General features: G+C 46.0%; 1 pseudogene; it reads right to left on the minus strand.

Annotated features, from left to right (window-relative positions):
* Nucleotides 1-22,054: 22,054 nt before the first annotated feature.
* LOC123142599 (disease resistance protein RGA5-like) lies at nt 22,055-31,076 on the minus strand (annotated as a pseudogene).
* Nucleotides 31,077-72,089: the final 41,013 nt, after the last annotated feature.

The following is a 72,089-nucleotide window of genomic DNA, read 5'->3' on the forward strand; positions in this document are numbered from 1 at the left end:
TCTGAATTTATATACGTTCCATATGCTTATAACATGGGGAGTAATGACTTCACACATAATAAGTATAGGTAGTAAACTTATTGAAAGTTAGCAAACGCACAATTGGTTACTTGAACAATTAATGAAAGAATGTTGAAGGAAGAGAGATTTCACATATAAATATACTATCTTGGACATCTTTTGTAATTGTGAGCACTCATTAAAATATGACATGCTAAAAAGTTGATGTTGGACAAGGAAGACAACTTAATGGGTTAAGTTTTCCTATATCTGAAATGTTATATTGTCTTGGATCATCCAACATGTTGAGCTTGCCTTTCCCTCTCATGCTAGCCAAATTCTTTGCACCAAGTAGAGATACTACTTGTGCTTTCAGACATTCCTTAACCCAGTTTTGCCATGAGAGTCCACCATACCTACCTATGGATTGAGTAAGATCCTTCAAGTAAGTTGTCATCGGTGCATGCAATAAAAAATTGCTCCTTAAATATGTGTGATCTATTAGTGTGAAGAAAATAAGCTTTATACGAACTTGTGATAGGGAAGAAATAAAAGCGACGGACTGCATAATAAAGGTCTTTATCACAAGCGGCAATATAAAGTGATGTTCTTTTGCATTAAGATTTTGTGCATCCAACCATAAAAGCGCATGATAACCTCTGCTTCCCTCTGCGAAGGGCCTATCTCTAACTTTTATCTTCTACCCTTATACAGGAGTCATGGTGATCATCACCTTTCCTTTTTACACTTTTTCCTTTGGCAAGCACTTTGTGTTGGAGCGATCCGGATATATATATCCACTTGGATGTAGGCTTTCATAAATTATTATTGTTGACATTACCCTTGAGGTAAAAGGTTGGGAGGCGAAACTATAAGTCCCTATCTTTCTCTGTGTCCGATTAAAACTTTGAACCCATAAATATCACATGAGTGTTAGCAATTGTGAAAGATTAAATGATAGTTGAGTATGTAGAGTTTTCTTAATCAAAGCTCTTACATAGACCCTTCCCAAAAATAAGATGAATTGCAATTGTTTGATGACTAAGAGCACGGTTTGTTAGTTTTCAAGAAAGTTTATGATCTATACTTTAACATGTGAATAGCTTGTTACTTGATCATGAGAAGTTTCATGAGTTGAGCTACTATTATGATATATAATGATGCTAGAAAAAGTGATTGGAACTATCATTGATCAAACTTATGCACTTGCTAGCATTCACACTTCATAAATTGTTTCTTTTATCATTTACCTACTCGAGGACGAGCAGGAATTAAGCTTGGGGATGCTGATACGTCTCCAACGTATCTATAATTTATGAAGTATTCATGCCATGTTTACAATAGTTTTATATGATTTTGGTATGATTTGATTAGAACTAACCCGGACTGACGCTGTTTTCAGCAGAACTACCATGGTGTTTGTTTTGTGCAGAAATAAAAGTTCTCGGAATGCGATGAAAATCAACGGAGAATTTTTCTGGAAAATATTAAAAATACTAGAATGAAGAGTTACTGGATGGGGAGGCCCGTGGGCCCCATGAGGGTGGAGGGCGCGCCCACCCCACTAGGGCGCGCCCCTGTGCCTCGTGGACTTCCCGTGGGGCCCCCTGACTTGTTCTCGACGGCAACCCCTCCTACAAATACCCAAACCTCCAGAAAATAACCTAGATCGGAAGTTCCGCCGCCACAAGCCTCTATAGCCACGAGAAATCAATCTAGGCCCTCTCTGGCACCCTGCCGGAGGGGGCCATCATCACCGGAGGCCATGGAGGAGGATCCCGGAGGGGCCATCATCGCCATGAAGGCCAAGATCCAGAGGGAGAACCTCCCCCGATCCAGGGGGCATGGAGGAGGAATCACAAGGGGGAGAACCTCTCCTCCTCTCTCTCTCTCTCTCGGTGGCACCGGAGTGCCATCGGGAGGGGAACCATCGCCGCGCTGATCGTCTTCATCAACATCACCATCCTCATCTCTTTTACGCGGTCCACTCTCCCGCACCCCACTGTAATCCCTACTTGAACATGGTGCTTTATGCCACATATTATGATCCAATGATGTGTTGCCATCCTATGATGTTTTGAGTAGATATCCTTTGTCTTTGGGTTGATTGATGATCTAGATTGGTATGAGTTGTATGTTTTATTTTGGTGTTGTCCTATTGTGCCCTCCGTGTCGTGCAAGTAGGAGGGATTCCCGCTGTAGGGTGTTGCAATACGTTCATGATTTGCTTATAGTGGGTTGCTTGAGTGATAGAAGCATAAAACCGAGTAAGGGGGTTGTTGCATATGGGATAAAGGGGACTTGATATGTTAATGCTATGGTTGGGTTTTACCTTAATGATCTTTATTAGTTGCGGATGCTTGCTAGATTTCCAATCATAAGTGCACATGATCCAAGAAGAGAAAGTATGTTAGCTTATGCCTCTCCCTCATATGAAATTGCAATGACGACTACCGGTCTTGTTAACGATTGCCTAGGATAATTCCTCACACCGACCCATCATTATTCCACACTCGCTATTTGTAATATTTAGTAATATATTCTAACTTTATGATAACATCACCTACTTTTATATTTTAGCCCTCCAATGCCATGCAAAGTTATCCTCTTCATACCCACAACGTAGTTTTATTTCTCGTTTCTAGTTGGAAGCAAACGTTCGGTGTACGTAGAGTCGTATCAGTGGCAGATAGGACTTGAGAGAATATTGATCTTACCTTTAGCTCCTTTTGGGTTCGACACTCCATACTTATCACTTCCACCTTTGGGAATTGCTATGATGATTCCCTGCACTTGGGGATTATCACTCGTGTACATGGAGAGGCAGCGGAGAGCACCGACGGCGTCCTGTTCATCGGTAGCCAACCCTGCTGGGTCAGAACATAGAAACTGTGTCGTGTTCATCGGGAGGCAACGGAATGCGTCATGTTCATCGGGAGCCAACCGGCTTGGATAGAACAGCCGAAACGAGGCCTGGCGTACCGCAGAATGGAGGAAACGGCCTTGTGTTCGACCGCCTACGGTCGAAACGGGATCCTGTTCACCGGGAGGGGTCTGGCGTATCGCAAAACAGAGGAAACGGACTTCTCCTTGACCTCCTACGGTCGAAACGGGGTCCTGTTGATCGGGAGGGGTGTGGCATACCGCAAAACAGAGAAAATGGACTTGTGTTGGAGCGCGTACGGTCGAAACAAGGGTCCTGTTCATCGGGAGGGGTGTGGCGTACCTCAAAACGGGACTCCACGAGCTACTGTTCATCCACCGTCTACTGCCTCGCTCCAGCCTCCACGGGCTACTTTTCATCCACCGTCGACCTCCTCCAGCCTCCACCTCCGACTGTTCATCCATGGCGTCTCCCCTGCCTCCAGCAACTACTGTTCATCCAGCCGCCATCGGCTACTGTTCAACCAACCCTCTCAATGGGGTCCTGTTCAACCAGCCCTCCACGGGCCACTGTTCATCCAGCCCTCCACTGGCTACTGTTCAACCAGCCCTCCACCGGCTGCTGTTCATCCAGCCCTCCACGGGGTCCTGTTCATCCACCCCAACCGGCTCGATCGGGGTCTTGTTCATCCAGCGGCAACGGCCTCTACTACCACGGGGTCCTGTTCATCCAACCCCCACCGGGAACTGTTCATCCAACCCCCAACAACGCTCACTATTCATCAAGAGGCAGCAGGTTCGATCGGTTTCAGTTAGCAGCAGTAGCGGAGGAATCGCTCGATCGGGTTTAGTTAACAGCCAGATCGATCGATCGCTCAGGTTCAGTAACGCGTAGCCTACAGTGCAATCGCTCGGGTTCAGTAGGCGAACGCCTCGCTCGAGTTCAGTTGGAGCCCAATGCCTCTCACTCACCCGCGTATGTGTATGAGAGAAACGTGCAATCCCTCTGTGCATCGCTCGGCCCCGACCACCCACTGTAACCGGGAACTCCCCGATATTTTCCTCGCCCTCTCTTCTACCACGTTTTTTCCGTCATGGACGGCCCAATGAATGTCATGCAGCTGCGTCTCCGGCCCGCACAGGACGAAAAGCCCATTTTCTATCATGATTTTTTTTCATAGAAGTACATCTATGATGATACCGGGTTTTGTCACATTTATCATCATAGAAGTGTCATAAGCATGATAGAATTTTTTTCATTTGGCCCAATATGTCACGGATGTGTCTTTTTTCTGTAGTAATTTTTGGCGTGGTTCCGATAGGTGGTGCTATCATACATCCACGTTGATGGAGACTTCAACCCACGAAGGGTAACGGTTGCACGAGTCTGCGAACGGCTCCACCCATGAAGGGTCCACGAAGAAGCAACCCTGTCTATCCCACCATGGCCATCTCCCACAAAGGACTTGCCTCACTCGAGTAGATCTTCATGAAGTAGGCGATCTCCTTGCCCTTACAAACTCCTTGGTTCAACTCCACAATCTTGTCGGAGGCTCCCAAGTGACACCTAACCAATCTAGGAGACACCACTCTCCAAAAGGTAATAGATGGTGTGTTGATGATGAACTCCTTGCTCTTGTGATTCAAATGATAGTCTCCCCAACACTCAACTCTCTCTCACAGATTTGGCTATGGTGGAAAGATGATTTGAGTGGAAAGCAACTTGGGGAAGGCTAGAGATCAAGATTCTTGTGGTTGGATTGGAATGTCTTGGTCTCAACATATGAGTAGGTGCTTTCTCTCAGAAAATGAGTAGTGGAAGTGTAGGCACGTTCTGATGGCTCTCTCTCAAATGGAGATGGGGGTGGAGGGGTATATATAGCATCCACACAAAATCCAACTGTTACACACATTTGACCCAACTCGGTCAGACCAAATCGAAGAACTCGGTGAGACCGATTCAGTTCAAAATGTGAACGTTAGGAATCTCGGTGGGACCGACATGATCAACTCAGTGAGACCGATGTTCTAGGGCTAGGGAAAAACCTCATATCGGGGAGACCGATTGCATTAACTCGGTGAGACCGATTTCAGCAAAGATCAAACAGAGAGTTGGTCAAGAAAACTCGGTTAGTCCGATTGAAAATTTCGGTGAGACCGAAATAATTACAACAGGCAACAGAGAGTTTGCAAGGCCATCTCAATGATACCGAGATCCGTATCGGTGAGACCGAATTGTCTAGGGTTTCTGGCATTGGCTATGTCAACTGAACTCGGTGGCGCCGGATAGATCAAATCGGTGGGGCCGAGTTCGACTTTGAGTTTTGGACATATGTGGAAATGAGAAAGTGGTTGAGGGTTTTGGAGCAATATCACTAAGCACTTTGAGCAAGTAGACCATTAAGTAACACCTCATCCCCTTTTAATAGTATTGGCTTTCCTATGGACTCAATGTGATCTTGGATCACTAAAATGAAAATGAAGAGTCTTGAGCTTTTGTCAATCTTTGTCCTTAGCATTTTGAAGGGGTTCCACATCCTCTTGTCCTTTCCATGCCATTGTTGAACTGATCTGAAATACACTCGGTAAGGGTATTAGTCCAACAAGAGATATGTTGACATTAATTACCAAAATCACCCAGGGAGCACTTGTGCTTTCACTTTTCCAGCACTAATAATAATGATTCTATTAGTACTCCGATTGCTCCCGGCACTAGTGCGGAATCTTATGAAATTAATGCCGCCTTGTTGAATCTTGTTATGAATGAAAAAAAAATGGTAGTCCTAATGAAGATGTTGCATCCCATCTAAATACTTTCGTTGAGTTGTGTGATATGCAAAAGAAAAAACATGTGGATAATGATATTGTTAAATTGACGCTATTTCCGTTCTCGCTACGAGATTGTAATAAAACTTGGTTTTCATCTTTGCCTAAAAATATTATTGATTCATGGAATAAGTGTAAAGATGCTTTTATTTCCAAGTATTTTCCTCCTGCTAAGATCATCTCCCTTAGGAACGATATAATGAATTTTAAGAAACTTGATCATGAACATGTTGCACAATCTTGGGAGAGGATGAAATTGATGATAAGAAATTACCCTACTCATGGTTTAAGTTGATGGATGATCATACAAAATTTTATGTCGGGTTGAATTTTGCATCTAGAAATCTTTTAGATTCCGCCGCGGGAGGTACTTTTATGGAAATCACATTAGGATAAGCTACTAAACTCCTAGATAATATTATCGCAAATTACTCTCAATGGCATACTGAAAGATCTTCTACTAGTAAAAAAGTGCATGCGATTGAAGAAATTAATACTTTGAGTGGAAAGATGGATGAACTTATGAAATTGATTGCTAGTAAGAGTGCTCCTATTGATCCTAATGATATGCCTTTGTCCACTTTGATTGAGAATAACAATGAATCTATGGATGTAAATTTTGGTGGTAGGAACAATTTTGGTAATAGCGCATATAGAGGTAATTTCAACCCAAGGTCGTTTCCTAGTAATTCCTCTAATAATTATGGTAATTCCTACAACAATTCTTATGGAAATTATAATAAAATACCCTCGGATCTTGAGAACAATATGAAAGATTTCATTAATTTTGAAAAGATTTTTAATGCTATGGTTGAAGAAAAATTGCTTAAGATTGATGATTTTGCTAGGAACACTGATAGAATTTCTCTTGAGATTGATTCTTTGAAGATGAGATGTATGCCACCCAATCTTGATATTAATGAATCTCTAAAAGCTATTCAAGTTTCTATTAATGAAAGTAGAGAAAGAACCGCTAGGATGCAAGCGAAGAGAGATTGGTTTGTAAAAGCATGTTCTTCTAGTTTTTGTGATAATAATGATGAAGATCTTAAAGTGATTGGTGTGATTCGTATTGAATCTTTGTTTGCAAATATAAAAATTGGTAAAGATGGGACTGGAGATGATTCAACTTTAGCTAGAAGGCGTCCGAACAATTTGGAGCGTGAAGACCTTAATGAAAAATTTGATAAATGTGGGATTGGCGAGGTCAAAACTTTAAGTAGTGATGAACTCACTATTTTGGATTTCAATGACTTTAATTATGATAATTGTTCTTTGATTGATTGTATTTCCTTGTTGCAATCCATGCTAAATCCACCTCATGCTTATAAAAACATATTGTTGATGCTATAATGAAATCGTTTGAAGAAAAACTTGAATTGGAAGTTTCAATCCCTAGAAAGCTTTATGATGAATGAGAACCTACTATTAAGATTAAAATTAAAGATTATGAGTGTAATTCTTTGTGTGATTTGGGTGCTAGCGTTTCCATGATTCCAAAAACTTTATGTGATGTGCTAGGTTTTCATAAATTTGATGATTGTTCTTTGAATTTGCATCTAGCGGATTCCACTATTAAGAAACATATGGGAAGGATTAATGATGTTCTTATTGTTGCAAATAGGAATTATGTGCCCGTAGATTTTATTGTGCTTGATATAGATTGCAATCCTTCATGCCCTATTATACTTGGTAGACCTTTCCTTAGAACGATTGGTGCAATTATTGATATGAAAGAAGGAAACATTAGATTTCAATTTTCGTTAAGGAAGGGCATGGAACACTTCCCAAGAAAGAAAATTAAGTTACCATACGAATCTCTTATGAGGGCTATTTATGGATTGCATACCAAAGATGACAATACCTAGATCTATGCAATATGCCTAGCTAGGGGTGTTAAACAATAGCACTTGTTGGGAGGCAACCCAATTCTATTTTGTGTTTTTTGTTTTTGATACTGTTCTTGAATAAATATATATTATTACTTCTGTAGTAATTGTGTTTTAGTGTTTTAATTAGTGTTTGAGCCAAGTAAGCACATGGAGCAATTAGATTAAATCATAGCATAAATTTGGCTTTCTCAAATAGGTGTGTCCAGCAAGAATACTTGTGAAAAAAATAAAAAAGCAAAACAAGCAAAGACTTATATAATACAAGACGCTCCAAGCAAAACTCATGATATGTGACGAATAAAAATATAGCTCCAAGTAAAATACCGATGGTCGTTAGAAGAAAGAGGGGATGCCTCTCTTGAATAATAACTTAGGGTGCCATGGGGCATCCCCAAGCTTAGGCTCTTTTCACTCCTTATTCCTTCATCCATCGTGATCTCGCCCAAAACTTGAAAATTTCAAACACACAAAACTCAACAAAACCTTCGTGAGATCCGTTAGTATAACAAAGCAAATCACCACTCTAAGTACTATTGCAAACCCATTCATATTTTATTTCTGCATTATACTTACTGTATTCCAACTTTACCATGGCTTATATGCTCCAATACAATTCATCAAAATAAGCACACAACGCAAAGTAAACAGAATCTATCAAAAACAGAACAGTTTGTAGTAATATGGAAACTTCGTATACTTCTGTAACTCAAAATATTCTGAAAAAATAGGACAACGTAGGCAATTTGTATATCAATCTTGTGTAAAAAAATCAGAATTTTATCACGCTTCTGTTCTCACACAAACACGTAACTGTGTACCCTCGACGTCAGGGGTGATGCACCGCAGCTCATGTCGAAGGAGACCCGGCCGGAAGCGCGGTACGCAAGCAATCCGGCGAGTGCTTTGGTAGACCCAAAACCCCACACGCCTGGGTGGGACCCCGTCAGGGCGTGTGGCAGCTATGGGTTGCCCTAGGTCAACCTGATCACCCCTAGGGTCTCGAAGTTCGCCGCCATGCAACAAGAAAAACGAATGAAGAGCGAGGAAGAAGAAGAACAAGGGAGAGGATAAAAGTAAAGGTAAAAAGTGGTAGATTATTTGTTTGATTGTGTGTTGTTCAATCGGCCGTCACCCCTTAGGTATATAAGAGGCGGTTGGACTTCTCGTGCAAGAAAAATGCTTGGGTTCACGTCCAAAACCCTAGTCAAATTCGGATGGTTTTGTCCGAACTTTCCAAAACTGGTCGGTTTAAAACTGGCTGCACCTTGCGGGTCTTTTTTGAGGTGGTAAACAACCTCGGATGGAAATGAGCCCAAAAACAATTTTGACTGTTTCGACGAGGCGAACAACTTTCATGTTGAACGTTTATTTATCGGAGGCCATCTTGAGGGGCTAATTGCTCACGCATTGTATCAGACATCCATCAACATGTGTCTGATGTCTAGCGTAATATTTTGATCTCTAGCCGGTCCGCACCATGTTGACTGTAACTTTCGCATACGACCTCAGTTTGGAACGATTTTTATATCAAAATTGATCATTTTGATGAGATGAAAACAATTCGTGCAGAAGATTTTCTCATATGAGGTCATCTTGGCGGCTTAATCGGCCAAATAGTACTCTGAATATAAGATCTTAGTACTTTGAGCATAGTTTCAGCCTTTGAAATGTGATTGGATGGTGATGGCCCAAACTTGAAAGATGTTCATGTAGACAATACAAAACTTTTTCATGTAGACCACTTCTTCATTTGAAGCCATCTTAATTAAGTTGTTGGCCTTACCAAAATCTGGTGTCAACACATGTCCCCTGTTTTTGGGCAAAGCTTGCATGCCGAAAAATAATTTGCACGGAGCTTGTTCTAAGGACGATGTCAACACTCCATCGGCCATTTTCATGTTCTTAGGGCGATAAGTATATATCGGCCATTGCTTGTTTGAACCTCTTGGTGCAAACTTGGGTGAAAACTTCTCAACTTCTATAGCAATCCGGTCATAAAGTTCCATAAATATGTATCTCAAAGCCATCCTCCGAACCATATTGTTCACCCTTTTGCTAGGATTCTGCAGATGATCAAGAATGAACTTTCTCCAATCCTTGCTTCGCCTGCATAAAAGTTTCATTAGTGGCCGAAGCGGTGGGCTTCAGTTCAGCCTTACCTATTTCGATGAGACTAAGCATTAGCTATTGCTAGATATGTAATACACCATGATCAACATGGTAGCCAAATGCTTGTGCCAATTATTTCCAATTGCCATGTCTAGATATATGCACAATTTGAAATCCACCCAAGGAGAATATTACATCTAAACATGCCTCAAGATAAACTATAAGCGATTTGTTGAGACATTGATAACTTTTGATATTTGTTGCACTATTCATAACGAATCACCGAAAGCCTCAATATGTGTAGCACCTATGACAACCAAAAGCTCTGAACCGAATAACATTGCATATTCGCTTTGATTATTGTGAAATAAATGTTTTAAGAGGCATACGAGGCTTCACAGAACGGCACTATATGGAGATATATAAATAACACCAACACCGTGGCCATTGTTATGAATTCAACCATCAAAACATAATCTCTATAGTACTTGTCTCGTTCTCCAATTGAACTAAGGATGTTGTTAGAATTCCACACCAACCATGATTAGATAGTTTCTTAGGGCGATAGTTAAGTATCGGCCATTAACATAAGGTCCATGTAAACCTCATCCACCAAAGCACGTATAGCCGAAAATAAACAAATGAAATAACAAATCAAGTATTTCGGCCCTCTGGATTAGCAACAAACTTGTAGCTGATCAAATGTATAGTGATTTGGTAACAGCCTTTCATGACATAAAAAATTATATTGCATCCATGGATCAAAATAAGCCCGTGGAGGGTAACCAATCATACCTGGGGATGAATTCCATGGCAAAGACATCAATGGCATGTTTGACGAATATGGATGATGTGCTAGCCGAAGATTTTCATGGGATGATGCACACCTTCGGCTGAATTGTTTTCCGCTTCCATCCTTCCCTTTCTTCACTTTTGTAACAGTTTGTGCAATAGAAGGAAAAACATCATTTTTATTTTGACTGTTCCTCGTGGGAACCCATGCCATGTTCTTGTTTCTCAGCTCTTGTGCACTAAGCTTTTGTAACTCCTTCTTTCGCCAATATGATAAGCCGAGTGAGCACCTCGATTGTGATTTTGTTTCAACCAATGGCAACTCTTTTGGGGCCTTGTGCACCCTCAACTTCTTTTCTTCGGATTTGCCACTCTGATTTTTATCAATTGATTGGTTCACTTCTTTGCCTTTTGTAGCCAATGTCAACACTTTAATTGGATCTTTGTTATTTGAGATCAAATCTGAAGTAGCACACTTACGACCATCTTTCTTGACCCGGCATACTTGCTAGACCACCTCTTTCTTCGTCCATGGGGTCCGGACCGATTCCTTTTTGTTGAAATGGTCTTTAACATATGATTGTTCATCAAACTCTGACCTTCTTGGAGCTACACAATGTTGGTCATATGGTGTAAAATAAGATGGAGAATGCGTGCTTGTATCATACATGTCCCATAAAGGATGTAGATTTACATGAGCATGGGGAGGCATCCACAGCATTGGCATTGGCGGACCAAAATAAGGATACGAATATGTTGCATTGAAATTCTCACTTTGACAATACTGATCCTCATATTTGCGCCGGGGGTTATCTTGATGCTTTTGCATTACTTGTCCAACAAGCACTTTTTTCTTCACTTGCTTTTTGATATTTAGCTAGTAACTCTACGAAAGTGATTTTCGATCTCTTACCCTTGTACTTATGTCAGCCTTTGTTTTGTTTGGTTGTGCTTGCATCAATCTCTGAATTTCTTGTTGCCCCCTAGTACTTTGTGTACTTGGCGTCTTCTGTTCAACCTTGATGGAATTCCTGCCTTCAAGAATATCTTCATTGTGCTCTTGAACAACATTTTTACTTGAAAACTTGATCCCATCATCCATTGTTTTTACCTTCTCATCATTTAATGAATCAACTTGAAGAAGCCGATGCAAAAAAAATTGCCATCAGGACCAATCGGAATAGACTGGTCATCCTTTGGTGCTTCAACAAATCTCAATCGTCCTTTATCAATGGCCGATTTGACTATTTGACAAAACATATTGCAATCCTCAAAATTATGTTTGAATGAATGATGCAACCTACAATACATTTGTATTTGGATAGATGGATCGACATGGTGATCAAGAATTCTTATGTAATTATTTTTCAGCAATAAATCAAATATTTGATCACACATGGTTGAATTGAAGGCAAAAAAAATTATTTTCTAGCCGATCTTGCTGTGAGAACGGCTTTGGAGTTAAGAAAACGAATGGTTCAGATTTTGTATTACCCCATTCGGCTATGAATTTTATTTTGCATTCTTTTACTGATGTCATTGGATAAGATATTATACTAGCATCGGTTTTCTGAAAAGAATCTAACCTTGGCTTTAAGTGTCTGAAACAAAAATAGTTAGAACATGCATGCCTCAATTGAGACCAAGAGTAAGCCAAGTATGAAATAAGCAAAGCTACCCAATTAGATATGAACTTTAGATAAAGCAATGAGGAAAGCCTTGGTTGCAACAATAAGTCAGTATCGGTCTTTACAAATGGCGCAATGGGTTGATCGATATGTTCTATAACAATTTTATTGCTAACAAGTAAATTACCCTTCTTCATTGGTCTTTCAAAATTACTTATGAGAGTTTTTCTAATAGATGCATCAACAATAAAGTTGTGACCAAATCTGAAAACAGGTACACTACTTGCAAGCCATACCTCTTCAAATATGTTGGGAGAGCATGATGGTGGTGCGACTTGAAGAACATCTTGCTCCGTCTTTGGATGGCTCCCCAATGCGTTATCATCATCTTTTTCTTGATTCCGTGCATCGTTGCTTTGACGATCCATGTCAGTCAAACTTTGTTCGGCTACTTGTTCTAGTCCTTGAGGCTTGTCAATTTATGTGGCAAGGAACTCATAGGGGCAGTAAGTAGGTTCCATTGACTTCAGAAAAATCAAGCATGGTTGTTTTTCTATGCTTGCCATGTCCTTTCTCAATAATGCTTGCCTCTTTGGATTTGATGGACCCGGAATATATATATTACTTGATTCGGCTTTTTCAATCGAAGCACTTTCATGTTCCGAATCATCCTTCTTTTCATTGATTCTATCAACTGCCAATGCTTCTTTTATTTGAACCAATTCTTTTTCTGTTTGTTTTTGGCGGCGGGTAGCAAAATTTGCTTTAAGTTTTTTCTCAATTTCAGCCCACTCAGGATATGATTGCCCCCCAATGCTTTTAGATTCTTTCGTCAATGACACATGGGTGTTGCCGAAAATCTGCAGTTGTGTAGGGAGTGTATAATATGATGTTGTACTAGGTGAAGGCATATGTATTGTTGTAGAACCATAATTTTTCTCGCCAATTCTATCAATTGGCAAAGATTCATCTTCTTGCAAAACTCTAGCTCTTATTGCATTATAATCAGGAACTAGCCCCTTATCATGTTCTTCAAGGCAAAGAGCACTGATCTTGTTATTTCGGGATATATCCCTTTTTAACGTAGCCGCTTCCCATTCTGTAAGGGATTGCTCCGCAATTTTTTTTAGATTTTATCGGCAATGAGGTGTTGTCGAAATTATGCAATTGCGTATAGGATGCATTATATGGTACAATATTAGATGATGGCATGTGCACTCCTGGAAATTTTCACTTATTTGGCTATGACCATGAAGGTGCGAAGCCGACTTATGAGCATCTACAGTTTGTATACGGTGCCGAAAAATTACTAACATGAGGTGTAGAATATGACGGTTGAGAGTAATTGGCCGAATAGCCAGTAGTAGCATGGCCAATACTCTCATTCATCGGCATGGTTGGATTAGCATATTGCACATTAGTTGCCGATGAATAAAAGGGTGAGACACTTTCTTGCATGGCATTGGAAATTCTAACATGAGGTGTTTCAAATTTATTAATTGAACTCACCATGTTGTTCATCGGCATAACGATTTGTGGGGCTGCCGATGCATGAGAGTTGGGATACATATGGTGCATGTTACTAGTATCATAAGAAGTTGAAGCATGTAAATTACTTTGAATCGGCCCTTGCACGTAGTTAGATGCCTGATTGAAAAAACTAGGGTTGTCCGATAGAGTATACTCATTGAACGATCTAGTAACACCATATGAAGTATTTGCATCTACACAAGGGGGGTTGGGTATTCATATTACCTTTGTAGACTGCAAACCCTAGATGACGATCTCTTCGTAGCAAGAACGGGCTGGAGACCATTCGAAGCTTTGTCCCCAGCTGAGTCGCCAAAAAGTGTGTTCGTACACGAACACGTCACCGTGTACCTCGACGTCGGGGGTGATGCACCGCAGCTCACGTCGAAGGAGACCCGACCGGAAGCGCGGTACGCAAGCAATCCGGCGGGTGCTTTTGTAGACCCGAAACCCCACACGCCTAGGAGGGACCCCGTCAGGGAGCGCAGCGGCTATGGGCTGCCCTAGGTCGACATGATCGCCCCTAGGGCCTCGAGGTTCGCCGCCCTGCAACAAGAAAAACGAACAAAGAACGAGGAAGAAGAAGAACAAGGGAGAGGATAAAAGTAAAGGTAAAAAGTGGTAGATGATTTGTTCGATTATGTTTTGTTCAATTGGCCGTCACCCCTTAGGTATATAAGAGGCGGTTGGACTTCCCCTGCAATGAAAAGGTTTGGATTCACGTCCAAAACCCTAGTCAAATTCGGAGGTTTTGTGTGAACTTTCTAAAACTGACCTTGCTGGTCTTTTTTGAGGTGGTAAACAACCTCGGATGGAAATGAGCCAAAAAGAAGTTTTGACTATTTCGACGAGACAAACAACTTTCATGTTGAACGTTTTTTATCAGAGGCAATGTTGAGGGTCTAATTGCTCACGCATTGTATCAGGCATCCATTAACATGTGTCTGATGTCCAGCGTAATATTTTGATCTCTACCCGGTCCGCACCATGTTGACTGTAACTTTTGCATACAACCTTGGCTTGGAACGATTTTTATATCAAAATCGATCATTTTGACGAGACAAAGACAATTCGTGCAGAACATGTTCTCATATCAGGTCGTCTTGGAGGCTTAATCTGCCAAACAGTACTCTGAATATAAGATCTTAGTACTTTGAGCATAGTTTTGGCCTTTGAAATGTGATCGGATGGCAATGGCCCAAACTTCAAAGATGTTCACGTAGACAATACATGACTTTTTCATGTAGACCACTTCTTCATTTGAAGCCATCTTAATTAAGTTGTTGACCTTACCAAAATCTAGTGTCAACAGCTTATGTGATTTTAAACAATTCTGCTACTGGCGCACAAAGTTTCTGTTTTTTAGCAAGATCAAATCAACTATCACCCAACATGAACCTAAAGGCTTTACTTGGCACAAACACTAACTAAAACAAAACAAAAAACACAATCATAACAGTAGCATAATTGTGTAAAATCTGAAAAACAGAAAGAAAGAAAAACAAAAACTATTATTCATTGGGTTGCCTCCCAGTAAGCACTATAATTTTTATGCCCCTAGCTAGGCATAATGCAAAGATTCAAGTATTGTCGTTTTTAGTTTTTGATCCATAGGATGCCCTCATGATTGATTCATATGGTGGCTTAATTCTTGTTCTAGGGAAGTGTTCCATACCCTTTCTTAGTGGAAATTGAAATTTAATATTGCCTTTTTTCATATCAATCACGGCACCAATAGTACATAAAAATGGTCTACCAAGTATAATTGGACAAGACGGATTGCAATCAATATCAAGAACAATAAAATCCATTGCTCATAATTCCTATTTGCAAGAATAAGAACATCATTAATTCTTCTCAAAGGCTTTTTAATAGTAGAATCCGCCAAGTGAAAATTAAGAGAACATTCTTCAATATCGGTAAGACGAAGCACATCACATAGAGATTTCAGAATTGTGAAAACACTAGCACCCAAATCACATAAAGAAAAACACTCATAATTTTAAATCTTGACTTTGATAGTAGATTCCCATTCATCATGCAATTTTCTAGGAATTGAAATCTCTAATTCCAATTTTCCTTCTAGAGCTTTCATCATGGCATCTACGATATGTTTAGTAAAAGATTTATTTTGTTCATACGCATGGGGTGAATTTGTCATGTATTGCAACAAATAAATACATTCAAGCAAAGAGCAATTATCATAATTAAAGTCTTTGTAATCCAAAAGAGTGGGCACATCACTAGTTAAAGTTTTGACCTCTCCAAACCCACTTTTATCAATTTTTTCATCAAGATTTTCACCCTCCGAACTATCGGGACGCCTTCTAACTACAACTCTTCTTTAGTCCCTTTATCATCAATTTTAATTTTACTAAACAAGGAATCAATAGAAGAAACACCAATCACTTTAAGATCTTCATCATTTTTATGAAAGCAATCACTAGAGAACGCTCTTTCTAAAAATTCTCTTTTAGCTCTAAGCATAGCGGTTCTTTTCTTACTTTAATACATAGAAACATATAAAGCTTTAATTGATTCATCAACCTTGGGTACAAAAAATTTCAACTTGAGATTTTCTACATCCTGAGAAATTCTATCAATGCTTCTAGACATATCATCAATCTTATTCAACTTTTCTTCTATCGTAGTATTGAAAACTTTTTGAGCATTAATAATTTTTTTAATATCATTCTCAAGATCAGAGGTGTTCCTATTATTAATATAAGAAGAATTACCATATGAATTACCATAATTATTAGAGGAATTTCTAGGGAAAGGCCTAGGATTAAAATTACCTCTATAAGCATTGTTATTAAAATTGTTTTGCGATACAAAATTCATATCTACAGGATCACTATTTTGCTCAATCAAAGTAGACAAGGGCACATCATTAAGATCAATAGGAGCACTTTTATTAGCAACCAATTTCATAAGAGCATCAACTTTTTCACTCAACGTACTAATTTCTTCAACTGAATTAACTTTTTTACTAGTAGGTGCTCTTTCAGTATGCCATTGTGAATAATTTTCCATAATACTATCAAGCAATTTAGTAGCTTCACCCAAAGTAATTTCCATAAAAGTACCACCCGTGGCGGAATTTATTCTAGAAACAAAGTTCAATCCCGCATAAAAATTTTGTATGATCATCCAAAGATTTAAACCATGAGTAGGACAATTTCTTAGCATCAACTTCATTCTTTCCCAAGACTGTGCAACATGTTCATGCTCAGGTTGCTTAAAATTCATGATTTGAGTTCTAAGGGAAATAATTTTCGTGGGTGGAAAATACTTAGTAATAAAAGCATCTTTGCACTTATCCCAAGAATCGGTACTATTGCGAGGCAAAGAAGAAAACCAAAATTTTGCACGATCCCTCAAAGAGAAAGGAAATAATTTCAACTTCACAATATCATTGTCCATATCTTTTTTCTTTTTCATATCGCATAATTCTACGAATGTGTTTAGATGGGACGTGACATCCTCATTAGGAGTACCAGAAAACTGATCTTTCATAACAAGATTAAACAAAGCGGCATTAATATCACAAGATTCTGCACTAGTGACGGAGGAGCAATCGGGGTGCTAATAAATTCATTGTTATTGGTATTGGAAAATTCACACAACTTGGTGTTTTCTTGAGTCATCGTGACTACACAAACAAGATTGCAAACAAAAACAGATCTGACGAGAAAATGAGAGGAAAATGGCAAATAATATAAATTGTAAGGAGATGAGATTTGTGATTAGGAACCTGATAGATGTTGATGATGTCTCCCCGGCAACGGCGCCACAAATTCCTTTTGATGTCGCTTGAATTACGTCGGTATTTCCCCAAAGAGGAAGGGATGATGCAGTACAGCCACGGTAGGTATTTTCCTCAGTTATGAAACCAAGGTATCAATCCAGTAGGAGAACCAAGCAACACTATATAAACGGTACCTACACACAAAGAACAAATACTTGCAACCCGACGCTTATGAGGGGTTGTCAATCCCTCTTTGGGTAACGGCGCCAGAATTGTCAAGTTGACGGGATAAATTTTGTGTAGATTGGATAAATAGATCTCGATAAAACACAAAATAAAATAAGTAACAAAAAAGTGCAGCAAGGTATTTTTGCGTTTTTCGTATAATAGATCTGAAAACAAAAGCGGATAAAAATAGATCTGAAAGCAAATATGATAAAGAATAGACCCGGGGGCCGTAGATTTCACTAGTGGCTTCTCTCAAGAAAATAGCACACGGTGGGTAAACAAATTACTGTTGGGCAATTGATAGAAAATCGAATAGTTATGACGATATCCAAGGCAGTGATCAATATATAGGCATCACGTCCAAGATTAGTAGATCGACTCCTGCCTGCATTTACTACTATTACTCCACACATCGACGGCTATCCAGCATGCATCTAGTATATTAAGTTCATGGAGAAACGAAGTAATGCAATAAGAATGATGAGATGATGTAGAAGAGATCGATTCATGTAGGAATAGACCCCATCTTGTTATCATTAATAGCAACGATACATGCGTGTCTTGCAGCCCCTTCTGTCACTGGGAAAGAACACCGCACGATCGAACCCATCACAAAGCACCTCTTCCCATGGCAAGAAAAATCGATCTAGTTGGCCTAACTAAATCAAAGATTCGAAGAAGAAATACGAGGCTATAAATAATCATGAATATAAGAGATCAAAAGAAGACTCAAATAATATTCATGGATATAGATCTAATCATAAACTCAAAGTTCATCGGATCCCAACAAACACACCGCAAAAAAGAGTTACAAATAGATCTCCAAGAGACCATTGTATTAAGAATCAAAACAGAGAGAGGAAGCCATCTAGCTACTGCTTACGGACCCGTAGGTCTATGATGAACTACTCACGCATCATCGGAGAGGCACCAATGAGGATGATGAACCCCTTCATGATGGTGTCTAGATTGGATCTCGTGGTTCTGGAACTTGCGGTGTCTGGAATTGTTTTTCGTCGACTCCCCTAGGGTTTCTGGAATATTTGGGTATTTATAGAGCGAAGAGGCGGTGCGGGAGGTCACCGAGGGGGGCACAACCCCCCTGGGCGCACCCTGGTGGGTTGTGCCCACCTCGGACCTCCCCTCTGGTACTTCTTTGGCCCATCTTGTGTCTTCTGGTCCAAAAAAATTCTCCAAAAAGTTTCACTGCATTTGGACTCCGTTTGGTACTCATATTCTACAAAGTAAAAAAAAGCAAAAAACAGCAACTGGCACTGGGCACTATGTCAATAGGTTATTCCCAAAAAATGATATAAATTTGCTATAAAATGATTGTAAAACATCCAAGAATGATAATATAACAGCATGGAACAAGTAAAAATTATAGATACGTTGGAGACGTATCAGCATCCCCAAGCTTAGTTCCTACTCGTCCTCGAGTAGGTAAATGGTAAAAACAGAATTTTTGATGTGGAGACGTATCAGACGCGTTCGCAACACGCAATAGTGCTTAGGACGATTGGCCCATGACCCCTTCGCACTTAAGATTTAGACCAGTGTGCTGGTCTCTCTGTTGAGCCTAGGTTGGACTAGGGTGTGTCGATCAGCCGAGACTGGACATGACCCGAAAAGTGTGTCCAATCGGAGTTAATCGAGCGTGTGGGTAAGTTGGTGCACCCCTGCAGGGAAGTAATCTATTCGAATAGTCGTGTCCACGGTAAGGGACGCTCGGAGACTATCCCAATCTACTACAACTTGAATTGGATACTCATGACACTAAACTGATATGATGGCACCGGGATCGCTTCCTCGCGAGGTAGACGAGGAAGGATCTCTGGGCGTTGCTATTATATGCTTGTTACTATATGTTAGGTTAATCTACTCTCTTCTGTTGCTGCAAGAGGCTAGTCTTCGTTAGACTAGGTATTCCCTTCTATTCTGGCAATTCTGCAGCATAGTCCACATATACAACCCCTTCCCTTTGATACTGATGCATACTTAGCATAGATCTGATGTAAGTCTTGTGAGTACTTTCGATGAGTACTCATGGTTGCTTTGCTACCTTTTTCCCCCTACCCGGTTGCTGTGATCAGATGACAGAGTTCCGGAGCCAGTTGATCCCGTCGACGACTACTACTAGACCGACAGAGCCTACTACTACGTGGAGACCAACGACCAGAAGTAGTTAGGAGGCTCCTAGGCAGGAGGTCTGCGCCTTTTCGATCTGGTTGACGTTGTTTTGCTCAGCCTTCTTAAGGCAAACTTGTTTAATTATGTCTGTACGCAGATGTTGTTGCTTTCGCTAACTTTTGCATTCAAGCCTTCGTGGCCCTGCCTTGTAATATAAAGCTTTATGTTTGAATTTGTGTCTTAGAGTTGTGTTGTGATCTTCCCGTGGGTCTCTGGTCTTGATTCTACGCATTTGCGTGTATGATTAGTGCATGATCGAGTCGGGGCGTCACATCGGCGTCGGGCCAGCCCAGGGGAACGCCGTCTCCCAGGTTGTGGCGACGTCCTATGGTGCCGGTGTGGCCGCCGCCAGCTGGGCAGCACGGGCATGGCGCTCCTCCTCCGCCTCGCGCTCCTCCTCCTTCGTGTCGCGCTCTCACTGCTCCATGCGCTCGCCCTTGCGATGCTCCTCCGCCAGCCAGCGCGCCCGCCACTGCTCGAGGTAGAGCTTCTCCTGCGCTGGCGTCGCCCCAAGCCAGAAGGGTGGCGCGCTGACCCACTCGCACACCACTCCGTCCCAGGTGTACCGCTCAGGCTTGACGGGGGAGGCGTCGGCTCGGGCTTGATGGGGGACGGTGGCATCAGCGGCGACACGACGCAGTCGCTGGAAGCGGAGAGTGCAATGGCCTTCGACAGGCACGCCTGGTACGCCGCCTCCTCCTCCGCCTTGCGCCGCTCTTCCTCTTTGCTTTCCTGCAAGACAGCTGCCTAGTAGGCGGCCTCCTCCTCCAGGTCCTCATCACGCACGGCGGGGGGCGACGGGGTGCCAACTCGCACGTGCTAGACGCTGCGCCGCCGCTGCTCCTCGTGCTCGAGGGCGAACCAAACTCCCAATCGGGAGAGTCTGTTGCGTAGACAGCAAATCCCGTCGGCGCCGCACCTCCTCCGCGTGCGCCCGCGCCGACCATGGCACCGCTAGCACTGGGATCCTATCTGGATTCAAATGTCAGTCATGTGGCAGGGTCACGTCGGGTACGGGAGGGGAATGCGGTTCTCCCAGTGCCACCTCGCGCCTGCTGCACTGGGACGTTTATCCGCTGCCTCGTCGGGCGGGCAGCCGCCGGCGGAGGCGGGGGGAGCGTGAGCGCGCGCAGAGCCAGTGGGGGCCTCCCTTGTTCGCGCGCTAGGCTAGGGTTGTCGTCGGCGAGGGAGCAACAGGGTAGCTAGATGGGGACGGAAGGCTGGAAGAGGATGAGCCCCCCCCCCCCCCCCCCCCCCCCCCGCGCGCTGCGCATGCTCGGAATAAAAAGGACGCACGTCGTCGCTGATGCGTGGGCCCGCGGTCTGTGGTCGTCATTAATAAAGACGTGGGAGGTAGTTGACCGGTCGCCATACGGGGACGCGACAAACACTGAGCGGACGCGCGGCATGTCCACGCCGACGCATTTCAGGCCCAAACTTAGAACGGAAATGGATCCATGCGGACGCGTTTTGAGAATGGGTCGGCGCGTTGGGCTAGCAGTTTTGTCCGCAGTGACTCAAACAGACGTGGGTGGACAAAATGAATCACCCTGTTGAAGTTGCTCTAAATACATAACATCACGACAATAGACAGAGAAATTAAACAGCCGAGTACATATATGTTCAGTTCAGAAATAAGATTGCATGTACATACCACTACACTTGCAGGTTACAACACGTAAAAGATTTTACTTAGTACTATTCTACTAGAGAAGAAGACGAAGTCGTACATGGTCGTTACTCACGCATACGGACTCCAAAGAGTTTTTGAATATTGAGTGCAACCGATGAAAGACGGTAACACGAGTTATCTACAACCGATTTGGATGGCAATTAAATAATAGGATAGGTATTTAGTCATCTTGGCCTATTTTTCACTGGTTGTGGCAGTTCTCTTTTTACTGATTTGTTTCATGCTCCTTTTGTGAGCGTTCTGAAACTTGAGACTTTGTTTTGGAACTTCAGATCAATAAAATGGCTTCATGTATCATTTTGATGCAGAGGCCGGGGCAAATCCTCCTTTCCAAAAAAAGAGGTACATACCACTACATTTCCAGGTTACAACACGTAAAAGATTTTACTTAGTACTACTAGAGAAGAAGACGAAGTCGCGTGTCCTGTTCTGCATGAGTGCTTCAGCCACATGTGATTAAAATTGACTCCATCCTGACCTCTTACAATGCTAGGCAGTTTGTCTGAAGTTGATACACCCGTTTAACCAAATTTTAGGGGAAATTGCTGCTGTCTTTGCTTTGTGATCAGGAATTATCATGTGTTCATTTATTGTGGCGAATTCGATTGTGGGTTTGCTAGACAAGTTACCTGCTTGTTCTCGTATCGCATCCTTCACAGTATTTACCTCCGAAGCTACAACAGATTTGCAGCTGATCATGGCATGGACTCGTGTGAGGGAAGATAGATGCTCGATGCCAAAACTCAAATTTCCATAGATACACAGTGATTCCCGTGCGCTGAAGTCGAGCGTCAGCCTCTGTAGCTCCTTCATGGCTCCTGGTGTGAACTCCAGCTCCGTCCCACCAGATCGGCATATGAGCGATAATACTTTCACACACTTAAAGCCATGGTCCATGCCGACTTTGCACCTGCCTTCTGGGTTCCATTTGAGTTGTGAGCTGAATCTTATGCCACCTGAAGAAACTAACTTGTGAAGGACTAGATGAGGCAAACCTCCCAGGGCACGGACAGCTTCATCTTCTAATCCAACAATTTTAATATCCAAGTGGGTAACGCTGACAAGAGAGGCCATCCTGTGTGCAGTCCGTCCGAGGACTGGAACCGAGATTTTCAGCTCAAATCTTCTGAGCTGATCAGATGGAGGGAACTCCAGCGGTATGTCAAGCAAACCAAAATCGAGGCAATCAAGTGATAGGCAAGTAAGCTTATTAGACCTTGTAACCTCCATGAGGAGAGTCCTGACACTCTCGTTATCATTAGATAAGTGTGACCCATCCAATCTTATGCCAAGGACCCTCAGCCGCTCCGACTTCCTCAAGAGCTCTGCCACTGAATCAATTGACCTGCTACTATAGACACCAACAGTTGATACTTCTTCTAATCCTTGCATTTTCAGGATTTCGCTAGGCAGTTTGACGGTGCCGTCAATTAGCAGATGTGCCAACATTTTCTGTTTAGCTATAGAAGTAGGCAAAGTGCTCAGCATTTTTGTCTTCCTCAAATTCAGGGTCTCCAGTTGCCCTAGTTCTCCGATTTCCTCTGGTAAAGAATCGATTGCAGTCTCTGCAGCCCCCAGGTATCTCAGCAGAACCAATCCCCCGATGCCTTGAAGATGGCGGCTTCTCAAATGATAAGTACCTTCCAGATCAAGTATACTCTTAAAAGTTTGAAGGATGGAAGAACAGGAGTCCCATCGATTTTTCCAGATAATGTGAGGCCCGAACGACCAGCCATCCCTTCAATATCACCCAACACGATCATAGATCGCACTCTAGATAAGTGCATAGCAAATGACGCCAAGGTGGCATCTCTGTCTTCGTCATTGTTGTTAAAGCAGTCCAGCGAGAATCGCCGAACCGTGTCTGTGCTCAAATGAGCACCACCAACTGTAACAAAGTTACCTTTGCTCGACAAAGAATTGATGAAATCAAGAATCACACCGCGAACGGTGCAACCCACAGGCTGGTCATCATTGCAGTTGAACACAGGCTGAATCAGTCTCCTGATGATGAGCTCTTTGAAGTAGAGCTGCCCTGTCTCCCACAAGCTTTTTTCGGCTCCTGTTTCTTTACCTCCATTTTCTTCATATCCTATGATTTCACCTCCTTCAACTCTCGTTTCTTCTCCTCCATCACCTCTTATTTCTTGAGCTCTTCTTTCATCATCTTTTCAAGGGATAAGTCTTTCAGCAATCCATAATCGTATCAGACGACCCTTCTTGATGGTGCAACCTCCTCGAAAGACACTCAGGTACAGCAAGCAAGACCTCAAAGGCAAAGACAAAGCATCATAACTCATCTGCAGTGTCTTCATAATCCCATCTGATTTGGAATATTGCTCCACTGATGAGACAACAGATATCTCGGGCTCTGGTAGTTCTTTGCATTTTGCTGCTAATAAGCCAGCTGCAAGAACTAGGGCTAATGGCATGCCACCACACATTTTAAACATGTTTTTGGTTACTTCAGCATGATCAGCCGGCCATTCTTTTTGCCGAATTAATTTTAGGTATAATCTTGCAGACATCTCCTCGTTAAGTGGCTCAATCCGATAGATATCCATGGGATGTACAGAACAACGTTGAGCAACAGCACTGATGCATGTTGTTGTCAATACCCTGCTTCCATTATTCTCGTTGGGCAAAGAATTGATAATTTTCCAAGCCTGTGTGCTCCATAAGCTATCAACTAAGATGAAATACCTGACATATTAAATGACAAATCAGTATAAGCTACTATGACAATTCAAAAAGTAAGATATGAGGGACGTTGCGAAAAATTCAAATATAAATATCCAACTTCACATACATAGAAATTCGCAAAGTTACAAATATCGGACGATTCACTGTTTAATGGCTACTCAACACCGACCGAGCAGCTACCCGTTACCGTTTTGGTTTTCAAATTGATTTATGTAACTTTTTTTACATGAAATTGATTTATGTAAGCATGTATCAATTTCTATTGCAGATTCCCTTAGAAACTTCCACGATAACCATGAAACAGAAAACATGCACCATCAATTGGCTGATGTCGAGAAATTTCTATCCCAAAACAATTTTCCTACTACGAAGAAAATGAGAGGGTTGTCGAATATTGGATTAAGGGTATATTTGGTTTGTACCAAAGTGTACCCTGTCAATTTTTCGGCTTTCGACCATGATCAAAACATTGATCTTTTTTTAGATATGGTCATACTAGAGCCAGGGACATTAGGGTGTGCCACCTAAAAAAAATCAGCATCAGACATGTGCTGTTGATTTGACCAAAAAAGCAGTATAGATACATTAATAAAAAAAACTAAATCTTCGGGTGGACCGAGGGCCAAATTTTTGGCATGGCAATGCTCTTTTGCCAACTCTAGTTCATTCTTTTAGCCAATGTTGGCCAATCCATAGGCAAGAAAAGCCTTTACCAAAGTTTGGATAATCAATCTTTTGGTATGGCAGCCTTGGACAAAAACCAAGCACAACCTAAGATGAGAAGATCTAAGTGAATTTGACTACTTTGTAACAAAAGAACACCCAAGTATTGCCACCTGGATTTCGATCCTTGGTAGGCTGGGTGTACAACCACCCCTCTAACTAGTTGATTCTCTTCCCAAATGAAGTTTAATATATAAAAGTTCAGATGCCTAAGAAGTACATAGTACGTTGAACAAAACATATCTACCATTACGAGTGCTTTCCTCAAGACGTATTCTGGGCTGGGTACATGGTTTATTTCCCGAAATTTCAATTTCCTACTAAATAAAACACGTCAAGTCAAGAAACCTAGATAAGGAAGAGGTAATTAAACTGCAAGGCAGTACCTCTTTGTGGCGAGGTACTTCCAAAGCTCAGTGAGGAGTTTTTTCAGATCCGGGGCTGCGCCCCTTCCACGCCTAGGATCAATCTTCAGGTTCATTTTCTTTTCTGCAGAGGGGTTTACTTGACAAAGTATTTCCTGCACAGTCTCCCTAATGGATGGTCTCCGGCCAAGAGTAACAAAAGCTCGGCACTCAAAGTTCCCTTGAATCTTTGAATAAACCTCCTTGGCAAGAGTAGTCTTACCAAGGCCTTCCACCCCGAGGATGGAAACCACCTTCCGCCTCTTCTCATGCTCACCAGTGAGATGCTTGACAAGCTCATCCATAGGAACTTCCATCCTGACAAGGGCAGTTCTCTCCTCGAAAAGTATATGTGAAGCAACTGTAACTTGGGCGTGGCCGGGTAAAGAAGCAGGATCACGAAGTTCAGACGGCACTTCAATAACAAGACCGTATCTTTCACAGAGCTCACACGCGTGCTCGATCTGGGTGTTAGAGTAGTCATTATGGTATACGACTTCTAGTTTAAGTCAGTTTTGTACCCCTATCCCAAATCGGTTTGTACCCTCTTATATACTCTTGTATGCCGCACCAAATCATCAATAAGCAACAGTTTTATTCAGCTTTCATGGTATCAGATACCGGTCCCAGGGTTTAGGGTATGGCTCCGCCAACGCCACCGCCGCCGCCGCCGCCCGGCTACTTCGAGCGCCGGGCCGTACTCATCGCCAAGGCTGCCAACGCCGCGGCCGCTTCTCTCTCGGCCCTCACCATAGCTCCACAAAACTACCCTGCACCCATCCTCGCCGCACCAATATCTCTTGCTGACACAATCTCCGACGTCAGCCCCTACATCCCCATAGTTCTTGATCTCGCCGCCCACAACTACTACCATTGGAGACATCTCTTCGATCTCCACCTCGGCCGCTGCAACCTGCGCTCGCATGTCGCCGCCAACTGTCTTCCCCGCCCCGACGATCCGCAATGGTTGAAAGACGATCTCGCGATCGTCCAGTGGTTCTACACCCGCATCACCACCGAGATCTTCAACATGCTCGATCACGACGGCGCCACCGCTGCCAACATCTGGCACTCCCTCCGTCAGCTCTTCCAAAGCAACACCGACGCTCGGAAAAACGCTCTCCACACCGAGCTTCGCAATATGGTGCAAGGAGACGCCCCGGTGAACCTGTTCTGCCAGCGCGTTAAGACCATTGGTGATGAGCTCCGCGAACTCGGCGATACAGTTAGCGACTCACAGCTAATCAATATCGTCGTCGTCGGCCTCAGCGAAGACTTTGACAAGCAAGCCTCGTTCATACCGATGATACGGCCCCCTCCTACCTTCGCTGAAGTTCGTTCCTTGCTACAACTCGCGGCGGAAACACAAGCTCGCAAGGACTCTCGCCCCAAGGTCTTTCATGCTGCGGCTCGTCCTCCTCTGTCGTCTACACCAGCGCCGCCTTCCAGGCCGGCTCCTGCCGCCGGGCCGTCCGCATCGTCATCTGTTCAACCGCCCCCAGGCTGGCGTCCTAGTCCGAACTACCGCGGCAAAAACCCTATCTACAGGCCGCCGTCGACTCGTTCGGTTCCGCCTACGACATCACCAGCACCGAGTCCTGCACCACCCACCAGTGCTCCATCTGCGGTTGCATGGCGGCCTCCTCATGATCCTTGGACGGGGCTTGTTCAAGCATGGCCCATGCCCTGGTCCGCTCCGTCCACCCTCGGTGCTCCGCCGGCATACTCAGGTGCCTGGCAACCCGGCCTTCGGCCGCCTACTGGTGCTCCCGGGGTTCTCAACCCCCGACAGCCGGCCAATGCCTATCACGCCGCCCCGACGTATGCTCCTTATGGTCATTACACCACCGACGGCGGCGCCTACTACACACCTCAGCCGGCCCTGCTCCCGACGCCACCCCCACCACAGCCGGCCAATGCCTACTACACTCCCCAGCCGGCCCTACTGCCTTCACCATCGTATCCGCCGGCACTGCTTCCGACGCCACCCTCACCTGCGACGCCGAGCTGGGATCAAGCTGCCTTTCTCCAGGCCATGAATAACTTTGCTGCACAAGGAAACTCAGGTACGGATTGGATCTTTGATTCAGGGGCCTCTAGTCATATGTCTGCATCTAGTAATTGGTTATCTTCTTGCACTAAATCTCCTTTCCCTTCCATTATCCTTGGAGATGGATCATCTATTCCTATATATTGTGTTGGTCAGGCTCAACTTCCCTCTTCCACCAAACCTCTTTTACTTCGCGATGTTCTAGTTGCACCCGCCCTCATTAAAAATCTTATCTCTGTTCGCCAATTTACTTGCGACAATCTAGTTTCGGCTGAATTTGACCCTTTTGGTTTATCTGTGAAGGATTACCTGACCAAGGCCGAGATCGCTCGCTTCAATAGCTCCGGTGATCTTTATTCTCTTAATGGAGTTCCTGCCGCCACCCCTCCAACATCCATGCTGGCCTCCGTCGATCTCTGGCATCGTCGCTTGGGCCATCCCAACCCCGCCGTCTTAGCTTCTATGCTTAGTGAATTTACCATACCATGTAATAGGGACTCTCATAATTCTGTGTTTTGCGAGTCTTGTCAATTAGGCAAACATGTGCGTCTTCCCTTTAGTTCCTCTAGTTCTTGTAGCACTTATCCCTTTGAATTAATACATTGTGATTTATGGACCTCTCCCATTGCAAGTGTTTCGGGTTTTAAATACTACCTTGTTATCCTAGATGATTTCACCCACTTTGTCTGGACTTTTCCTCTACGCAACAAATCCGAGGTCCATTCTCTTTTCCTTAATTTTCAACGCTATGTGTCTGTTCACTTCTTCCTCCCAATTCGCTTTATCCAATGTGACAATGGTCGCGAGTTTGATAACATTAAAAATCGTACTTTCTTCTTACAACATGGCATCCTGCTTAGGTTCTCATGTCCCTACACCTCCCCTCAAAATGGTAAAGCAGAACGCTCTCTTCGCACCCTCAATGATATAGTTCGCACTCTCCTCATTCAATCATCTATGCCTCCCAAGTTTTGGGCTGAAGCCCTACACATGGCCACCTTCCTTCTAAATATTCGACCTTCTAAAACTAAACCCAACACTACTCCCTATTATTCCCTCTTTCTTTCCCACCCCGACTACTCCGCGGTTCGTGTTTTCGGCTGTCTCTGTTTTCCCAATGCCTACGCCACTTCTGCAAATAAATTGTCACCACGCTCTATCCCATGTGCTTTTCTCGGCTTCTCTGACGAGCACAAAGGCTATCGCTGTCTCGACCTTCACACCGGACACGTTCATGTCTCTCGTCATGTCACGTTTGCTGAGCACATTTTTCCTTTCTCACAACGCACTACTACACCATCCAACACCCCTAGCTCCGCAAACACCCCCTCTCCCCGTCCTTTCCAACTATATACTCCCCTACCTGCCGAACACAACTTATCACCACCACCATTAACACCCACCATAGCCAATCCCAACCATACACTCACCCCACCCGAGACGTCCCCAACACCCCTGACCCCTGCTCCCTCCCCAACACCCCAGCCCTGCTCCCACTCCACCACCCAGCCCTACTCCTTCGTCCGACTCTTCCGCTGCGCCGGACTCACCAGTACCCACCTTACCCCCTCGTGCTATTCCTACAGCAGCCCCGATTAATGATCATCGCATGCGTACTAGGGCCAAATCAGGATTTCATCAACCCCAAGACCGCCTAAACCTTCATACCTCCGTATCTCTCACTTCTCTTCCAAAGAATTACAAAACTGCTCTACTTGATCCCAATTGGGCCGCTGCCATGCAAGAAGAATATAATGCTTTACTTCAAAACAACACCTGGCAACTTGTTCCTCGTCCTCCCAATACAAATATTGTTTCTGGCAAATGGATTTTTCGCCAAAAGTTCCACTCCGATGGGAGCCTCTCACGATATAAAGCCAGGTGGGTTTGTCGTGGCTTTTCTCAGCAACAAGGAATTGATTACGAAGAAACCTTCTCTCCTGTTGTTAAACCTAGCACCATTCGCACCGTTCTTAGTGTTGTTGTCTCCTCTTCATGGCCCATTCACCAACTTGATGTTAAAAATGCTTTCCTCCATGGTTCCCTTCAAGAAACTGTCTACTGCCAGCAACCTCTGGGTTTTGAAAATCCATCCTTTCCAACTCATGTATGTCTTCTTCAGAAATCTCTCTACGGTCTTAAACAGGCCCCACGAGCTTGGTTTCAACGCTTCTCCTCCTTCATTCAAACAATAGGCTTCACTCCATCTCTCTCCGACACCTCTCTTTTTGTGTATCATCAAACTTCTGACACTGCCTATTTACTTCTCTATGTAGATGATATCATTCTTACCGCCTCCTCTCAAAAGTTCTTAGATCATATTGTCTCTCTTCTTAGATCTGAATTTTCTATGACTGACCTAGGACTCCTTCATCATTTCTTAGGCATTGCTGTTGTTCGAGATTCCTCCAGCCTTTTTCTTTCCCAACGCCAGTATATTCTTGATCTTCTTAATCGTGCTGGTATGCTTGACTGTCAATCATCTCGCACTCCTGTCGATACTAGTTTTAAACTTTCGGCTACCGGTGAACCCTTTTCCGATCCTACTCTCTATCGTAGCCTAACAGGTGCTCTCCAATATCTCACCATTACTCGTCCTGAAATCTCTTTTGCTGTTCAACAAGCATGTCTCTATATGCATGATCCCCGGGTTCCTCACTATAATCATGTTAAACGCATTCTTCGGTATTTAAAAGGAACTCTCAATCATGGTCTCCACCTCAATAATTCTTCTCCAAACTCGCTTACCGCATACTCTGATGCAGACTGGGCTGGTTGTCCTGACACTCGAAGGTCCACTTCCGGTTTTTGTGTTTTTCTTGGTAACAATTTGATTTCTTGGTCTTCGAAAAGACAGGTTACAGTCTCACGTTCGTCGGCCGAGGCTGAGTATCGCGCTGTGGCACATGCCGTTGCAGATACAATCTGGATTCGGCAGTTACTCTCCGAGCTACACAGGCCTATTGAGCAGGCCACTATTGTCTACTGTGACAACATATCAGCAGTCTACATGACCAGCAATCCAGTTCAACACCGACGCACAAAGCATATTGAGATTGATATTCATTTTGTTCGTGAAAAGGTTGCTCTTGGTCAGGTTCGGGTGCTTCATGTTCCCTCTACGGCTCAGTTTGCTGACATTTTCACCAAGGCACTGCCTACTAAGCCGTTTCAAGATATATGTTTCAGTCTCAACGTCGTCGAGCCTGCCGTTGATACTGCGGGGGGATGTTAGAGTAGTCATTATGGTATACGACTTCTAGTCCAAGTCAGTTTTGTACCCCTACCCCAAGTCGGTTTGTACCCTCTTATATACTCTTGTATGCCGCACCAAATCATCAATAAGCAACAGTTTTATTCAGCTTTCACTGGGCCTTCAATCTTTTCACTTCATCTTCTAAATCCAGTAGTTGGCCCCCTGTGTTTGGCATCGCCAGCATCTGATCGATCCAGTCCTCGATGTCGAAGACCAACTCCCTCACAATTTTCATCCACACTTGGACTTGCCAATTCAACACAACCACTTGGCTGAAACTCTCCAAAAGAATCATAAGATCCTTTTGTAACCCTTCAATTACAAGGGAGCAATCCTTTAGCTTGGTGAGCATGTAGACAACAGAGTTCACTGATCCTGCCGAATAGCTCACCATGGGCTGGCCCTCCATGATCTGCATACGTGGCTGAGCGTCAGCAAAACACATGAGCTAGCCAACTCTCAAAATAGACAATTTAAAAAAGAGCTGCCTAGTCTGTTGAACAAGGAATTCATAAATGCGTCAAGACTTGTAAGGATTAATTGATGAAGTCGACGTCTAAATTACCTGATATCTCAATTCTCAGCCAAAAAAAAACAAGGGCGTAACTGAGAATTGCGAAGGGGACATACCTAACCCAAGGCGTACGGCGCGGGCCGCGGGCGCGCGGCGTGTAGGCGTCGGCGGCGAGTTCGCGCGGCTCCAACCGACGAGGAGACGAGAGGAAGGGGGCTGAGAAGGAGGTTAGGAGAACCGTCCGCGGTCGATCGAGGAGAGAAGAAAGACCTAGGTCGTCATGGAGACTGGAGCAGGCATGGAGGCGGACGGATCAAACTGGATTCTATCAGTGCATACTGATTTTGGTGAATTTTAAATTCTACACATAAATCATTTGGTTGGTACTTTTCTAAAAAAATGACTTGTTATGCTATATGGCATTGATGTCAACATATAGAAGCAGCTCCTTTCTCCTTTTCTTGACCGAAAAAAGCAGACACTCCTCTCCTCACTCACGCACCGCATGCCCCTCCGCATGCCCCTCCTATTCTCTCCACACAGCCAATCAGCCACCGGGTGTCGCCGCATCTCATCACCCCGCCACAGCGTCGCCGCCTCCATCTCTCCTAGGCACCTCCCCTCCATGCCATGGCGAAGCGCGCCCGCTCCTCTCCCTGCCACGATGTGGCCCGCCTCCTTCTCCCTTTGACAACCTCTCGCGCCGCCGCCTCAGCACCGAGCCAGCCCACCGGTCTAGCATCCTGGGTAGCTGAATCCGTCCAGGAGGTGCAAAAGGGACCGCAACCCTCGATTAGTGCCAGCCACGTAGCTGACCCGTTCGTATGTGGGTTGGACAACCTCGGGCACAGTGGTGTGGTGCTGCGATTGAAGGAAATATGCCCTAGAGGCAATAATAAAGTTGTTATTTATATTTCCTTATATCATGATAAATGTTTATTATTCATGCTAGAATTGTATTAACCGGAAACTTAGTACATGTGTGAATACATACACAAAACAGAGTGTCCCTAGTATTCCTCTACTAGACTAGCTCGTTAATCAAAGATGGTTAAGTTTCCTGACCATAGACATGTGTTGTCATTTGATGAACGAGATCACATCATTAGAGAATGATGTGATGGACAAGACCCATCCGCTAGCTTAGCACTATGATCGTTTAGTTTATTGCTATTGCTTTCTTCATGACTTATACATGTTAGTATGACTATGAGATTATGCAACTCCCGAATACCGGAGGAACACTTAGTGTGCTATCAAACGTCACAACGTAACTGGATGATTATAAAGATGCTCTACAGGTGTCTCCGATGGTGTTTGTTGAGTTGGCATAGATCGAGATTAGGATTTGTCACTCCGTGTATCAGAGAGGTATCTCTGGGCCCTCTCGGCAATGCTCATCACATAAGCCTTGCAAGCAATGTGACTAATGAGTTAGTTACGGGATGATGCATTACAGAACGAGTAAAGAGACTTGCCGGTAACGAGATTGAACTAGGTATGATGATACCGACGATCGAATCCCGGGCAAGTAACATACCGATGACAAAGGAAACAACGTATGTTGTTATGCGGTTTGACCGATAAAGATCTTCGTAGAATATGTAGGAGCCAATATGAGCATGCAGGTTCCGCTATTGGTTATTGACCGGAGATGTGCCTCGGTCATGTCTACATAGTTCTCGAACCCGTAGGGTCCGCACGCTTAACGTTCGATGACGATTTGTATTATGAGTTTATGTGATTTGATGATCGAAGGTTGTTCGGAGTCCTGGATGAGATCACGGACGTAACGAGGAGTCTCGAAATGGTCGAGCCATAAAGATTCATATATTGGAAGGCTACATTCGGACACCAGAATGGTTCGGATCGTTTCGGATAAGTTTCAGAGTACCAGGGGTTACCGGACCCCCCCCCCCCCCGGAAGTTATTGGGCCTTATGGGCCTAGTGGTGGAAGAGAGGAGGCGGGCCAAGGAGTGGCACGTGCCCCCCTAGCCCAAACCGAATTGGACTAGGGTTGGGGGCGCCCCCCCCCCCCCTTTCCTTCTCTCCTCCTCCTCCTCCCCCCTTCTCCTTGTGGGAATAGGAAAGGGGGCGAATCCTACTTGGAGTAGGACTCCTCCCCTTGGGCGCACCACCCTTGGCTGGCCTCCTCCTCCCTCCCTCCTTTATATACATGGGGAGGGGGCACCTTAGAACACACAAGTTGATCTTTTAGCCGTGTGCGGTGCCCCCCTCCAGAGTTACACACCTCGGTCATATCGTCGTAGTGCTTAGGCGAAGCTCTGCGCCGGTAACTTCATCATCACCGTCGCCACGCCGTCGTGCTGATGAAACTCTCCCTCGGCCTCAACTGGATCAAGAGTACAAGGGACATCATAGAGCTGAACATGTGCTGAACACGGAGGTACCATACGTTCGGTGCTAGGATCGGTCGGATCGTGAAGACGTATGACTACATCAACCGCGTTGATAAAACGCTTCCGCTTTTGGTCTACGAGGGTATGTGGACACACTCTCCGCTCGTTGCTATGCTTCTCCTAGATAGATCTTGCGTGATTGTAGGAAAATTTTGAAATACTACGTTCCCCAACAGTGGCATCCGAGCCTGGTCTATGCGTAGATGTTATATGCACGAGTAGAACACAAAGAGTTGTGGGCGATAATTGTCATACTGCTTACCATCATGTCATACTTTGATTCGGCGGTATTGTTGGATGAAGCGGCCCAGACCGACATTACATGACCGCGTTCATGAGACTGGTTCTACCGCCGTGCTTCGCACACAGGTGGCTAGTGGGTGTCTGTTTCTCCAACTTTAGTTGAATCAAGTGTGACTACGCCCGGTCCTTGTTAAAGTTTAAAACAGCACACTTGACAAAAAAATCGTTGTGGTTTTGATGCGTAGGTAAGAACGGTTCTTGCTAAGCCCATAGCAGTCACGTAAAACTTGCAACAACAAAGTAGAGGACGTCTAACTTGTTTTTGCAGGGCTTGCTGTGATGTGATATATGGTCAAGACGTGATGATATATAAATTGTTGTATGAGATGATCATGTTTTGTAAAAGTTATTGGCAACTGGCAGGAGCCTTATGGTTGTCGCTTTATTGTATGAAATGCAATCGCCATGTAATTGCTTTACTTTATCACTAAGCGGTAGCGATAGTCGTAGAAGCAATAGTTGGCGAGACGACAACGATGCTTAGATGGAGATCAAGGTGTCAAGCCGGTGACGATGGTGATCATGACGGTGCTTTGGAGATGGAGATCAAAGGCACAAGATGATGATGGCCATATCATATCACTTATACTGATTGCATGTGATGTTTATCCTTTATGCATCTTATTTTGCTTAGTTCGGCGGTAGCATTATAATATGATCTCTCACTAAATTTCAAGGTACAAGTGTTCTCCCTGAGTATGCACCGTTGCTACAGTTCGTCGTGCCGAGACACCACGTGATGATCGGGTGTGATAAGCTCTACGTTCACATACAACGGGTGCAAGCCAGTTTTGCACACCCAGAATACTCGGGTTAAACTTGACGAGCCTAGCATATGCAGATATGGCCTCAAAACACTGAGACCGAAAGGTCGAGCGTGAATCATATAGTAGATATGATCAACATAGTGATGTTCACCATTGAAAACTACTCCATCTCACGTGATGATCGGACATGGTTTAGTTGATATGGATCACGTGATCACTTAGATCATTAGAGGGATGTCTATCTAGGTGGGAGTTCTTAAGTAATATGATTAATTAAACTTTAATTTATCATGAACTTAGTACCTGATGGTATTTTGCATGTCTATGTTGTTGTAGATCAATGGCCCGTGCTACTGTTCCTTTGAATTTTAATGTGTTCCTAGAGAAAGCTAAGTTGAAAGATGATGGTAGAAACTACACAGACTGGGTCCGTAACTTGAAGATTATCCTCATTGCTTTACAGAAGAATTACATCTTGGAAGCACCGCTAGGTGGAAGACCCGCTACAGGAGCAACACCGAATGTTATGAACGCCTAGCAGAGCAAAGCTGATGACTACTCGATAGTTCAGTGTCCCATGCTTTACGGCTTAGAACCGGGACTTCAACGACATTTTGAACGTCATGGAGCATATGAGATGTTCCAGGAGTTGAAGTTAATATTTGCAAATGCCCGGATTGAGAGATATGAAGTCTCCAATACGTTCTACAGCTGCAAAATGGAGGAGAATAGTTCTGTCAGTGAACATATACTCAAAATGTCTAGGTACCACAATCACTTGACTCAACTGGGAGTTAATCTTTCGGTTGATAGTGTCATTGACAGAGTTCTTCAATCACTACCACCAAGCTACAAAAGCTTCGTGATGAACTATAATATGCAAGGGATGGATAAGACAATTCCCGAGCTCTTCGCTATGCTAAAGGCTGCGGAGGTAGAAATCAAGAAGAAGCATCAAGTGTTGATGGTTAACAAGACCACTAGTTTCAAGAAAAAGGGCAAAGGAAAGAAGGGGAACTTCAAGAAGAACAGCAAGCAAGTTGCTACTCAAGTGAAGAAGCCCAAGTCTGGACCTAAGCCTGAGACTGAGTGCTTCTACTGCAAAGGGACTGGTCACTGGAAGCGGAACTGCCCCAAGTATTTGGAGGATAAGAAGGATGGCAAAGTGAAAGGTATATTTGATATACATGTTATTGATGTGTACCTTACTAATGCTCGTAGTAGCGCCTGAGTATTTGATACTGGTTCTATTGCTCATATTTGCAACTCGAAACAGGGCTACGGATTAAGTGAAGATTGGCTAAGGACGAGGTGATGATGCGTGTGGGAAATGGTTCCAAAGTCGATGTGATCGCCGTCGGCACGCTACCTCTACATCTACCTTCGGGATTAGTTTTAGACCTGAATAATTGTTATTTGGTGCTAGCGTTAAGCATGAACATTATATCTGGATCTTGTTTAATGTGAGACGGTTATTCATTTAAATCGGAGAATAATGGTTGTTCTATTTATATGAGTAATATCTTTTATGGTCGTGCACCCTTGATGAGTGGTCTATTTTTGTTGAATCACGATAGTAGTGACACACATATTCATAGTATTGAAGCCAAAAGATATAAGTTTAATAATGATAGTGCAACTTATTTGTGGCACCGTCTGGGTCATATTGGTTTAAAGCGCATGAAGAAACTCCATGCTGATGGGCTTTTGGAATCACTTGATTATGAATCACTTGATGCTTGCGAACCATGCCTTATGGGCAAGATGACTAAAACTCAGTTCTCCGGAACAATGGAGCGAGCAACAGACTTGTTGGAAATAAAACATAGTGAAGTATGCGGTCCGATGAGTGTTGAGGCTCGCGGAGGGTATTGTTATTTTCTGACCTTCATAGATGGTTTGAGCAGATATGGGTATATCTACTTGATGAAATATAAGTCTAAAACATTTGAAAAGTTCAAAGAATTTCAGAGTGAAGTGGAAAATCATCGTAACAAGAAAACAAAGTTTCTACGATCTGATCATGGAGGTGAATATTTGAGTTACGAGTTTGGTCTTCATTTGAAACAATGTGGAATAGTTTCGCAATTCACGCCACCTGGAACACCACAGCGTAATGGTGTGTCCGAACGTCGTAACCGCACTTTATTAGATATGGTGCGATCTATGATGTCTCTTACTGATTTACCGCTATCGTTGATTTAGAGACGGCTGCATTCACGTTAAATAGGGCACCATCTAAATCCGTTGAGACGACACCATATGAACTGTGGTTTGGCAAGAAACCCAAGTTGTCGTTTCTTAAAGTTTGGGTTGCGATGCTTATGTGAAAAAGCTTCAACCTGATAAGCTCGAACCCAAATCGGAGAAATGTGTCTTCATAGGATACCCAAAGGAGACTGTTGGGTACACCTTCTATCATAGATCCGAAGGCAAGATATTCGTTGCTAAGAATGGATCCTTTCTAGAGAAGGAGTTTCTCTCGAAAGAAGTGAGTGGGAGGAAAGTAGAACTTGATGAGGTAATTGTACCTGCTCCCTTATTGGAAAGTAGTTCATCACATAAATCAGTTCTAGTGATTCCTACACCAATTAGTGAGGAAGCTAATGATGAGGATCATGAAACTTCTGATCAAGTTATTACCGAACCTCGTAGGTCAACCAGAGTAAGATCCGCACCAGAGTGGTACGTAATCCTGTTCTGGAGGTCATGTTACTTGACCATGATAACCTACGAACTATGAGGAAGCGATGATGAGCCCAGATTCCGCGAAATGGCTTGAGGCCATGAAATCTGAGATGGGAACCATGTATGAGAACAAAGTATGGACTTTGGTTGACTTGCCCGATGATCGGCAAGCCATAGAGAATAAATGGATCTTCAAGAAGAAGACTGACACTGACGGTAATGTTACTGTCTACAAAGCTCGACTTGTTGCGAAAGGTTTTCGACAAGTTCAAGGAGTTGACTACGATGAGACTTTCTCACCCGTAGCGATACTTAAGTCTGTCCGAATCATGTTAGCAATTGCCGCATTTTATGATTATGAAATTTGGCAAATGGATGTCAAAACTGCATTCCTGAATGGATTTCTGGAAGAAGAGTTGTATATGATGCAACCAGAAGGTTTTATCGATCCAAAGGATGCTAACAAAGTGTGCAAGCTCCAGCGATCCATTTATGGACTGGTGCAAGCCTCTCGGAATTGGAATAAACGTTTTGATAGTGTGATCAAAGCATATGGTTTTATACAGACTTTTGGAGAAGCCTGTATTTACAAGAAAGTGAGCGGGAGCTCTATAGCATTTCTAATATTATATGTGGATGACATATTGTTGATTGGAAATAATATAGAATTTCTGGATAGCATAAAGGGATACTTGAATAAAAGTTTTTCTATGAAAGACCTCGGTGAAGCTGCTTACATATTGGGCATCAAGATCTATAGAGATAGATCAAGACGCTTAATTGGACTTTCACAAAGCACATACCTTGATAAAGTTTTGGATCAAGCAAAGAAAGGGTCCTTGCCTGTGTTACAAGGTGTGAAGTTAAGTCAGACTCGATGCTCGACCACTTCAGAAGATAGAGAGAAAATGAAAGTCATTCCCTATGCTTCAGCCATAGGTTCTATCATGTATGCAATGTTGTGTACCTGTGACGCCCCCGATTCAATCCTACACTAATCATACACCCAACGTGTACGATCAAGATCAGGGACTCACGGGAAGATATCACAACACAACTCTAAAAATAAAATAAGTCATACAAGCATCATAATACAAGCCAGGGGCCTCGAGGGCTCGAATACAAGTGCTCGATCATAGACGAGTCAGCGGAAGCAACAATATCTGAGTACAGACATAAGTTAAACAAGTTGCCATAAGATGGCTAGCACAAACTGGGATACAGATTGAAAGAGGCGCAAGCCTCCTGCCTGGGATCCTCCTAACTACTCCTGGTCGTCGTCAGCGGCCTACACGTAGTAGTAGGCACCTCCGATGTAGTAGGAGTCGTCGTCGACGGTGGCGTCTGGCTCCTGGGCTCCAGCATCTGGTTGCGACAACCAGGAAGAAAGGAAAGGGGGAAAAGAGGGAGAAAAGCAACCGTGAGTACTCATCCAAAGTACTCGCAAGCAAGGAGCTACACTACATATGCATGGGTATATGTGTAAAAGGGCCATATCGGTGGACTGAACTGCAGAATGCCAGAATAAGAGGGGGATAGCTAATCCTGTCGAAGACTACGCTTCAGGCCACCTCCATCTTGCAGCATGTAGAAGAGAGTAGATGGTAAGTTCACCAAGTAGCATCGCATAGCATAAATCCTACCCGGCGATCCCCTCCTCGTTGCCCTGTTAGAGAGCGACCACCGGGTTGTATCTGGCACTTGGAAGGGTGTGTTTTATTAAGTATCCGGTTCTAGTTGTCATAAGGTCAAGGTACAACTCCGGGTCGTCCTTTTACCGAGGGACACGGCTATTCGAATAGATAAACTTCCCTGCAGGGGTGCACCACATAACCCAACACGCTTGATCCCATTTGGCCAGACACACTTTCCTGGGTCATGCCCGGCCTCGGAAGATCAACATGTCGCAGCCCTACCTAGGCACAACAGAGAGGTCAGCACGCCGGTCTAATCCTAAGCGCGCAGGGGTCTGGGCCCATCGCCCATTGCACACCTGCACGTTGCGTGGGCGGCCGGAAGCAGACCTAGCAACCTCCATTACAAAGGAAGTCACGTTACGCGGTCCAATCTGGCGCGCGCCGCTCAGTCGCTGATGTCACGAAGGCTTCGGCTGATACCACGACGTCGAGTGCCCATATCTTTCCCACGTAGTTGGTTAGTGCGTATAGACCAAATGGCCAGACTCAGATCAAATACCAAGAACTCGTTAAGCGTGTTATTTTGAAGTAACCGCGGACGCCGACCAGGGCCAGGCCCACCTCTCACCTAGGTAGTCTCAACCTGCCATGTCGCTCCGCCACAAAGTAACAGTCGGGGGCCGTCGGGAACCCAGGCCCACCTCTACCGGGATGGAGCCACCTGCCCCTTCAGCCCCCATCTCCGAACAGTATCATAAGTAATGTAACAGTATAGAGTATATAACATATGCCCGTGATCACCTCCCGAAGTGATCACGGCCCAGTAGTATAGCATGGCAGACGGACAAGAGTGTAGGGCCACTGATGGAACACTAGCATCCTATACTAAGCAGTAGGATAGCAGGTAAGGGTAACAACTGTAGCAACAATGACAGGCTATGCATCAGAATTGGATTAACCGAAAGCAGTAACATGCTACACTACTCTAATGCAAGCAGTAGAACGGAATAGGCGATATCTGGTGATCAGGGGGGCTTGCCTGATTGCTCTGGCAAGAAGGAGGGGTCGTCAACAGCGTAGTCGGTCGGGGCACCAGCAGCGGCGTCGGTCTCGTAGTCTACCGGAGAGAAGAGGGGGAAGAAACAATGAATACAATGCAAACAGATGCATAACGATGTATGACATGACAAAGCGTGAGGCTAGGTGTGCCCAAACGCGGTACTAGGTGATACCGGCGAAGGGGGGAAACATCTCGGAAAGTATTCCCGGTGTTTCGTGTTTTCGGACAGATGAACCGGAGGGGGAAAGTTGCGAGTTCGATATGTTAGGGATGTGTAGCGGACGAACGGGCTGCGTATCCGGATTCGTCTCGTCGTTCTGAGCAACTTTCATGTAGAAAGTATTTTCATCCGAGTTACGGATTATTTTATATGATTTTCTAAAGATTTAATCATTTTCTGATTTTAATTATTTATTTAAATCCAACATTATCCAGAACAGTGAATGATGACGCAGGCATGACATCAGAGTGATGTCAGTAGGTCAACTGGTCGGTTGACCAGTCAAACCAGACAGGTGGGTCCATTGGGACCCACATGTCATTGTTAGGGGCACTAACAGGAGGGTTTAGACTAACTAAATGGGTTAATTAGCGGGTGGGGCCCAGTAGTCAGTGAGAGATTAAGATTTTAATTAACTAATTTAATTAATTAACAATTTATCTATTCAATTTTATTCGTTTATGGCGTGGGCCCCGCATGTCAGTGCCACTGGGCTGCCCAGCCAGCACGTTGACTGGGTCAACCCAGTCAACGGGGCCCCCATGGCCCACTGGAAGTGACCCAGGGGTGGGGCCGCCTAGCCACATCGGCGGACGGCGCCGGAACGACGCCGGCGAGGTGAAACGCGGTGGCGCGGCTCAGGAGGTGGCCGGAAAACACCTACAGGGCACCGTTCATGGAGTTTTTGGGCGCGTTCGAAAGCTACGGCTGCGCCGCGTCCAACGGTGGTGGTTGTGGCGGCAGGGGTGACCGGAATCGAGCGCGGCGAGCTCATCGGCGGACGACTGGAGTCGGACGCGAGAGGGAACGGCAACGCAACACGCTAGCGAGCGAACTGAGAGGCCAGGCAAGAGATGCGTCAGGTGGCGAATGCAACGGGCGCTGGCCCGTGACCATTTGGTCACCGGAGGCACGCCGGCGACGAGCGCAGGCGGCAGCGCGTTCGGGCGCTCAATGAGCTAGGGCATAGGGGCCATATGGAAGCGCGTGTGCGGGTGCATTCGGTCCCTGGACGCGCCAGGAACACGATGCCGTGCTCAGGCGAGCACGACGGAGAGCATGGCCACGGCGGCGAGGCGATCCACGGCGAAGGGCTCTCGGCAACGGCGACGAGGTAGCTACGGTGCGCGAGGGGCTTAACGAGGAGGAGCAGGAGACGGAGGAGCTCACCGCGCGGCACGCAAGATCGCCCGTGGTGGTTTAGTAGCAGCAGGGGGCATCGCCAGAGTTGGTGAAGAACGGCGGCGACCGAAGATGTGGAAGAAGGGGGCGTTGCAGCAACGCCTCCGAGCTCCAGTTGCGGCCACCGGTCGACGAGGAGGACGACGGCGGCGACGACAGACACGCAGGCGCGGCAAGGTGATGGCTGTGGCCGCGTGATTCACGGCGGCAGGTCCATGGCGGCGTTCGGACGTGGTGGGGAACGAGGGGGAGAGCGAGGTGGATCTGAGGGGGAAGGCGCAGGGACCGAGGGAGAGAGCGGGGGCGAGTGGGAGAAGGGATCGAGGAGACGAGGGCATGGCGGCCTTATCCTCTCCTCGACACCGGCAAGGGGGCCGGCGGGGACGCGCCCCTGTTCCGACCCTGGTCGGGGGAACAGGGAAGGGAGACAAGGCAGGGGGGCCGGGCCGGCTATTGGGAAGCTGGGCCAGGTGGGCCGGTCTGGCCTGTGAGCTGGGCCGCCTGGTCTAGTGGAGGGCCCTTTTCTCTTTTTTTATTTGTCTTCTGCTTTTGTATTTTGTTTTCTTTTATTTCTTTTCCTTTTCTGTTTTATTTAATTTAGGGCATTTAAGTATTTTTTAAAATTGGGTCTTCTATACCATAATTACCTATGCCATATTTGGCACTGTCCAAACATTTTTGTTTTAACTTTTGAAAACTTTCGTTGTTTGACATATTTTGAATTTGACTTTTGAAAGGGTTTTGAACTAACGAGAGATTAGCAACAGTAATCAGAGATGACATGGCATCATTAGGAGAGTTTTACTGTAGCCTAATTATCCGGGCGTTACAAATCTCCTCCACTACAAGAAATCTCGTCCCGAGATTTAAGAGGGGTAGAGGGAAAGTTCTGGTTACGAAATTCGAACGATTCTTCCCGGTCTTGGTTGCTCTTCCCAAAGTAGTTGATCCCTTTTGGTGATGTCTTCATTTCTCTGCTCCAGGTCATCATGATGAAGTGTCCATCCTTCCTTCGGCGTCTTCATCATACTAACGAAAGAATAAGGGGTATACCGGAAGAATGGCCCTTTGCAGGGTAGACTATCTGGTAGACAACACCGAGGAAGGTGGCAGAAAGTAACTCTCGAATTGAAATTTAAGACAATATCGAGATCAAAGTAAGAAGGTGCAAAATAGAAGTTTCAAGCGCATAGGCAATCGTTCGTTGCCTGAAACGAAGTGTGAAAGGGGTTCAGAGCAATGGGAATAAGTATTGCGTCTGATACCAGATTTGATGATCTCATCGGAAGGTGGCTCGTGAATTACACACGAGGCCATGCGTGAGGAGTAACTTTGGGAACGGGGGTGTACAGGAGAGTCAGGTTTCGATCATGTGGAACTGTGGGTTATGGGCCCACCATGTGGGTTAAAGTAGGAAGAGCATTGGCATTTTGCACGGTCATGATAGCAAGGCATGTCAGCGACTAACCTGTCGGTTATGTCGGTAACAACGTCGGTACCAAGGGCGAGGGACGAAGAGGACCATTTTCCTGCTCGTTGAAACGAGGCGGGCCAGTAGGCAAAGTTCTCGTCCATCGGCGGTTACCGGAATGTCATCAACAAAAGTAACAGGGTCTTACTGACAGAATTGTACACCGAGGTGTTTACATCAGCAGGGAATATTAATGCTTAGATCATATAGATCACAAGAAAGGTTAAACCAAACAATGGAAAGGAAAATATGATTATCAGAGTAAACAGAACAATGGAAAGGAAAATGTGTTTAAGCACATATTTCAGGGATATATCCTTCCCAAGGACAAGCGGGGCATGATATCCGTGACAGGATATAATGTAGAAAACCCTCTAGGTAGGGGGAGAGAAATTTTCATGACATTACCCATACAGCGATGTTTGGATAATTGAGCAAGAAACAATTAGCATTGGGATAAGTGTTCTTGTTGAAAATCGGAGTAACACAGACATGCTTCAAGATAGCATTGACATGGTCTTCAAGCAAAGGTCGGACTTGGATACAAAAAGGATTCCTCAGGAACAACATATAGAATAAGTCTTTCAATTTCCTCATGGAAGAATGGTTAACCTTGCTAAAAAGGAAATTATAACAAAAGGTCCTCGGGCTAGGGGTGCTAAGCAAAGACACCACCTTACCGGGTTATGTAGAGACCAATGTTATAACTCTTGGAAATATGTCCCAACCATCATATCTGACCGAGATTCAGATCTGATTGGTGTCAGGATACCTCAGACTCAGTATGCCTAAGAAGAAAAGGTGTGATACAGATTGACGAGATGACATTGTAAGATTCTCGGGAATTGAACTATGGAAGCAAGTTCTGAAACAAGAGTTCATCATCAAATCAAGGAGAGGTGAGGAGGTGACTGATTGACTCGGCGACAATCCATTAACATTTCCAAAAAGGATGGATTTCCACAACTATGTGAACAAGGAGGTAACAATTGTCGGAACAAATGATATAATGATGTATGCTCGAGGAAAACAAACACAATTAAACATTGGTTGGAAGGTGCACCCGGAATATGGGATGGTTAGCATGATCAATGTTTAGAATGGTGATTCATTAACCAATACACAAAGAATGAAACTATCATTCATTAACTTACAAGTAATAGGGTTGCTAGAAGTTTGGAATTTTACACCTCACAGTCCATTTGTCGATATTCCGGTTAGAAACAACACGGAGACCATGAAATGAATGGAGATGGCGATAAGTATTACTGTACCAAGAATTCTTAAGAGGTGGAGCAATCCTCACAACATCCTTGATATTAAAGGATGGTAATACTCCAAGGTTAAGAAGAACAAATGCTGGATAGCAAGGATCTCAAGGTATAACACAAAACACAACAAATTTGTGTTGAACGGAAGGCAATAATGTGGTCGATGATAATAAAATTCATCGAGGGCAAGGATGGTATTTCTCATCATGAATTCAATTGATATCCAGGAAGGAGTCAAGATGTTGATGATGATCACGACAAATTTTGTCGAGAGGCTCCACGAAGATGTAGTAGATCGGCGATGACATCAAGTCAAAGGAATGATGAAGCGAAAGGTTAATGGAACCAAGGGTACGACACAAACTCCAAAGCAAGCTTGATGTCCAAAGCGAAATGATATGATGAGGAAAGATCGACGTAAGCTTAGCTCATCGTCAAAAAAATTGTGCTCTGGGAAGAAGGACCAGGTAGCACAGTTAAAATCAGCACGACAAGGATATAGCCAAACAGGCTAGGAATGACGTGATTGAGTTCAAACTCATAAGTAATGAAGGTTACCAAGAGTTGCTTAATCACGATGCGCACTCGAGTCAGTTATCGGTGTCTTTGAGTGTTTAATAACTCAAAGCCCGTGAAAAATTGGAATCAATGAGAATGTAGTACTTGATGAAGAACTCATAGGAAGTTATGCAATTCCAAGATAACCTCGAGATACCAGGGGGGTAATACTCGAAGGTAGAACAAAATAAAGGTTGGGCAGGCGTACTGATCTGCAGAAGGCAAGTACTTTAACTTGTCCGAGAAATAGAATCAAAGGAGAACAATCATGGTCGGAACCACGATTGCAAAGGATCAATTCACAGATACCAGATGATATTTATCAAGGAAATATTTATTATTACAAGAAGCTTCCATGATAGGATCTACATCGTGTCCATGGGCATGAACACAAAGTTCAAGGTCGACTCCCACTTCTCTAATGCGTAACCTTTCATTCACTTCTCGCCTTCGACGAAGTTGTAGTGTTGAAATTTTATCTGACATAACAACAGTAGAGTATGACCCGTAGTAGTTTCCGGTTTCACACAGATTAGAAAAGGCGTAGGTTCAATCCATCAGGGCCTCTTAGAACATATACCACAAACTTCAGGGGTAAACAACACAAGCTCGATGGCAGAGCATGTTCGACAAGGCAGAAGATACAATTTACCGAAGGCATTATGTATCAGGGAAAGAACTCACAAGAATTTTGGATGTGAAGGACACTGTCGGATAATAATTCAACAAAGGACTTGATGGTTCATAACGGAGCTAATGTGAGCATCGGCACACTACCAGTTGAAGAAAGAATGCAAGGGCATCAGATCATAGAACATCTGAATGATTCAATGCTTAGGTATCAAAGGAATTATGATTTCCAAATCGAAGGTTCAGAAGCAAACGCTCTGATCAAGGCTGGATAAGTTCAATAGACTTAGGGGTACAATCGACGGTAATTTGATTGGTCAAGAACCAGCTCCTGTTCAAAATGACATCTGGGCCAGAAGGATGAATTTTAGGGTCCGATTGAGGGTTGTGAGCATTCGCAACATATTGAATCAAGAGACTCAAAATGATAATGACAAAGGATACTAAATGAATATTGCTCGTCTTCGGAACACAACCAAAATGCAAGCACACAACTGCAGAGCAATAGCGGACAGAGGATTATCGGAAGATGAGATAACATCTTAATGTATCTTGTGCATCATAAGAACAACAGGGGAAGAACGGATACTCGCAGGTGCGAGGAATTATCCGTAGGGGGTTCATGAGGCAAGAACTGCAGGGCAGTAAGCTCAAAATATTCTCGGAACAATAGAGAGGATTTCAAGTGATCTTGTAATAACAAGATCAACTGGGAGTAAAAGTAAGGACGACAGGTGTAAGTATTTATCCATAGGGATATTTCGGTGGTAGGGAAGTGCAAAAGCAATAGGCACAAGGTCTGGAGAGAATATCGGAGATTATCTTTGAAATCTTCTGGTGCAGCCGGCAATCATTTGTAATAAGGGGCTCTCCAGGAGGAAGTAGTTACGAGAACCTAGAGTCAGATTTAGTAAAATTATTTAACCCGAATAGAAGAGAGATCAGAGTCCCAGAGTATAGACGAGGAATAAAAGATCCTAATACCACCCAAAGGCGACGTGGGCCCGTAAGACACACAGCCATGTTTGTAAAAGTTTTGCAATGTCTAGACTCGACTTCGGCCAAGGAGTGTGGAAGGGGGGTTCCTACAGGCAGTCAGCTCTGATACCAACTTGTGACGCCCCCGATTCAATCGTACACTAATCATACACGCAACATGTACGATCAAGATCAGGGACTCATGGGTAGATATCACAACACAATCTAAAAATAAAATAAGTCATACAAGCATCATAATACAAGCCAGGGGCCTCGAGGGCTCGAATACAAGTGCTCGATCATAGACGAGTCAGCGGAAGCAACAATATCTGAGTACAGACATAAGTTAAACAAGTTGCCATAAGATGGCTAGCACAAACTGGGATACATATCGAAAGAGGCGCAAGCCTCCTGCCTGGGATCCTCCTAACTACTCCTGGTCGTCGTCAGCGGCCTACACGTAGTAGTAGGCACCTCCGATGTAGTAGGAGTCGTCGTCGACGGTGGCGTCTGGCTCCTGGGCTCCAGCATCTGGTTGCGACAACCAGGTAGAAAGGAAAGGGGGAAAAGAGGGAGAAAAGCAACCGTGAGTACTCATCCAAAGTACTCGCAAGCAAGGAGCTACACTACATATGCATGGGTATATGTGTAAAGGGCCATATCGGTGGACTGAACTGCAGAATGCCAGAATAAGAGGGGGATAGCTAATCCTGTCGAAGACTACGCTTCTGGCCACCTCCATCTTGCAGCATGTAGAAGAGAGTAGATGGTAAGTTCACCAAGTAGCATCGCATAGCATAATCCTACCCGGCGATCCCCTCCTCGTCGCCCTGTTAGAGAGCGATCACCGGGTTGTATCTGGCACTTGGAAGGGTGTGTTTTATTAAGTATCCGGTTCTAGTTGTCATAAGGTCAAGGTACAACTCCAGGTCGTCCTTTTACCGAAGGACACGGCTATTCGAATAGATAAACTTCCCTGCAGGGGTGCACCACATAACCCAACACGCTTGATCCCATTTGGCCGGACACACTTTCCTGGGTCATGCCCGGCCTCGGAAGATCAACACGTCGCAGCCCTACCTAGGCACAACAGAGAGGTCAGCACGCCGGTCTAATCCTAAGCGCGCAGGGGTCTGGGCCCATCGCCCATTGCACACCTGCACGTTGCGTGGGTGGCCGGAAGCAGACCTAGCAACCTCCATTACAAAGGAAGTCACGTTACGCGGTCCAATCTGGCGCGCGCCGCTCAGTCGCTGATGTCACGAAGGCTTCGGCTGATACCACGACGTCGAGTGCCCATATCTTTCCCACGTAGTTGGTTAGTGCGTATAGACCAAATGGCCAGACTCAGATCAAATACCAAGAACTCGTTAAGCGTGTTATTTTGAAGTAACCGCGGACGCCGACCAGGGCCAGGCCCACCTCTCACCTAGGTAGTCTCAACCTGCCCTGTCGCTCCGCCACAAAGTAACAGTCGGGGGCCGTCGGGAACCCAGGCCCACCTCTACCGGGATGGAGCCACCTGCCCCTTCAGCCCCCATCTCCGAACAGTATCATAAGTAATGTAACAGTATAGAGTATATAACATATGCCCGTGATCACCTCCCAAAGTGATCACGGCCTAGTAGTATAGCATGGCAGACGGACAAGAGTGTAGGGCCACTGATGGAACACTAGCATCCTATACTAAGTAGTAGGATAGCAGGTAAGGGTAACAACTGTAGCAACAATGACAGGCTATGCATCAGAATAGGATTAACCGAAAGCAGTAACATGCTACACTACTCTAATGCAAGCAGTAGAACGGAATAGGCGATATCTGGTGATCAAGGGGGGCTTGCCTGATTGCTCTGGCAAGAAGGAGGGGTCGTCAACAGCGTAGTCGGTGGGGCACCAGCAGCGGCGTCGGTCTCGTAGTCTACCAGAGAGAAGAGGGGGAAGAAACAATGAATACAATGCAAACAGATGCATAACGATGTATGACATGACAAAGCGTGAGGCTAGGTGTGCCCAAACGCGGTACTAGGTGATACCGACGTAAGGGGGAAACATCCGGGAAAGTATTCCCGATGTTTCGCGTTTTCGGACAGATGAACCGGAGGGGGAAAGTTGTGAGTTCGATATGTTAGGGATGTGTGGCGGACGAACGGGCTGCGTATCCGGATTCGTCTTGTCGTTCTGAGCAACTTTCATGTAGAAAGTATTTTCATCCGAGTTACGGATTATTTGATATGATTTTCTAAAGATTTAATCATTTTCTGATTTTAATTATTTATTTAAATCCAACATTATCCAGAACAGTGAATGATGACGCGGGCATGACATCAGAGTGATGTCAGCAGGTCAACTGGTCGGTTGACCAGTCAAACCAGACAGGTGGGTCCATTGGGACCCACATGTCATTGTCAGGGGCACTAACAGGAGGGTTTAGACTAACTAAATGGGTTAATTAGCGGGTGGGGCCCAGTAGTCAGTGAGAGATTAAGATTTTAATTAACTAATTTAATTAATTAACAATTTATCTATTCAATTTTATTCGTTTATGGTGTGGGCCCCGCATGTCAGTGCCACTGGGCTACCCAGTCAGCACGTTGACTGGGTCAACCCAGTCAACAGGGCCCCCATGGCCCACTGGCAATGACCTAGGGGTGGGGCCCGCCTAGCCACGTCGGCGGACGGCGCCGGAACGACGCCGGCGAGGCAAAACGCGGCGGCGCGGCTCGGGAGGTGGCCGGAAAACACCTGCGAGGCACCGTTCGTGAAGTTTTTGGGCGCGTTCGAAAGCCACGGCTGCGCCGCGTCCAACGGTGGTGGTTGTGGCAGCAGGGGTGACTGGAATCGAGCGCGGAGAGCTCATTGGCGGACGACCGGAGTCGGATGCGAGAGGGAACGGCGACGCAGCACGCTAGCGAGCGAACTGAGAGGCCAGGCGAGACATGCGTCAGGTGGCGAATGCAACGGGCGCTGGCCCATGACCATTTGGTCACCGGAGGCACGCCGGCGACGAGCGCAGGCGGCAGCGCGTTCGGGCGGTCAACGATCTAGGGCATAGGTGCCATATGGAAGCGCGTGCGCGGGTGCGTTCGGTCCCTGGACGCGCCAGGAACACGATGCCGTGCTCAGGCGAGCACGACGGAGAGCATGGCCACGGCGGCGAGGCGATTCACGGCGAAGGGCTCTCGGCAACGGCGACGAGGTAGCTATGGTGCGCGAGGGGCTTAACAAGGAGGAACAGGAGATGGGGGAGCTCACCGTGCGGCACGCAAGATGGCCCGTGGTGGTTTAGTAGCAGCAGGGGGCGTGGCCGGAGTTGGTGAAGAACGGCGGCGACCAGAGATGTGGAAGAAGGGGGGCGTTGCAGCAGCGCCTCCGAGCTCCAGCTGCGGCCACCGGTCGACGAGGAGGACGGCGGCGACGACGACGGACACGCAGGCGCGGCGAGGCGATAGCTGTGGCCGCACGATTCACAGCGGCGGGTCCATGGCGGCGTTCGGACGTGGTGGGGAACGAGGGGGAGAGCGAGGTGGATCTGAGGGGGAAGGCGCAGGGACCGAGGGAGAGAGCGGGGGCGAGTGGGAGAAGGGATCGAGGAGACGAGGGCGTGGCGGCCTTATCCTCTCCTCGACGCCGGCGAGGGGGTCCGGCGGGGACGCGCCCCTGTTCCGACCCGGGTCGGGGGAACAGGGAAGGGTGACAAGGCAGGAGGGTCGGGCCGACTGTTGGCAAGCTGGGCCGGGTGGGCCGGTCTGGCCTGTTAGCTGGGTCGCCTGGTCCAGTGGGGGGCCCTTTTCTCTTCTTTTTTTATTTGTCTTCTGCTTTTGTATTTTCTTTTCTTTTATTTCTTTTCCTTTTCTGTTTTATTTAATTTAGGGCATTTAAGTATTTTATAAAATTGGGTCTTCTATACCATAATTACCTATGCCATATTTGGCACTGTCCGAACATTTTTGTTTTAAGTTTTGAAAACTTTCGTTGTTTGACATATTTTGAATTTGACTTTTGAAAGGGTTTTGAACTAACGAGAGATTAGCAACAGTAATCAGAGATGACATGGCATTATTAGGAGAGTTTTACTGTAGCCTAATTATCCGGGTGTTACAGTAGCAGACCTGATGTGTGCCTTGCTATTAGTTTAGCAGGGAGGTACCAAAGTAATCTAGGAGTGGATCACTGGACAGCGGTCAAGAACATCCTGAAATACCTGAAAAGGACTAAGGATATGTTTCTCGTTTATGGAGGTGACATAGAGCTCATCGTAAATGGTTACGTTGATGCAAGCTTTGACACTGATCCGGATGACTCTAAGTCACAAACCGGATATGTATTTATATTGAACGGTGGAGCTGTCAGTTGGTGCATTTCTAAGCAAAGCGTCGTGGCGGGATCTACGTGTGAAGCGGAGTATATAGCTGCTTCGGAAGCAGCAAATGAAGGAGTTTGGATGAAGGAGTTCATATCCGATCTAGGCGTCATTGTTGGTGTCAAAACCGGCGGATCTCGGGTAGGGGGTCCCGAACTGTGCGTCTAGGATCGATGGTAACAGGAGACGGGGGACACGATGTTTACCCAGGTTCGGTCCCTCTCTATGGAGGTAATACCCTACTTCCTGCTTGATTGATCTTGATGAATATGAGTGTTACAAGAGTTGATCTACCACGAGATCGTAATGGCCAAACCCTAGAAGCCTAGCCTATGTGTATAGGGTAATGAATGTGTCCTATCCGGACTATGCTCTCCGGTTTATATAGACACCGGAGAGATATAGGGTTACATGGAGTCGGTTACATAAGAAGGAATCTTCACAGTTGGTCGCCTAGCTTGCCTTCCACGCCAAGGAAAGTCCAATCCGGACACAAGTATGGTCTTCGGTCTTCACAGCCCATCAGTCCGGCCCATGGATAGCATGCCGGACCCCGAGGACCCCTTAGTCCAGGACTCCCTCAGTAGCCCCTGAACCTGGCTTCAATGACGAGGAGTCCGGCACGCCCATTGTCTTCGGCATTGCAAGGCAGGTTCCCCATTCTCCGAACTCCAAGATAGTCTTCGGATGTAGTAGATATATCCGGACCTGTATATATAGTTGCCGGAAATATACGAGCCTAATTTATTGGTAACTGTTTATGACATCACGCCTGTCCGATCACTATTTCCAACTGTTGGCTGGCGCGTCGCCCCACGTCTCGAGACGCGGTTTTACTGGCTTGTCTTGCCAAGGCAGAGATCGTGTTCCTTTTTTCACGGGATTTTCATTAATGCAGGCGTGGGTAACCCAACCGTCCCCCGGGTAAAACTCTCGGGAGATTGGTAAGTTTCGAGACCCAGGTGGATACGCTTAGTACTTGGGGTCTTTATATAGGTCCCAGACTCGTCTTCTTCCTTTGCACTCGCTTCTTCCTCAACCCTAGCCACCTCAAGTTCCAACCCTCGGGTTCCCATCGCCACCAGCCCCAATCATGTCCGGGTCCAGCCGTCCAGGCCGGTGGGTGGCTTCTTTTGTCACAGAGGAGGATATTGCGAAGCTCCGCGCAGCGAGGTGTCTGACCCCGGAAATCCTCCATCGGCTTCCTGCACAGGGGCAGGTCGTTCCTACCCCCAAATCCGGTGAGAGAGTAGTGTTTGTGCCCCACTTCCTCCATGGGTTGGGGTTTGCGCTTAACCCCTTCGTCCGGGGGCTCATGTTTTACTATGGGCTAGACTTTCACGATCTGGCCCCGGACTCTATTCTCCACATCTCGACATTTATCGTCACATGTGAGGCCTTCCTCTGGACTCCTCCGCACTTTGGTTTGTGGCTCAAGACCTTTGACGTGAGGCCGCAGGTGACAGAGGAGGAGCAGGCAGAGTGCGGCAGCATCACAATAGGCAAGCTTGCCAGCGCGGTTTGGTTTGAAGGATCTTTCGCCAAGTCTTCCGACCTATGGCAGCAGGGGTGGTTTTATATCAACAAGCCGTGGGGCTCCAAGTGGGCAGCTATGCCTGTGTTCCGACCCGGCCCTCCAATTTAGCTTGCTTCATGGATCAATAAGGGACTGGACTGGGGATCCGTCAATGAAGTGCGGACTCTGCAAGGTCGCGTCCGAAGCCTTACCGAGAAGGGCATCGGTCTTGTGAACGTCGTTCAAGTAATGCTAGTCCGCCGGACCCTGCCATGTTAGCGGTGGCCTCTCCGTATGTGGAAGTTTAATCCCGAAGGACGGTGGACTCTTCAGCACTTCCTCGGCACTATGCACGAGGGAATGTGGAATTTATATTTCGGGGAACGAGGGCAATGGCCGGACACCACCGAAGATGTTGGTCTCGACTGCAATCATCCGGACACCGTGGTAAGTATTCGATTTCCGCACACCCTTTATTCGAGTATCCCTTAGTAAGATATTGAACAATTCGTCCCTTCACAGGACTGGATAAAGAAAGCGGTGTTGATCTGGTGTCCGACGCCCCTTCCCGAAGACTCTGCGAACGCCCTACTAACGAGGATGCTGACTCCGACACCGTACCAGGTGTCTGCGGAGGAGGGCGAGAACAGGGAGGCCAGAGGTGGTCTCTGCCCCAAGGATAAATCAGACGTTGCGTTCGGGGAAACCGAAACCCTCTTGCCCGAGGGCAAAGGTGCGGAGGAGGCCTTCCATGGCAAGAAAAGGGCCGCTTCTGAAGGTCAGGAGGGGAAACCTTCCAAGAAAGGGAAAACGCCATCGACGGGCGGCTTGGGCCGGGCAAGCGATGTTGACGTGGAGCTTTATGATGAGGATAAACCTCTGGACAAGCCGTAAGTGCAGCAGGGTACTTAAACCATACTGCCTTCCTTTCTTATTACTTAAGTAATCCTCCGACATATGTATGTCCTCGCAGGTTAACGCCTAAGGTTTCCCAATCGTCCTCCTCCTCGGGAGACCTTCTTCCAGAGATGATGGAGAGTGACACGCCTTCTCTGGCCCCCTCGCCCAACAGGGCGGATGATTCTGAGGTATCGTCCCGGGGGGCTCCTCCTGGTCGACAAGCAGTGCAGGAAATGAAAAGGGCACTACCCGAAGGTGGCGTCTCTGTCACTCAGGGTTTGGGAATCAAGCATGGTGGCCCCGCCCTATCCGGTTTAGAGTCGGAGACGATCCCGGGGGCGAGTGGGCGGAGTCCTTCAAAGGGATACCGTACTCCGGCATCGGATTTCGAAGACCCAGAAGCGCCGGAAATGCTGACGGACATGCTGCGCCTGAAGGAAATATGCCCTAGAGGCAATAATAAAGTTATTATTTATATCATGATAAATGTTTATTATTCATGCTAGAATTGTATTAACCGGAAACATAATACTTGTGTGAATACATAGACAAACAGAGTGTCACTAGTATGCCTCTACTTGACTAGCTCGTTGATCAAAGATGGTTATGTTTCCTAGCCATTGACATATGTTGTCATTTGATTAACGGGATCACATCATTAGGAGAATGATGTGATTGATTGACCCATTTCGTTAGCTTAGCACACGATCGTTTAGTATTCTGCTATTGCTTTCTTCATGACTTATACATGTTCCTATGACTATGAGATTATGCAACTCCCGTTTACCGGAGGAACACTTTGTGTGCTACCAAACGTCACAACGTAACTGGGTGATTATAAAGGTGCTCTACAGGTGTCTCCGAAGGTACTTGTTGGGTTGGCGTATTTCGAGATTAGGATTTGTCACTCCGATTGTCGGAGAGGTATCTCTGGGCCCACTCGGTAATGCACATCACTTAAGCCTTGCAAGCATTGCAACTAATGAGTTAGTTGTGGGATGATGTATTACAGAACGAGTAAAGAGACTTGCCGGTAATGAGATTGAACTAGGTATTGAGATACCGACGATCGAATCTCGGGCAAGTAACATACCGATGACAAAGGGAACAACGTATGTTGTTATGCGGTCTGACCGATAAAGATCTTCGTAGAATATGTGGGAGCCAATATGAGCATCCAGGTTCCGCTATTGGTTATTGACCGGAGACGTGTCTCGGTCATGTCTACATAGTTCTCGAACCCGTAGGGTCCGCACGCTAAAGTTTTGATGACAATTATATTATGAGTTTATATGTTTTGATGTACCGAAGGTTGTTCGGAGTCCCGGATGTGATGACGGACGTAATGAGGAGTCTCGAAATGGTCGAGACATGAAGATTGATATATTGGACGACTATATTCGGACACCGGAATGGTTCCGGGGGTTATCGGATATATACCGGAGTACCGGGGGGTTACCGGAACCCCCCGGGGATTAATGGCCGATATGGGCCTTAGTGGAGAAGAGGAGGGGCGGCCAGGGCAGGCCACGCGCCCCCTCACCCTCTAGTCCGAATTGGACAAGGAGGGGCGGCGCCCCCCTTTTCCTTCTTCTCCTCCTCCTCTTTCCCCCCTTCTCCTAATCCAACAAGGAAGGGAGGGAGTCCTACTCCCGATGGGAGTAGGACTCCTCCTGGCGCGCCCCTCTCCTGGCCGGCCGTCTCTCCCCCCTTGCTCCTTTATATACGGGGGCAGGGGGCACCCCAGAGACACAACAATTGATCTGTTGATCTTTTAGCCGTGTGCGGTGCCCCCCTCCACCATAGTCCACCTCGATAATACTGTAGCGATGCTTAGGCGAAGCCCTGCGTCGGTAGAACATCATCATCGTCACCACGCCGTCGTGCTGACGAAACTCTCCCTCAACACTCGGCTGGATCGGAGTTCGAGGGACGTCATCGGGCTGAACGTGTGCTGAACTCGGAGGTGCCGTGCGTTCGGTACTTGATCGGTCGGATCGTGAAGACGTACGACTACATCAACCGCGTTGTGCTAACGCTTCCGCTTTCGGTCTACGAGGGTACGTGGACAACACTCTCCCCTCTCGTTGCTATGCATCACCATGATCTTGCGTGTGCGTAGGAATTTTTTTGAAATTACTACGTTCCCCAACAGTGGCATCCGAGCCTGGTTTTATGCGTAGATGTCATATGCACGAGTAGAACACAAGTGAGTTGTGGGCGATATAAGTCATACTGCTTACCAGCATGTCATACTTTGGTTCGGCGGTATTGTTGGATGAAGCGGCCCGGACCGACATTACGCGTACGCTTACGCGAGACTGGTTCTACCGACGTGCTTTGCACACAGGTGGCTGGCGGGTGTCAGTTTCTCCAACTTTAGTTGAACCGAGTGTGGCTACGCCCGGTCCTTGCGAAGGTTAAAACAGCACCAACTTGACAAACTATCGTTGTGGTTTTGATGCGTAGGTAAGAACGGTTCTTGCTAAGCCCGTAGCAGCCACGTAAAATTTGCAACAACAAAGTAGAGGACGTCTAACTTGTTTTTGCAGGGCATGTTGTGATGTGATATGGTCAAGACATGATGCTAAATTTTATTGTATGAGATGATCATGTTTTGTAACCGAGTTATCGGCAACTGGCAGGAGCCATATGGTTGTCGCTTTATTGTATGCAATGCAATCGCCCTGTAATGCTTTACTTTATCACTAAGCGGTAGCGATAGTCGTAGAAGCATAAGATTGGCGAGACGACAACGATGCTACGATGGAGATCAAGGTGTCGCGCCGGTGACGATGGTGATCATGACGGTGCTTCGGAGATGGAGATCACAAGCACAAGATGATGATGGCCATATCATATCACTTATATTGATTGCATGTGATGTTTATCTTTTATGCATCTTATCTTGCTTTGATTGACGGTAGCATTTTAAGATGATCTCTCACTAAATTATCAAAGTATAAGTGTTCTCCCTGAGTATGCACCGTTGCGAAAGTTCTTCGTGCTGAGACACCACGTGATGATCGGGTGTGATAGGCTCTACGTTCAAATACAACGGGTGCAAAACAGTTGCACACGCGGAATACTCAGGTTAAACTTGACGAGCCTAGCATATAACAGATATGGCCTCGGAACACGGAGACCGAAAGGTCGAGCGTGAATCATATAGTAGATATGATCAACATAGTGATGTTCACCATTGAAACTACTCCATCTCACGTGATGATCGGACATGGTTTAGTTGATTTGGATCACGTGATCACTTAGAGGATTAGAGGGATGTCTATCTAAGTGGGAGTTCTTAAGTAATATGATTAATTGAACTTAAATTTATCATGAACTTAGTACCTGATAGTATTTTGCTTGTCTATGTTGATTGTAGATAGATGGCCCGTGCTGTTGTTCCGTTGAATTTTAATGCGTTCCTTGAGAAAGCAAAGTTGAAAGATGATGGTAGCAATTACACGGACTGGGTCCGTAACTTGAGGATTATCCTCATTGCTGCACAGAAGAATTACGTCCTGGAAGCACCGCTGGGTGCCAGACCTGCTGCAGGAGCAACACCAGATGTTATGAACGTCTGGCAGAGCAAAGCTGATGACTACTCGATAGTTCAGTGTGCCATGCTTTACGGCTTAGAACCGGGTCTTCAACGACGTTTTGAACGTCATGGAGCATATGAGATGTTCCAGGAGTTGAAGTTAATATTTCAAGCAAATGCCCGGATTGAGAGATATGAAGTCTCCAATAAGTTCTACAGCTGCAAGATGGAGGAGAATAGTTCTGTCAGTGAGCATATACTCAAAATGTCTGGGTATAACAATCACTTGATTCAACTGGGAGTTAATCTTCCGGATGATAGCGTCATTGACAGAATTCTTCAATCACTGCCACCAAGCTACAAGAGCTTCGTGATGAACTATAACATGCAAGGGATGGATAAGACGATTCCCGAGCTCTTCGCAATGCTAAAGGCTGCGGAGGTAGAAATCAAAAAGGAGCATCAAGTGTTGATGGTCAATAAGACCACCAGTTTCAAGAAAAAGGGCAAAGGGAAGAAGAAGGGGAACTTCAAGAAGAACAGCAAGCAAGTTGCTGCTCAGGAGAAGAAACCCAAGTCTGGACCTAAGCCTGAGACTGAGTGCTTCTACTGCAAGCAGACTGGTCACTGGAAGCGGAACTGCCCCAAGTATTTGGCGGATAAGAAGGATGGCAAGGTGAACAAAGGTATATGTGATATACATGTTATTGATGTGTACCTTACTAATGCTCGCAGTAGCACCTGGGTATTTGATACTGGTTCTGTTGCTAATATTTGCAACTCGAAACAGGGACTACGGATTAAGCGAAGATTGGCTAAGGACGAGGTGACGATGCGCGTGGGAAATGGTTCCAAAGTCGATGTGATCGCAGTCGGCACGCTACCTCTACATCTACCTTCGGGATTAGTTTTAGACCTGAATAATTGTTATTTGGTGCCAGCGTTGAGCATGAACATTATATCTGGATCTTGTTTGATGCGAGACGGTTATTCATTTAAATCAGAGAATAATGGTTGTTCTATTTATATGAGTAATATCTTTTATGGTCATGCACCCTTGAAGAGTGGTCTATTTTTGTTGAATCTCGATAGTAGTGATACACATATTCATAATATTGAAGCCAAAAGATGCAGAGTTGATAATGATAGTGCAACTTATTTGTGGCACTGCCGTTTAGGTCATATCGGTGTAAAGCGCATGAAGAAACTCCATACTGATGGACTTTTGGAACCACTTGATTATGAATCACTTGGTACTTGCGAACCATGCCTCATGGGCAAGATGACTAAAACGCCGTTCTCCGGAACTATGGAGCGAGCAACAGATTTGTTGGAAATCATACATACAGATGTATGTGGTCCGATGAATATTGAGGCTCGAGGCGGATATCGTTATTTTCTCACCTTCACAGATGATTTGAGCAGATATGGGTATATCTACTTAATGAAACATAAGTCTGAAACATTTGAAAAGTTCAAAGAATTTCAGAGTGAAGTTGAAAATCATCGTAACAAGAAAATAAAGTTTCTACGATCTGATCGTGGAGGAGAATATTTGAGTTACGAGTTTGGTCTTCATTTGAAAAATTGCGGAATAGTTTCGCAACTCACGCCACCCGGAACACCACAGCGTAATGGTGTGTCCGAACATCGTAATCGTACTTTACTTGATATGGTGCGATCTATGATGTCTCTTACTGATTTACCGCTATCGTTTTGGGGTTATGCTTTAGAGACGGCTGCATTCACGTTAAATAGGACACCATCAAAATCCGTTGAGACGACGCCTTATGAACTGTGGTTTGGCAAGAAACCAAAGTTGTCGTTTCTTAAAGTTTGGGGCTGCGATGCTTATGTGAAAAAGCTTCAACCTGATAAGCTTGAACCCAAATCGGAAAAATGTGTCTTCATAGGATACCCAAAAGAGACTGTTGGGTACACCTTCTATCACAGATCCGAAGGCAAGACTTTTGTTGCTAAATTTGGAATCTTTCTAGAGAAGGAGTTTCTCTCGAAAGAAGTGAGTGGGAGGAAAGTAGAACTTCATGAGGTAACTGTACCTGCTCCCTTATTGGAAAGTAGTTCATCACAGAAACCGGTTTCTGCGACACCTACACCAATTAGTGAGGAAGTTAATGATGATGATCATGAAACTTCAGATCAAGTTGTTACTAAACCTTGTAGGTCAGCCAGAGTAAGATCCGCACCAGAGTGGTACGGTAATCCTATTCTGGAAGTTATGTTGCTTGACCATGACGAACCTACGAACTATGAAGAAGCGATGGTGAGCCCAGATTCCGCAAAATGGCTTGAGGCCATGAAATCTGAGATGGGATCCATGTATGAGAACAAAGTGTGGACTTTGGTTGACTTGCCCGATGATCGGCAAGCCATTGAGAATAAATGGATCTTCAAGAAGAAGACTGACGCTGACGGTAATGTTACTGTCTATAAAGCTCGACTTGTTGCGAAAGGTTTTCGACAAGTTCAAGGGACTGACTACGATGAGACCTTCTCACCCGTAGCGATGCTTAAGTCTGTCCGAATCATGTTAGCAATTGCCGCATTTTATGATTATGAAATTTGGCAAATGGATGTAAAAACTGCATTCCTGAATGGATTTCTGGAAGAAGAGTTGTATATGATGCAACCGGAAGGTTTTGTCGATCCAAAGGGAGCTAACAAAGTGTGCAAGCTCCAGCGATCCATTTATGGACTGATGCAAGCCTCTCGGAGTTGGAATAAACGCTTTGATAGTGTGATCAAAGCATTTGGTTTTATACAGACTTTTGGAGAAGCCTGTATTTACAAGAAAGTGAGTGGGAGCTAGCATTTCTGATATTATATGTGGATGACATATTGCTGATTGGAAATGATATAGAATTTCTGGATAGCATAAAGGGATACTTGAATAAGAGTTTTTCGATGAAAGACCTCGGTGAAGCTGCTTATATATTGGGCATCAAGATCTATAGAGATAGATCAAGACGCTTAATTGGATTTTCACAAAGCACATACCTTGACAAAGTTTTGAAGAAGTTCAAAATGGATCAAGCAAAGAAAGGGTTCTTGCCTGTGTTACAAGGTGTGAAGTTGAGTAAGACTCAATGCCCGACCACTGCAGAAGATAGAGAGAACATGAAAGATGTTCCCTATGCTTCAGCCATAGGCTCTATCATGTATGCAATGCTGTGTACCAGACCTGATGTGTGCCTTGCTCTAAGTTTAGCAGGGAGGTACCAAAGTAATCCAGGAGTGGATCATTGGACAGCGGTAAAGAACATCCTGAAATACTTGAAAAGGACTAAGGATATGTTTCTCGTTTATGGAGGTGACAAAGATCTCATCGTAAATGGTTACGTTGATGCAAGCTTTGACACTGATCCGGATGATTCTAAATCGCAAACCGGATACGTGTTTACATTGAACGGTGGAGCTGTCAGTTGGTGCAATTCTAAACAAAGCGTCGTGGCGGGATCTACGTGTGAAGCGGAGTACATAGCTGCTTCAGAAGCAGCAAATGTAGGAGTCTGGATGAAGGAGTTCATATCCGATCTAGGTGTCATACCTAGTGCATCGGGTCCAATGAAAATCTTTTGTGACAATACTGGTGCAATTGCCTTGGCGAAGGAATCCAGATTTCACAAGAGAACCAAGCACATCAAGAGACGCTTCAATTCCATCTGGGATTTAGTCCAGGTGGTAGACATAGAAATTTGCAAGATACATACGGATCTGAATGTTGCAGACCCATTGACTAAGCCTCTTCCACGAGCAAAACATGATCAGCACCAAGGCTCCATGGGTGTTAGAATCATTACAGTGTAATCTAGATTATTGACTCTAGTACAAGTGGGAGACTGAAGGAAATATGCCCTAGAGGCAATAATAAAGTCATTATTTATATCATGATAAATGTTTATTATTCATGCTAGAATTGTATTAACCGGAAACATAATACTTGTGTGAATACATAGACCAACAGAGTGTCACTAGTATGCCTCTACTTGACTAGCTCATTGATCAAAGATGGTTAGGTTTCCTAGCCATTGACATGAGTTGTCATTTGATTAACGGGATCACATCATTAGGAGAATGATGTGATTGATTGACCCATTTCGTTAGCTTAGCACACGATCGTTTAGTATTCTGCTATTGCTTTCTTCATGACTTATACATGTTCCTATGACTATGAGATTATGCAACTCCCGTTTACCGGAGGAACACTTTGTGTGCTACCAAACGTCACAACGTAACTGGGTGATTATAAAGGTGCTCTACAGGTGTCTCCGAAGGTACTTGTTGGGTTGGCGTATTTCGAGATTAGGATTTGTCACTCCGATTGTCGGAGAGGTATCTCTGGGCCCACTCAGTAATGCACATCAGTTAAGCCTTGCAAGCATTGCAACTAATGAGTTAGTTGCGGGATGATGTATTACAGAACGAGTAAAGAGACTTGCCGGTAACGAGATTGAACTAGGTATTGAGATACCGACGATCGAATCTCGGGCAAGTAACATACCGATGACAAAGGGAACAACGTATGTTGTTATGCGGTCTGACCGATAAAGATCTTCATAGAATATGTGGGAGCCAATATGAGCATCCAGGTTCCGCTATTGGTTATTGACCGGTGACGTGTCTCGGTCATGTCTACATAGTTCTCGAACCCGTAGGGTCCACACGCTTAAAGTTTCGATGACAGTTATATTATGAGTTTATATGTTTTGATGTACCAAAGGTTGTTCAGAGTCCCGGATGTGATCACGGACATAACAAGGAGTCTCGAAATGGTCGAGACATGAAGATTGATATATTGGACGACTATATTCGGACACCGGAATGGTTCCGGGGGTTATCGGATATATACCGGAGTACCGGGGGGTTACCGGAACCCCCCGGGGATTAATGGGCCTATATGGGCCTTAGTGGAGAAGAGGAGGGGCGGCTAGGGCAGGCCGCACGCCCCCTCCCCCTCTAGTCCGAATTGGACAAGGAGGGGGGCGGCGCCCCCCTTTTCCTTCTTCTCCTCCTCCTCTTTCCCCCCTTCTCCTAATCCAACAAGGAAGGGAGGGAGTCCTACTCCCAGTGGGAGTAGGACTCCTCCTGGCGCGCCCCTCTCCTGGCCGGCCGCCTCTCCCCCCCTTTCTCCTTTATATACGGGGGCAGGGGCACCCCAAAGACACAACAATTGATCTGTTGATCTTTTAGCCGTGTGCGGTGCCCCCCTCCACCATAGTCCACCTCGATAATACTGTAGCGGTGCTTAGGCGAAGCCCTGCGTCGGTAGAACATCATCATCGTCACCACGCCGTCGTGCTGACGAAACTCTCCCTCAACACTCGGCTGGATCGGAGTTCGAGGGACGTCATCGGGCTGAACATGTGCTGAACTCGGAGGTGTCGTGCGTTCGGTACTTGATCGGTCGGATCGTGAAGACGTACGACTACATCAACCGCGTTGTGCTAACGCTTCCGCTTTCGGTCTACAAGGGTACGTGGACAACACTCTCCCCTCTCGTTGCTATGCTTCACCATGATCTTGCGTGTGCATAGGATTTTTTTTGAAATTCTTACGTTCCCCAACAGCGCCAAGCGTTCGTTTCGCAGGAACACCGTGCCTTGATGGTTACGGTGGTCGAAAAGGTTCTATCCGCGAAGAGCGGGTTGAACGAGGCCTTCACGAGCCTCCTAAGGGGTTTTGAGGTTTGTGATGTAGTTTTGCCAATTGAATAATATTGACAGAATGCACTTGTTGTATATGCAGTAGCCCCTGAGACTTGGATTGCCTTCCGACGGAAGCGATCGGAGGATCAAAAAGATATGCTCAGTTGCTAACCTTGATTTAACTTGGAATACAGGCTGCCTCCCCTCCTGCGGCTACCCAAAATACGGAAGTGGCTGAACTGCAGCGAAAGCTGGATATTGCGGAAGATGACATTGCATTGATCAACAGGCGTCTTGACGACTCGCAAGGTATATATGTCGAGCATTCCTTACACCAATGTGCTTGTAATGTAGGACTGATGCCGAAAAGGGTTTATATGAAATGTGCATGATTGCAGATGGTGCTACCGCCGTTGAAGCTCTTCGGGCGGAGCCAGCCCGGGCCAAGGAGCAGGCTCGGCGTAGTGATGCAGCTGCCGAGAAGGCATCAGCTGATCTAAGAGCTGAACAAGCAGCTCGGTGCCAAAGTGAGGAGAAAATATCCGCACTGGCGCTTGAATTGAAGAATACTACCAGCCGATGTGTATTCCTTGAGAAGGAGAATAAAGCCAAAATGGCTGAGCTTGATAAGGCCGTACGAGAGGCGAGTGAAGCTTAGTCTGAATCTAGGGCAGCTCGTGAAGAGGTTCGGCAGGCTAAGGAGATAGCGGCCGGGAAGCCCTTTTTGCTTCAGACCAAGTTTGGCGATCCGGACTATGCTCAGCTAAACCAGGTCTAGAGTTCTCCGGCTGAATTTTTGGACTTGCCGAAGAGTTCTTCCGATGCGGCACAATTTTACCATGCTCAAGAGGGGTATGCAACGGAGAAGCTTTTCTGGTCACAATTCGGCGCGTCGAAGCGCCCTCTGTTGCTCAATGAACAAATGTCCCAGTGGGCCGAGCTTCATAGGATATCTGGCGACGCCATGAAGAACGTCATAATCCGGTTATGGCCAAGTGAGCCTATTCCGAGTAGTTATTTTGGCCTGGTGCAGCGGCTTGTTGACGCGGTGCCACATATTGACGCTGTGAACCGGTCGGCGTGCATTGAGGGTGCACGGATGGCCTTTGCCCGAGTCAAAACATTTTGGGGAAAGATGAAGGCCATTGATGTTGCGGCGCGGAGTCCACCCAAGGGCCAGGACCGTAATGAGCCAGAGCACTATTTTGAAGACGTCTTAGATGTCGCCCGCTTGATAGAGGGTCAATGCCCGAAAGATATAATGTTCGAGTGATTTATATAATGATGTAACAAACAACTTTATAGTTAATCTATTTATATTTTGCTCAAAAGCTTGAATTCCTCCTCTATGGCCGTGTAGTATAATCTGAAAGTTTTCCAGTCGTCGGCTTCAGCCCCCTCGTAGGAAGTACATGGGTGTTCGGAAAAGCATTTAATCACTCCTTATCCAACGTCTTGGTCCATGAAGGAGGTGATAATGCGGCGAACCAGGCAACCGGACTATAGGGCATTAACACTTTCACTTAGCCATAGGAGTTTTATGGTGGGGCTACGACATAGCCCCTGGTATGTATACGGGGCATAGTGCCTTACATATGTTGATCTAAAAATGATCCCTTGTGTGACACGGAGAATCACTAAAGATTCTAATAAGTCGTCAAGTGGTTGACCAGCTCTCGCCGCATCATGACAGTCAGTTTTCGGCTTTCTCTACTGAGGTGCTCATCCGGTCTAGGCCAGGGCACAATCGCAGTAGTTCTCCCTTTACTACCCTAGCCGATAAAGCGGAACATAGGGTAGCAAGCACAGGAGCCGGGCAGCCCAACTATTGACCAAAGACAATGATTCGGAGCTGATGCATATAAGGCCAAACTTGCGACGCCGAAGTACGCTATAGAGCTGTTCGGACTTTTACTGGCGGCTCGTTCGTTCCCATACCGGGCCCCTGGCAAGTTATGCCGAGGCGCGTCTTGTAGGCAGCCGTTACGGCCGGACTCATTGTAGAAAGAGCATAAAAGATTAGTTCGGATAAAGTTTACTGGGAGCGGAGCAATATGCCAATGATAAATATATATATAGAGAGAGTAAAAACCACAACCCAACTATTTGACATGCTCGGGGTTGGGAACAGAGGAAAAGGGCATGGTACAGGCTCAAAAGAAAGAGTGCGATCTACAAAAGCTTATTTTGGACCTCCTGTCGCACGTCTGCGCCGCCCGTCCTCAGGGTGGGGATTCCTTAACGGGAGTGGCCCTGTAGGTGAGTATGTGGATCCGAACTTCGAGAGAGTCTGTTGTAGATGCTGTCCTGATGGTCACCTGTTTTTAAGAAATGATACAGAAAAATAAGAAAGACGGATAAGAACGTTACGGGGCTTCTTGCATGGTTGTCCATATTGTGCTTCCGCCGATGCCCATGGTATCTTGAGTGCATAGTGATGTATGCGTGGTGTGAACTTTGCCAGTACAGTGGGTGGGCGACGGAAGCCGAATTGCTATTTCCGTTCTGGGAGTGGTCGAACTTCAGAGGGAAAGTGTTTCTGGCCCCTGGTGTTTGGCTGGCGAGCCGATCCATCGTCTCTATCGCCTGGTGGCCTCCTCCCCTTGTGATCGGCGTTGAGCTTGCCTGCCTGCTTGAGGACCCAACAGTTTCTGTTGGTATGATTAGCTGGCCTATCAGGGTGACCGTGAATCTGACAAGGTCGGTCCAATATCCTGTCAAGGGTGGATGGTCCATCCTGGTTTACCTTTAGTGGCTTCTTCCGTTGACCAGGCTTCGGATTGTGAAATCCGGCGTTCACCGTTGTGTCGCATGTATTACTGCGACTATTGTGTTCAGTTTGTCGTCGCTTACCGTTGCCGTCTCGAATTTCGGAAGTGCCCAGGTCGCTGGCGTTGTTGCTTTTACGAGCGAGCCAGTTGTCTTCTCCCGCACAAAAGCGAGTCATTAGAGCGGTAAGGGCTGTCATGGACTTGGGTCCTTCCTGGCCGAGGTGACGCGCTAGCCATTCATCCCGGACGCCGTGTTTGAAGGCTGCGAGGGCTTCTGCGTTCGGACAGTCGACAATTTGGTTCTTTTTGACTAAGAACCTAGCCAGAGCTCCCTGACTGACTCGCCGGGCCTCTGGACAATATGACTTAAGTCATCAGCATCTAGAGGCCGGACATATGTTCCTTGGAAGTTGTCTCGAAAGGCGTCTTCCAAGTCTTCCCAGCTACCAATAGAATTTTCTGGTAAACTGTTTAGCCAGTAGCGAGCTGGCCCGTTAAGCTTGAGAGGTATGTATTTGATGGCATGAAGGTCGTCTCCGCGAGCCATGTGAATATGGAGGAGGTAATCCTCAATCCATACCGCGGGATCTGTTGTTCCGTCGTATGATTCGATGTTAATGGGTTTGAACCCGTCCGGGAATTCATGCTCCATTACCTCATCGGTGAAGCAGAGAGGGTGTGCGGCTCCTCTATGTTGGGCGACACTGTGAAGCACCTCCGGCGGACTCCGCTTACGGAGTTCGGACCGGGCGTGGTCGGCTCTGTAGTGTCCGAATGGGTGACCATCATAGTCGGTCGGGGTGTATCTCCATGATCTATACGTCGATCTTGTGCGCCCTGCTCTATCCTCCGGGTCTTGGTTGATGTCGCAAGTGTTCCCTCAAGCTGTTTTGCTCTTGATTTGACGGCCGGATGGGTTGGTATGTTGCTCTGCTTGGGCTGCTGCTTTGTCTGGACCGAACTGTGGCCGGCCCGCCGCAATGTTCGATGGTGGTGTGGGCTCCAGCGCCCTGCCATCGTATTGATGGAGCCACCTACCCTTTGGGTGGCTTTTGTCTGGGCTACTAAGGCCGTATTCTTCGGCGGCCAAGACCTCGGTCCATCTATCATTGAGCAAATCTTGGCTTGCTTGAAGTTGCAGCTGCTTCTTCCTTAGGCTCCTTGCAGTGGCTATAAGCCGTCGTTTGAAACGCTCCTGCTCGAGAGGTTCCTTAGGCACGATAAAATCCTCGTTGTCGAGGATCTCCTTTTCCTCGGAGGGTGGGAGATAATTGTTGTCCTCCGAGTTTCCATATGTGGCCTGTTCATCAGGGGTGTCTTGCCTGCTTTCCTGTTCCTCCTGTTCGGATTCTGCCTCAACAGGGTCTTCGTTGTCCGGAGTGTTATCTTTTCTAGTGCTAGCAGTGTTTTCTCTTGGGCGATGTGGCTTGGAACGGCGCCGTGGGCGCCGGTATTCGGACTGTGTGCCAGGAGTTTTATTCTCGACTGGATCCTCCTTTTCATCGTCGAGAGCGTCGTCGGGTGTGTCTATCATACACATGTCATACCAGGAAGTGGCCATCCCGTGTCTAGCGGGTAGAAGGCTCTGGCCCTGCCCCTCATCGTTGTCCATACCGGCGATGTCTTCGGAGCGGGGGTCAGGCATGTTGGTTGGGTCCTTGACGGTGGCTGTAAAGTGGGTGGCGGGTGGGGAGCAAATTTCTCCATCATCCGTCGTAAGTTCGAACCGAACATAGTTCGGCGACGAGCCATCTGCCAGGGATAGGTTTTTTAATGAGTTTAGTAGGTCGCCCATGGGCGAGTGTTGGAAGACATCTGTGGCGCTGAACTTGAAGATCGATAACCGATCGAGTTTGGTATCCGCGGGCTTGCAGGGTTCGGAACTCGACACCGGAGAAGAGTCCGAGGTTTCGTTGATGCAGATGTCGTACACAGCGGAATCTGCGAGCGGCTCCAACACCGCAGGATTGGTAGCCCCCGCGATGGGGTTGAGCTTCCCATGTTCGGGGGGCTTGATCTGCTCCGGATCTAAGGCCAGAGTTGCTGCATGAGCTCTCTCCTGGATGCGGCCCGATGACAGGTTTAAGCCATGTCCATCAGGGCGGCGGGGAGCGATTGCTGCGGTCTCGAATCCGTCGAAGATCAAGTCTCCACGGATGTCCGCAATTTAGTTCAAGCTTCCGAATCTGACCTGATGGCCAGGGGCGTAGCTGTCGATCTGCTCCAGATGGCCAAGCGAGTTGGCCCGCAGTACGAAGCCGCCAAACACGAAGATCTGTCCGGGGAGAAAGGTTTTTCCCTGGACAGCGTCATCATCAATGATTGAAGGGGCCATCAAACCTTTTGACGACAGCACAGTGGAACTCTCAATGAAAGCACCAATGTCGGTGTTAAAACCGGCGGATCTCGGGTAGGGGGTCCCGAACTGTGCGTCTAGGATCGATGGTAATAGGAGACGAGGGACACGATGTTTACCCAGGTTCGGGCCCTCTCTATGGAGGTAATACCCTACTTCCTGCTTGATTGATCTTGATGAATATGAGTGTTACAAGAGTTGATCTACCAGGAGATCGTAATGGCCAAACCGTAGAAGCCTAGCCTATGTGTATAGGGTAATGAATGTGTCCTATCCGGACTATGCTCTCCAGTTTATATAGACACCAAAGAGATCTAGGGTTACATGGAGTCAGTTACATAAGAAGGAATCTTCACAGCTGGTCGCCTAGCTTGCCTTCCACGCCAAGGAAAGTCCAATCCGGACATGAGTATGGTCTTCGGTCTTCACAACCCATCAGTCCGGCCCATGGATAGCAGGCCATACGCCTGAGGACCCCTTAGTCCAGGACTCCCTCGGTCATACCTAGTGCATCGGGTCCAATGAAAATCTTTTGTGACAATACTGGTGCAATTGCCTTGGCAAAGGAATCCAGATTTCACAACAGAACCAAGCACATCAAGAGAAGCTTCAATTCCATCTGCGATCAAGTCAAGGAGGGAGACATAGAGATTTGCAAAATACATATGGATTTGAATGTTGCAGACCGGTTGACTAAGCCTCTCTCGCGAGCAAAACATGATCAGCACCAAGACTCCATGGGTGTTCGAATCATTACTATGTAATCTAGATTATTGACTCTAGTGCAAGTGGGAGACTAAAGTAAATATGCCCTAGAGGCAATAATAAAGTTGTTATTTATATTTCCTTATATCATGATAAATGTTTATTATTCATGCTAGAATTGTATTAACCGGAAACTTAGTACATGTGTGAATACATACACAAAACAGAGTGTCCCTAGTATGCCTCTACTAGACTAGCTCATTAATCAAAGATGGTCAAGTTTCCTGACCATAGACATGTGTTGTCATTTGATGAACGAGATCACATCATTAGAGAATGATGTGATGGACAAGACCCATCCGTTAGCTTAACACTATGATCGTTTAGTTTATTGCTATTGCTTTCTTCATGACTTATACATGTTCCTATGACTATGAGATTATGCAACTCCCGAATACCGGAGGAACACTTAGTGTGCTATCAAACGTCACAACGTAACTGGGTGATTATAAAGATGCTCTACAGGTGTCTCCGATGGTGTCTGTTGAGTTGGCATAGATCGAGATTAGGATTTGTCAAGAGGTGTCTCTGGGCCCTCTTGGCAATTCTCATCACATAAGCCTTGCAAGCAATGTGACTAATGAGTTAGTTACGGCATGATGCATTACGGAACGAGTAAAGAGACTTGCCGGTAACGAGATTGAACTAGGTATGATGATACCGACGATCGAATCTCGGGCAAGTAACCTACCGATGACAAAGGGAACAACGTATGTTGTTATGCGGTTTGACCGATAAAGATCTTCGTAGAATATGTAGGAGCCAATATGAGCATCCAGGTTCCGCTATTGGTTATTGACCGGAGATGTGTCTCGGTCATGTCTACATAGTTCTCGAACCCGTAGGGTCCGCATGCTTAACGTTCAATGACGATTTGTATTATGAGTTTATGTGATTTGATGACCGAAGGTTGTTCGGAGTCCCGGATGAGATCACGGACGTAATGAGGAGTCTTGAAATGGTCGAGACGTAAAGATTCATATATTGGAAGGCTACATTCGGACACCGGAATGGTTCGGGTCGTTTCGGATAAGTTTCGGAGTACCGGGGGTTACCGGACCCTCCCCCCCCCCGCGGGAAGTTATTGGGCCTTATGGGCCTAGTGGTAGAAAAGAGGAGGCAGGCCAAGGAGTGGCGCGTGCCCCCCTAGCCCAAACCGAATTGGACTAGGGTTGGGGGGGCCCTTTCCTTCTCTCCTCCTCCTCCTTCCCCTCTTCTCCTTGTGGGAATAGGAAAGGGGGGGCGAATCCTACTTGGAGTAGGACTCCCCTCCCTTGGGCGCACCACCCTTGGCCGGCCTCCTCCTCCCTCCCTCCTTTATATACGTGGGGAGGGGGTACCCTAGAACACACAAGTTGATCTTTTAGCCGTGTGCGGTGCCCCCCCCCCCCCCAAAGTTACACACCTCGGTCATATCATCGTAGTGCTTAGGCGAAGCTCTGCGCCGGTAACTTCATCATCACCGTCGCCACGCCATCATGCTGACGAAACTCTCCCTCAGCCTCAACTAGATCAAGAGTACGAGGGACGTCGTCGAGCTGAACATGTGTTGAACACGGAGGTATCGTACGTTCGGTGCTAGGATCGGTCGGATCGTGAAGACGTACGACTACATCAATTGCGTTGATAAAACGCTTCCGCTTTTGGTCTACGAGGGTACGTGGACACACTCTCCCCGCTCGTTGCTATGCTTCTCCTAGATAGATCTTGCATGATCGTAGGAAAATTTTGAAATACTACATTCCCCAACAGCGATGAGGGAGGGATACGCCTTCATCGTCGAGGCTGCTGACCCCAGGGCAATTTCCGGTGCCAAGGAGTGCACATTGTCCGCCAGGGCGACTGCCAAGGCGATGCAACCTTCTACTCACCGTAATTCCGCCACCTTCTCCGAGTGTGGCGGTCACCATAGGATTGAGACCATTGACTATTAGGTTTGCCATGCCCATCCCACTCAAGCCTAATGATAGCTGCCAGCATGTGTGCCCTTCCTCTCGATTAGCTTTATAGATTATATTTCAGTGCTAGTGGCCATTGACTCAAAGCGACCAAGTGACGCAAAGTCGCAAACCACGTCTTCATCATTTCGACCCTTTTCTTCTTTTCTTTTCTTTGGTTATGCATCAGCCTTGTGTTACTAACCTCTTTGGATGAAAATGGTGTCCTGCTATACATTTTCTAAAATAAATTACAACCCAAGCGGGTGTATTTACCTTTTTAATATTGTTCTCACCATACCAAAGCATCACCTGCTTGGGTTGCAGTTGAACACCATGTTGGAAGCAATGAGATATATACTTAATATAATGGAACCATCGACCGCACAAAATCGGGTTTCATGATCACTTGTCTGTTCTGTATAGTGAATACATTTTGTTAAAAATGTAGATTTCGTATAATTAGAAACACCAAGTTTGTATCACATTACATCAAATCGTTGGAGGTCAGACTGTTGGGGATCGTAGCAGAAATTTAAAATTTTCTACGTATCACCAAGATCAATCTATGGAGTCATCTAGCAACGAGAGAGAGGGGAGTGCATCTACATACCCTTGTAGATCGCGCGCGGAAGCGTTCAAGAGAACGGAGTTGATGGAGTCGTACTCGTCGTGATCCAAATCACCGATGATCCTAGCGCCGAACGGACGGCACCTCCGCGTTCAACACACGTACGGAGCGGGGACGTCTCCTCCTTCTTGATCCATCAAGGGGGAGGAGAATTTGATGGAGATCCAGCAGCACGACGGCGTGGTGGTGGAAGTAGCGGGATCCCGGCAGGGCTTCGCCAAGCGCAAGCGGGGAGGAAGAGGTGTCACGGGAGGGAGGGAGGCGCCAGGGCTTGGGGTGCTGCTCCCATGCGCCTCCCCACTATATATAGGGGTGGAGGGGGCTGGTTTCTTGCCCTCCAAGTCCATTGGGGCGTTGGCAAAGGTGGGGGAAAGAAATCCCATCATTTCCCTTCCCCACCGATTGTTATCCCCTTTTTTAGGGATCTTGATCTTATCCCTTCGGGATATGATCTTATTCCTTCTAAGGTGGGATCTTGGTGCGCCTTGACCAGGGGTGTGGGGCCTTGCCCCCACTACCCACGTTCATGTGGGTCCCCCATGCAGGTGGGCCCCACTTCAGAACCTTCTAGAACCTTCCCGGTACAATACCGAAAAATCCCGAACATTTTCCGGTGGCCAAAATAGGACTTCCCATATATAAATCTTTACCTCCGGACCATTCCGGAACTCCTCGTGACGTCCGGGATCTCATCCGGGACTCCGAACAACTTTCGGTTAACCGCATACTAATATCTCTACAACTCTAGTGTCACCGAACCTTAAGTGTGTAGACCCTACGGGTTCGGGAGACATGCAGACATGACCGAGACGACTCTCCGGTCAATAACCAACAGCGGGATCTGGATACCCATGTTGGCTCCCACATGTTCCACGATGATCTCATCGGATGAACCACGATGTCGAGGATTCAATCAATCCCGTACAATTCCCTTTGTCAATCGATACGTTACTTGCCCGAGATTCGATCGTCGGTATCCCAATACCTTGTTCAATCTCGTTACCGGCAAGTCACTTTACTCGTACCGTAATGCATGATCCCGTGACCAAACACTTGGTCACATTGAGCTCATTATGATGATGCATTACCGAGTGGGCCCAGAGATACCTCTCCGTCATACGGAGTGACAAATCCCAGTCTCGATTCGCGCCAACCCAACAGACACTTTCGGAGATACCCGTAGTGCACCTTTATAGCCACCCAGTTATGTTGTGACGTTTGGCACACCCAAAGCACTCCTATGGTATCCGGGAGTTGCACAATCTCATGGTCTAAGGAAATGATA

Source organism: Triticum aestivum, chromosome 6D, assembly GCF_018294505.1.
Source record: "Triticum aestivum cultivar Chinese Spring chromosome 6D, IWGSC CS RefSeq v2.1, whole genome shotgun sequence".
Taxonomy (NCBI): Eukaryota; Viridiplantae; Streptophyta; class Magnoliopsida; order Poales; family Poaceae; genus Triticum; species Triticum aestivum.